Source organism: Mesocricetus auratus, unplaced genomic scaffold (assembly GCF_017639785.1).
Source record: "Mesocricetus auratus isolate SY011 unplaced genomic scaffold, BCM_Maur_2.0 Super-Scaffold_100007, whole genome shotgun sequence".
NCBI lineage: Eukaryota > Metazoa > Chordata > Mammalia > Rodentia > Cricetidae > Mesocricetus > Mesocricetus auratus.
The window spans coordinates 88,755,146-88,827,234 of record NW_024429191.1 but is presented as its reverse complement, the minus strand read 5'-3'; the positions used below and the strand labels follow the sequence as shown (position 1 = coordinate 88,827,234).

The 72,089-nt window shown below is 37.3% G+C and overlaps 1 long non-coding RNA gene across 1 annotated transcript; it reads left to right on the top strand.

Moving 5' to 3' along the window:
• Positions 1-21,567: 21,567 nt before the first annotated feature.
• LOC110340846 lies at positions 21,568-63,180 on the top strand. The gene is made up of 3 exons (XR_002382677.1): positions 21,568-21,632; positions 24,694-24,788; positions 62,895-63,180. It is a non-coding gene; the product is annotated as an uncharacterized LOC110340846 (long non-coding RNA).
• Positions 63,181-72,089: the final 8,909 nt, after the last annotated feature.

Sequence of the window (72,089 nt, the reverse complement as noted above, 5' to 3'; positions counted from 1 at the left end):
ATATTCATATGATTAAGAAGAATATAAGTGTCACTGTTAAATACATTTTTGAAAAACAAAATCATAGACTTCTTTAAAAATATTTATACAGGGTAAATTGCAGCCTGATCATTGCAGTCAAATATCTAACTACCAACCTAATTGCTGATGACTGAAATAATGGCAGCATGGCCTGATCACTTACTGCTGTAAGTCTTTGGCCATATTTCATGTTAGGAATGCTGTCCAAGACTGTAAAAGTACAACCATGTTAATCAACTCTTTGAGAAAGAAAGACTATATTTTATGCCAGGCATTTAAAAGCTTCTGTGGGTAAAGCAATAGGAAAGGACACATATCCATCCATAACTATTATTACATGGATCCTAGAAGGAAATATGCAATGTGCCAATCCTACCAATAAAGTTTTATTGACATCCTGTGAAATTCATGTTTTATGACAAAGTCAGCTAGGAGAAAGACTGAATCTTCAAGGCCAATTCAGTTTTCAAAAATTCTCCATTTATTCTTTTTAAAAATTTAAATCATCCTGTGACTGATGGAAGCAGAGGCAAACACACAATTAATCACTGAACTGAACCCAAGGAACCCAGTGACAGAGAGAGAGGAGTGATGAGCAAATTGGCAAAGAATGAGCTGGCAAAACCAGCAGAGACAGCTGATCTGAACAGGGGAGAGCTCTTGGACCCCAGACCGACAGTGGGGAGGCCAGCATGGGACTGATCTGGACCCCCCAAATGTGAGTGTCAGCGAGAAGGCCTGGGCAACCTATGGGGCCCTGAGCTGTGGATCAGTGTCTATCCCTGATATACAAACAGTCTTCGTGTGCCTATAGCACAAAGAGGGATGCTCTCTCAGCCTGGACTCTTAGGGGAGTGCCTGGACCCTACCCAGAGTAAAATGACAGACTCTAGATATCCCCTATGTGGAAGGATTTGGCAATAGGGTGGGAGGGTGGGGGGGAAGGGGAGTGCAGGAGGAGGGGAGGGAGAGGGAACTGGAATTGACATGTAAAACAAGCTATTTAAAATTAAAATAAAAAATGATTAAAAAATTTAAATCAAGTATTCAACATTACATGTAAGTGTGCACATAAATATTTGTATGTACCTGCATGTATGTTATAAATGAATATATAAGTATATTCACAATGTGTGTATTCCTCATCCATATGTAACATCAAATGTATTCCATTCATGAAATGTGTTAGTATCCATCTGTTTTGCCTGTTACTAATTTCTGATTGGAATGATGTCAGAGAGAGTCATAAGCACAACATCCACCACCACTATATATTTATATCATTCAGGAATTTATATAAGCTCCTAGAATAATTTGTATTGTTTCTGATTCTAGTTTACTTAGGATTTCAGCATATGTTTCCATCAATAACATCAACCATTAACATATCATTTTGAAAGATAATAACAGAGGTGTAGCTCAGAGGGAATGGGAGAGAGGGAACATGGGAGGAATGGAAGGAAGAGAGAGGGAAGGTAACATAATTATATTTTACTTAAAATTGAAGAAAAATAAAAGACAAGAACCATTTATCATGACTACAGTTTTATATATTTTGGCGTTTAAATAAGGCTACTACTGACAAATGAATTCCACTGAGTGCCATGCATTAACTTATAAATGTGCCATGCATTAACTTATAAATGTTGTCTTCGAGAGAGCTTTCTGGGGCATTTGTGTATGTAATGAGAGTAGGTAAGATGACTTTGAAGTTTCAAAGTGAAATCTCTATTCACTTCTTGCATTGATTTAAATATGCAACAACAAAAAAATTGCAGCAATGAACAGCATAGACTGCCAAAATTTTGTGTATTACGTTCACTGTAAGACAAGGTAAATGCAGATCAGAGACACAAAGCATTCACAAAACCTGAATATCATTATTGTCTCTGGGGACAATGCAGTGACTAATGTCTATTTTCACTATGCACATTCACACTGGTAAGTGGAGTTCTTAATTGGCCTAGAAAATAAAAAGTCAGAGTCAGATATAGAGGGAAATGCTGAGAGATCAGAGAGAAGGAGCAAGTCATCGCACACCTTACCTCCTAAGCAGCTCAGCAGAGAAGAGAGTGATCTCTTGTTTCTCCCTGCTTATATCCTGTTTCTGTCTAGCAGCTTCACTTTCTGCCTGTCTGTACAGACCTCCAGGCCTCTATGGTTAGCTCCATTTTCTGACCCCCAGAGATGCTTTATTAGTTCAAGCAAGATATCACCACACACACCCGTTTTTAAGATGGTGCAGTGGTTTGAATAGGAACTGACCCCAGAGGCTCAGGTATTTGAACATGACTTTTCTAGTTGTTGTTACTGTCTGGGGAGGTTATGCAATCTTTGGGATGTCTGGCCTTCCCAGAGAATGTTACTGGGGCCAGGTTTTGAGAGTTGAAGTACACCAACCACTTCCAGGTCACTCTCTCTGCTTTGTGCTTAGGATTGTGGATAGGAGTTCTCAGCTTCCTGCTCTCCTGCCATGCTGCTGTTTTCTGCTACACCTCCCTGCCAGGACAACTCTTATCCCTCTGGAACCACATGACAAAAAAGAGCTTCCTTTTATAAGCTGCTTAGACCATGGTGTTTAAAGACAGCAGCAGAGAAGTAACTAGTACAGAATACAAAGTGTGTATTTGGTTACTGAGAGAGATACATAGACTGGTGCCCAAGCGGCATGCCATGGGAAGGCCACTGATCAAGAAAATGGAGTTTTCTTCTCACCCTCTCACAGTGCTGATGCCTGAGCTCATTTATGAATCGTCTAAGTCATAGGAAATTTAGAGATGGTGACCATACATTGTTGATTCTATTAGGACTTCCAGGACACAAACTACAAGTCTCAACAAGATCAGGAACAATAACAGATACTTCAACTGCTGAAAATCAAGTCTGTCACCCCCCTGTGGAGTTATATAATTGATTTTACATGATGAAGAACAAAATTTTAAATCTCTTATGGTATCTTCAGTTTAGTTCAGAGGCCAGGTACACACCACATATTTGGCTCAGAGTGCTGAGATTCCAAGTAATGGCAATGACTAAATGAAGTTATTTAATAGTCTTGGCAATGGCTCTAGATTTTTTCCTATACCCATAGGAAACAAAGGTCTCTGAAAATGGAATTCCTAGAAAAAGCCTAGGATTTCCCCCCATGTAAGTATGCAAATTTAAGTTAATAATGTCACTAACTAGGCCATATGGATTTGCACAAAGAAAGAGTTTCCATAGCTAAATAATTTGCCCTTAAGCTTTCATCAGCCATCACACAAATATGTAAACAGGCAGAAGGGGAAACACGAGAAAGTGTGAAATACGGACTTAATGAAAGTCCATCTTTTTTTCTTTCCAAAATCCAAAGCAAAATTACTTTATTATTTATTTATTTATTCCCACTTTACTTTTTCCATCGCATATTTGAAGCTGCTAAAGGTGAGGATTAAGATAATGAAAGCCATCTTTTATCCTGATTATTTTTCTGCCTATAATAAATCATGTGTGTTCATAATAGGTGTGTTTTTAGTTTACCCCCAAAATAATAGCCATCAGTCTGGTGATATTTAATTCATTACAAGGAAGAATGTCAGAAAAATGAATACTATCAATAACTATGGAGCTATGCAATGTGTGGAGGTGGAGGAAAAATTGAAGGGCTATAATGAAAGTACACTAAAAAAAACCAGCCCCTAGGGCAACATTTTTAAAACTTGGCCTTTCATATATCTACACTAATGGCTTCAGTCTCAAAGAGTCTGGAAAATCTTCACCCACATCTCATGTGGCCACAAGCTAAAGCTGAGGCTACGTGGCAAAGGCAGGGAAAATGAACAATGGTAAAAATATAAGTATTAAAATATTTATTGAAATATATCCCCACAGTTTCAACCAGCTACCTTCAAGAATAAACTAGCCTTCATTAAGACTGACACATTTAACACCTAAACTAACTTTATTAGTTCACTGTGGTGTTAACATAAACAGTGTGGGTAAGGTAGGGAGGAGGTGTGTTTGAGCTTAGTTTGTTCCTGAACACTGAGGAAAAATATTACTTACCTAATTAGCATAGGCACACACTATTTCAAGCAACATGCTGGCAGTGGAAGGTGTCTTACACAAATAAGAAAAAAAATCATTCAACTTAGAATACATCCCTTAAACAGTTTAAAGGTATCACTGATAAGACATTTTATACAAATCTGAGGGTAATAGCTAAAGAGCTAACCCAAATATTTGCTGAATTGGGAGAGCCAGCAAATATGTGGGAATATAAAAATTATCAGAAAACTCACAGCAATCTAAGTCTTACAGGGTAATTTACAATGATTAAAAAACATTATTTGCTTATGTTATATTGAAGATAAAGCTAGTACTCTATGTTTCTAGCATATAATTGTTGAACCAGTAATTTTAGAAAAAAAAAGATTATCATATGAGTCCCCTATTATAGCCTGAATACGATATGCCCCGAAAGTCTTGCACTGAGTTCCTTTTCCTCTGATGGTGATAATAACAAGGAGACTGTTAAAACCTGAGAAGACAGGTTGTATATAGAACACTAAAACCATTATTTGGTATCTTCTTTTGCCAAAGATATAGAAAAAGTTGAAAGAGTTTCAAACCCATGCTGATGGCAACAGAAATTAATTTATTCAAGTATAAGAATGTAAATCATGCATATTCTTGAGGATAATGCAAACGTGAACACAGGTGAAATGGGAAGGTGTGAAATCCCAGGAAGCAGAAGTCCTTCTAAGGAAATAGGTGGCAATTGAACTAACACCCTGTGGCAGAGTACGAACAGTGTACCAGTCACTTCACAGCTCAGCAAGGACATTAAATGCGAGGTGAGTAGCTCTTACCCTGTAGGCTAAGGGAGAACTGGTACAGATTCCAAATTGTTTAAATTCTGAGATACAAATGTAGAAGTGTGTGAATATTGAGGTATCTTAGAGATAAAGTCCATGTTTGAATACATAATTCATGTATGTTTCAATATAATTTATACATATAATAAAATACATCAGTGTATTATATGAAATTCTCAAATACCTAATGAAAATACTATATTACTTGAAAACACCCAAACTAAAATATATCTTGAAGACTGGAGAGGTGGCTCAGCATTTCATATAATATTTCTTGTACTATCCCAATATATATTTCATATTCTTATCTGGAAGCTATCTTATAAACCTCTCTCTGTCTGCCCTACAACATCTCTGCTACCATGTGAGAATCTGTGGCAATTTTCAGCAGTTCTACAGATGAAAAAGAGCATGAATCACAAAAAGGGAGACACTATGGAACAATTGCTGTTGATACAAAATCTCAGATTCCAAACCCCATGAAACAGCATTGAAATAATGTCTATGCATCACCAAAATGGTCAGACACTAGCACAGGCTAGACTAGGTTCTTCCCTCTGTCTCTGACACATTACTCCCAGATGCCAAACCCACAAGTTATTACAAATCTCCAAAATAAACACATAACTGGGCCATGATGTCTCATTACATGAAGGTGCTTGGCATGCAACCCTCTGCAAGCTGAGTTTGAACTCCAGAACCCACATAAAGGTAAAAGCAGAAAACTGACTCCAAAAGGTTATCTCATGACCAAACATGTGTATTGTTGTACATGTATGCATGTCTATACACAAATATCATATGCTATGATAATAAATATAATTTAAAAATCATAACTAGGCCATTTCTTCAAACTATGCTTCTTGAAGAACTTGTGATTAAAAACATGATAGGTTCCTTTTGACGACCAGTTCATATTGATTGTTATTATTACAAATGATGTTTGTGAGAGGCAATAGTCCACATTTCATTGTAAGAGAAATCCCATTTCATAGTAATAACACTGGAGACTCAATGGAGAAAAGTCAGGCATCAGCCTGGAATTCTTAGTTGATTGAGTGCAGAGGGCAGTTTATAAAGCCTGAACACACAATGTTTCTTCCCCATTTTGAATAATCAAGAAGGTAAATCTTGCCTGTCATTGGATCTTATCTTTCCCTTTGTATTTTACATGAGTCTTTTTGCAACATCAAACTGTGGTGTATGGGTTCCTCCCTACATTTCACACCCAGCTCCTTTTAAAGCATATGAGACACAAGCAAGTTCCACTGTGAGTAATTTTGTTCTCTTAGCTTCCAGTGGATTGGTGGCTTGACTAGCTTAGCAGTTTGGATATGTGGAGATATTTAAATTAGCAGGCGTCTACTGTTTTCTTATTCGTAATTGAATATAAAAGGTGGCTCTAGGTACCTTTGTAAATGATCTCTCAAAAGTTAATTAAAATAAAATAAGCAATTATGCACATATACACATGTATGTATACATATGTATGTCTTTGTCATACAAGCATGTATGGCTATTAGGCAGATCTCACAGACTTTTACATTATAAAGGGTTTTTATTCATCTTAGATTTTGACAAATAACATCACCTTTCCTTTTAATCCTTTTAAATATCATAACATTTGTATTCTCACCTAACTTCAGGGAACAGCTTACTGTCTGTTGCTATGTCCTGCCTTTCATATGTCACAACAGAATATCGAACAGCAAAGGACAATATGTTGTGTCCTATCTTGACTGAGAATATGTTCACGAGTTGCAAGTTTGTTCAGAAATATATACCATTGGGAGGCTGAGGCAGGATGTCATAATTCAAGGACTGCCTGGGTGAATGAGTTACACACCACTCCAGACAATTGAATGAGAAACTGTCTCCAAAGAAAACATGAATATACTCTGCACACATAGCTGATTGGTCTAGTATGACCAAGGACGTGCATGGTTCTGGGTTCCATCCTTAGTTCAACAACATAGGAGTAGGCATTATTTCTATGGGCAAACAGAAGATGTGAGGTTGTGATATATACAGTTTGCGGGGGTTATTTAATTCAAACTGACTTTGAACAATAGACAGTCCTTCTGTCTAAGTCTCCTGAGTGCTGGGATTATAGGCACATGTCATTTTGCCTAGTAAGGTTCAAACATTCCAGCATTTAAGACTCTCTCTAAATGGACCTTGACAACCCACAGAGTTTCGCTCTGTAGGCAATTAACCAAACTTTTTCACAAATGATCTTTACCCTCCAATATTCACTTAATTGAAATACTCATGAGATAATTATGAACATAAAATAGTCTATGGAAACAAAATCATTTTTAATTTATTTACTTCATTAAGAAGCTGTCTCATAGTTAATCATATAGATTTTTCAGAAGAATTTTATTTATGAGTATATAGTAATACAGTAGTAGTATTTTCACAATAAATTTGATTGGTGGGTAATTCTCTAAGTAAAATAATGGCCATAAATATTAAAATTCATAAAGGCTCAATTGCTCCAAACTTTTCTGTTTCAGAAAAGTAGTTAAAAAATCTTAGTTGCTGACTTTCTCCCAGGGACAAAATTTTTACTGGAAAGGTGGTTGGGCTATGGAAACATTTACCAGCAGCAGGTATAATACCCTGTCTGTTGTAAGACGCACGATTTCATTGGTTTATTTCTGGAGGATTATTTAGATGGCTGTGGTCTTATATCCAGGCCCCAAGGAAGGAAAAAAAAGAAAGGGAAAGAAAGGAAGAAAACGGAGCATATGAGGTGTGCCTTCTCACCACGGAGTAGTGATTTGTTATGTGTTTTTCTGAGTTAAATATAGCAGTCATCTTGCACAGGCTTATATTATAGTCTTCTGACCAAAAAAAAAGAAAAAAGAAAAAGAAAAAGAAAGAAAGAAAGAAAAGAAAAAGCCAAAACATCTGTTTGGATAGTTGAAGTAGAATCAATAAAAACCACAGCTCCTTTCCTCATTGCTCTAATTTTTTCAACAATAGATTTGCAATGCTTATGATATAAATTTTACTAATTAATCAATAAGAATTGGAATTTGTTAAACCTGTTCTTGTCATCGTCATTTGCTCACATTTGATATGATTTTAACGATGGTAATTTTGAATGTGACGTTCCAACTAGGGTAGAAATTACTTGGGAGGGGAAAATGACTGAATGCTCATTCCCATGGGTTATTAATCAATCGGCTGGCTGAGGGCAAAAATTAATTAGAGATTACAAAACCTCTCCATGATATTAAATGGCTCATTGAAAACAAATAACCTCACCTGCATTCACTCTATGAATTCACAGATTACAAAAATTAAATTGAATTCATTTGGTGTGATTTTCTTTGCCAGAGCTGAGATCAACATACTGTTCAAAGGTAGTCTGGGGGTAAAGCTTGGGACACAATTTATGCTGTCATTTCTGGTTTCTTTAGACATTTGCTAGATCGCTGGTCTATTGCAATTTGATTAAGACAAAGAAGTTCTCAGTCACCTTCAATCAACATATGTTTGCAGCCAAGAGAACCAGGTCTTGATGTATGCTGATTGTTGTAAAATATTTGTTCATTTCAAACTTTGATAGCAGTTACAACAGCCTTGTTTGAGTTCTGTAATTGACATTATAATGCTTCAATCATCTACATGAATATTTACTGTATTATTCAAAAAAGAAATAAATTGCATTATGGACTGACTTCATAATTCTGCTTAGACACTGTAAATTTTATTGGGCTAACAAATTAAACACAGAACATATTTATGTCTACTGCCACGATTCTAATATTAATAAGAAAACAATCAGTTTCCTTTGCATAGTCTACTGAGAGTCAGTAAAGTTCTCAGTGAGCCACCTTCCATTCTTTTTAAAGGAGCACTTATGTGTTTTTGTTAACTATTATGAAACTAGTATATAATACCTACCGCTCCTCATAAGAAAATACACAAACAAGAAAAAAAAAGGTGCTACTGTATAAGATCATTGTTGTTTGACATGTTATATGTTGATTTTTAATTTTTATTTATTAAAATAATTAATGACATTTATTTTGTGCATGTGCAAAATAAATGTGTGTGTGTGTGTGTGTACGTATGTAGATGCCATGGCATGTGAGTGGAGATCAGAGGACAACTTGCGGGACTTGGTTCTTTTCCTTCCATCATGTGAATCCCTGAGAATCAAACTCAGGCTGTGAGAGGCATTTGCCATTACCCACTGAGCCATCTCACCCATGCCTTTGTGCTTTATTGTCAAAGAGGTTTGGTTTTCATTATCATAATATTGCACACATTATCACTCTCTGGGATAATATTATTAAACCCATTTCGTCTGTACTGTTTTCACTCACAAATACAGTTAGAATAACAGATGCAAATCATTTATTTTGATGTATGGTTAAAGAGTTATATATGGTTCACTGCTGAGAACTTTCTTCCTTTACATAACATACAGTTATTACGTATCCTACTCTTGAACTAAAAGGTCCGTGCCTTCACTCTAAGACGTGGAAAGAAACCACTCACATGACAGACAGGACTTTGCAGTTATGGCCAAGTTAGGACTTTTGAGATGATAATGTTATTGAGGGTTATCCAGTGGCCCAATAGAGCACAGTTACCAGAAGCACATTGGGGGTTCAGAGCAGGAGAAGCAGATACGCATGACACAGAAGGAGAGGAAGGAGAAGTGGAGAAGGAGAGAGCTTGTGGGGAGAGGCCCGCAAGCCAAGAACTTGTAGGCATGCACCACAAAATTGTGAAAGGACAAAAGTAACGTACCCTGGGTGCTCTGTATAGAGAACACTTTGGCCAATTCCTTGATTATATGACTTTTGTTTTCTACAGGTTCAAAACAATAAACATGTTCACTTTCCCCACTTGGGTAAGTGGGGTAGGTAGTACATTCTTTTTGCAGCATTATAAAACCAACATATTCTGGAAGAAAAAAAAGTTTCTGAATTCCTTGGCAGTTTCAAGAAAAAAACCACAGGACTTTTTAAAAAGACTTTGCTATATATCTTATTGCATAATCCTCTGGGCACCATCAGACATTTCCCCAAATAAGTGCTTATTTTCTTGGTCATTTCTAAATATATATTTTTTAATTTTTTAAATTAAAACATGATTATATCATTTTGTATTTTTTCTTTCCTTCCTCCATAGATAACATTCCTTGCTCTCTCTCAAATCCATGGATCCTGACCCAAATTTATTTGTTTTACACACACACACACACACACACACACACACACACACACAAACCAAAGATAGAGAGAGAGAGACAGACAGACAGACAGACAGAGACACAGAGAGATACAGAAAGACACACACAGAGAGAGGGATTCCTAAATATCTAGGATACAACCTACTAATCCCTTATTATATTATTTGCATGTATATGCGTCAGCCTGAGCACTTGGTATTATATAGCCAAATTGTGGTGTTATTGAAAAGCTTCCTATTTCAAACAGTAACAAAGAAGTCATGGATGCTACAGAGAAAAATAATTCTTCCACTCCAAAAAGGAAAGAGAATAAGAAAAATTTCAGCAGCAAATTACCCACATTGCTGCAAGCTGTTTGCCAAGACTTTTAATTAATGGGATGAGAGCAGGTGTAAACATGCCGATGAGGTTTGTGATGAATCTCCCACACTCTCTAATGTTGCAGTGGGGCCTTGAATACACATCTGTACACACTGTAGTCCCTGCCTTGTAATGCTGTGATGGAACTCGGCACCATATCTTTTTTTTTTTACCTTTTTTATTTAAATTAGGAACAAGCTTGTTTTGCATGTTAATCCCAGTTCTCTCTCCCTCCCCTCCTCCCCTGCTCCCCAAGGAAGCCCTATCCCATCCCCTTTCTGCTCCCCAGGGATGGTGAGGCTTTCCATGTATCTTCAAAGTCTGTCATATCATTTGGAGCGGGGCCCAGACCCTCCCCCATGTGTCTAGGTTGAGAGAGTATCCCTCTATGTGGAATGGGCTCCCAAAGTCCATTTGTATATTAGGGATAAATACTGATCCACTACCAGAGGCCCCATAGATTAACCAGATCTCCAAACTGATGTACTCTTTCAGGGGGTCTGTTTCAATCCTATTCTGGTTTCCCCAGCTATCAGTCTGTAGTCCATGAGCAACCCCTTGTTCAGGTCAGTTATTTCTGTGGGTTTCTCCAGCCTGGTCTTGACTCTTTTGCTCATCACTAACTGGGCACTATTCTAAATGGACCACAGCCCACAAAATGGTGGATTCTTGTTTTGCATATTGATCGTATAATTCTGATCACAAATTTAACACATTCAGCACAGACATCTTAGAAAACAATAGAAGCTATTGTAGGGTCATGAAATATTGTTCCTACATCTCTGGATCTCCAACTTTGGTATGAATATGTATCATCTGTTGAAATGTATATTAATGGGCTCCAAACTTTGGTGGCAGTAGGTGCAGAGCAGAGCCCATAGAGTTGAAATTCCAACTCCTTTCCAAGGGATACAAGTGTTGCTAGTCTAGACAAAATGCCTTGAGAATCTCTACTACAAATAGAAGACTATTAGTCAACACAAGACAGCATCTTATAATTTAGGTCTAGACAATATTTATTTGTATCTTCATTATTTGACCATTCAATATACTTAGAGGTTTAAAAAATGACAGAGTGTTCAAGTGTTTTAGAAATATCCATGTTTTGAGGAACAAAGTAATAGAATATTTCATATCAATGAATGGATATTTCAGGTCAACAACACTTTTGAACAATAGTGATAATTTGGATCAAAGTCCAGAGGACCCATACATAGTATAATATGGATTTTTCTTTTTAGTGTAACAATTGTTTTTCAAGGAGTTATATTTCAGTCAAACATGTAGAGTCCTAGGACATATTTTCCAGGTAGTTTTTGAAACTGTTCTTGTTTTGTTAATTGAATTTTTAAAATGTAGTGGATTAACCGAATATGCTGGCTGGAAGCCTTGGAATGTGGGAAACCCAAGCTGTTCTGGTTGCACAATCTGGATATAAACAGCCTTCCTTGTCATTTGCTGGCATAGCATTTGGGACACCAAGTTATTTCACTTTATTGAAGTTTCTCTCATGAAAAATACATGGATTAGCCGTTACTTCTGCCAAGCCCTCATGTATTTACCTTCAAGGTGCAGTGAAGACTTGTGGGTAAACATATAGAAATTCCTTGTAGGGTCTGAAGCAAGCATAGTAAGAGAATTATTCTAACTGCCAATTGGAAAAAATAACACAGATAAACTTTGCACTGGCTTCTACATATGCCTCCTAAAATTTTTCCAGAGCATTCCTCCTTACCTGAAGTTTTTCTTCTCATAGCCTGAGCCTTTTCAGTGTGACAAGATGGTCCTTTGTCAGACTCCACTTGGAAAGGGACAATGAAGAATTTAGGGTTCTAGATGCAGTAGTCTATAACTTCTGAAATATAGAACAAAGTATTTCCCCAAAGCATTACCTAATCAACTAGGAATGTACTGATTGGGCATGTCCTATAAAGCTAGAAACATTGAGTTATTTTGTAGAATTTAAGATATTAAAGAAAGCATGAGAAATTAAAACCCAAAGCATGGGATTTGTGAGACTAAATGTAAAGGTAGCATGTAATGTTCTTTGAAAAATTTTGTTAAAACAGTCCAGTGCAAGACCATAAAACATGCAGAGGTACTTTTTTATTTTTAAAGAAAAACACAAACTGGTTCTGCTTTAAAAGTCATAGAGGAGACCCTGGTTAGACTCAGGGGATCCCCAAAACAAGAGACATTAATGTGTGAGAACATTTTAAAGGAGAACAAGAGGTTTATAGGGGTGGGAGTAAGATAAAAGAAGATGGGAAGTGTGAGAACAATCAGAAAACATTCCATACAGAAGTGAAATTCTCAAAAAACAAATGTAACTGCCAATAAAAAAGATTTATACATATAAACACATGTAACCAAAGAAAAAGATTAATAAAGGCTAACTTAACTTACACCCTAAATAAATTAAAAACAAAACAAATGAGACAGTGCTATATACCAACAGTTCAGATATACTTAAATTATAATATCTTATGCTGAATGTAGGGATTTCTGTGCATGCATGTGTGTGTGTGTGTGTGTGTGTGTGATAAATTTCAGGAATCAGCATATGCGATTAAAAAAACTTACTAAGGTAGAAATCAATATGCTTAATCCCAATCTTGTTTCAGTAATTTATGCAATATTAGCAATAAAGTCTTAATTAAAATTATAGAACACACTTTTTTATATATATTAAGTATAAAATGATAATATAGAATAGTTATAGATAAATCTAACATAGGTATCCCATGTCATATGAATGTTTTGTATATAAAGCATTGAAGACAGTTATACTGATGTATTTCTTGCCCAGTCTTTCTGGAAACATCTGTGGTTATTCACAATATTGTTGGCAACATTAATGGAGCAGTTGGTGGTCTTAGAAATAAATGATGCTAACAGAATCAGGCTGGGATCATGTCCATGGTCTTATTCTCATAAACACAATGCGCTTACCAACTGTTGCTCATACAAAGCCAGCTGTTGAATGAAGTCTTCTACAGATTTTCTTCTCCCACAACAGACTTGCTTTCATGCTTGGTTAAGGTGGTGAAGTTTGTCCAAGTTTGTGTCTCCTCACTGAACCTACCACAATGGCTCACCATGCCCATGCTGGTCATTCTCAGTAGAAATACTCAGAGACTTTTTTGTCATTCGCTGGCTGAGGCATGCACTTTATGAGGTTGTGTCTCCACAGGCAAAAGCAGACACATGCTAATTGAAAGAGACATCAGGTGGAATTCACATTTTATAACCATCACTTGGATGAGTAAATTCCTTAGAAGCAAAGCAGGAATATATATTTTGTGTCTGTCACTGGTTTATTATATATATATATATATCAAAATACTTAAAAGAATATATGGATACATATAAAGTTAATTTTTACTATAACTTATATAACTTTTTATACAAATGCAACTATACCAACTACTAGTCTTTAGCAAAAACAAATAGATTATTATAAATGCAAATATTTGATATGTTAAAAGTTAGTTGGAATTAGGTCCACTTTTAAGGCTCTACACCCTGGAAGAATTTTTATTTGTAAAAAAATAACTTTCAAAAATGTTCATTTCTCTCCAGGGGAAATGGGATCATTTGACTCTAAATAAACACATCATTTCTATTTAAAAATAAATAACCTAAATATTGCCTGCCACAACTCAAATCCTATCATTAGCAAGAAATTCTTGCAAAGAGTCATTTCATTAAATTAATACATGTGAGAAGGCATTAGGCATGTACCATACTTCAGGGGAAAAATCACATAAATAAATCAGTGGGAAAGGATATTTTGCATCATATGTTGTATATTCCAGCATTTTCCCCAATATGAAAATAACCCTGACCACTTGGTTGATGAAAAACTGTACCTAAGTAAATATGGCCAGACCCTGGATAGCTATGCTTAGGACATGGGTGGTAAAGCCATAAAAGAAAACATCACAAAACAAAATGCTTGCCTCTTTGAGTCTTAAAGGAAAGTTGCATGTTGACTAAATCAGAAAAACATAATTAAAAACAAGGTGAGAATATAAATAACAACTATGTAAAACTGAGCCATGAAAAAGGTGATTTACTATGAATAGGGCATGTAATATTTTGGAAAAAATGAAGACAAATACTTTCAGATAGAGATTAATAACCTTTTATCTAAATTTCGCCTGAAATTATTTGTAAATAAACTTGACTTCATATTACAACCCTTCCCTTTACCCTTCATCCTTCTTTCTCTTTTCTATATTTTTATAATTTATTTATCTTTATGTGCATTTGTGTTTTGCCTGCATGTGAGGGTGTCTGATCTTGAACTTACAGACAGTTGTTAGCCACCATGTGGGTGCTGGGAATTGAAACCCGGCTCTCTGTAAGGGCAATCAGCTCTCTTAACTGCTGAGCCATTTCTCCAGCCCTCTCTTTGCTGTTTTTGGTAAGCCAAAATGAATGTTAAAACATCAACCTGATTGTAGGTTGATGGGGAAGTCCTGTGTATATGTCAATAAAGTACTATTGGCCAATAGGGAAGCAAGATAGGTGGGACTAGGAGTCCAGGAGCACTCTGGGTAGGAGAAACACAGGGAGTCAAGATGTAACCGCCTTAGGTGTAAGAAGCCCGGACCCTTTTCTCTGGTAAGAGAAATACTTAGATTAACAATTATAGGGTAAATACTTAAGTCAGAGCTAGCCAGTAAGAAACAAGCAAGGCCAACAGCTTCATAATTAATACAGCATCTTGTGTGTTATTTGGGGACTATAAAGCTGCAGAGCCGAGGTGACTAGTGGGGGAAAACCAAAGCAACTGGCAAGGAAAAGGCTTCACTCTACAGTAGGTGGAGGGTCATAGTTGGATAATGCTCCTTCAGGAGCATGCATAGTACCTTCCAACATCATGGATACTTATCACTAGAGGTGAAGTTTCTAGTTGGGCACCAACTTGTTGATGGGTTAAGTGAGTGGTATATTTGGCAACAAGGTCTTAGTGTCAGGTTGTAGAGGCAACTAACAGTACTGATGATAGCCTCTAAGTTTAAGGGTGTGTGTAGGACCCCTTTGGCCAATGACTCATCAAGGAATTACTTATGCCTGATACTAAGAACTTTACTTGTTAGCATATGATTTCTATTTAGGACATTGTATCCATTATTATTTGAAAACTCCATTTAATTTCAATTTATATATGTATAATTTTAGGAATATTCTATAGTAGTAGGTTTCCATTTGGTTTAGCAAAGGCATTTAAAAGTCTTAATTGTCCCTCCCCATAATCCATCATTTTTCTTGCTATCTCATCCCAGTTGTAATTTTAAAAAGTGGCAAGAGAGAGAAGACAGTCTACAGAGATTGTGTGGAGGGATTCTTTATTGGGGGAAAGTGAATGGCAAAGAGGGTAAGAGGAGAGGGGAGACCAGCCTCTGGGGACAGGAGCAACAGAAGAGAAGAGAGAGGCAGAGAGTGAGGGAAGCATGGAGGGAGGAGGTGAGAGAGACAGAGAAAAAGGCAGAGTCAAGAGAGAGAGAGAGAGAGAGAGAGAGAGAGAGAGAGAGAGAGAGAGAGAGAGAGAGAGAGAGAGAGAGGGTCAGCGCCCTTTTAAAAGGGAGTATAGTGAATGTGGTGCTCTTAGTGGCTGCAGCTGAAGGTGCATCCTTTCAGATCCCAGAGGGCAGGCCAGTACAGATGCCTGAATACTAACAGTCCCCCTCCACCTTCAATCTTCTTATTCTGCTTTGCACTTTACATCTTTATAACATTGAATTCTATTTTCCCTCAATAACAACCCAATTGCAAGTTATACTAGTGCCACAGTGGTATAAATGTTATACTTTGGCTTTTGATTGGATTTATGGCCTACATCATGAGATAAAAAACAAACCTCATAATGCTATGACCAAGAAACTGAGAGTAGCTAGAAGATGGACATTAAGGAAAAAAAATCTATTACTACTACTACTACTACTACTACTACTACTACTACGCTAAAGAAAAATAGTAATTAGGACAGGTGGTGGTGGTGTATGCCTTTAATCCCAGGACTCCAGAAGCAGAGGCAGGCGAATATCTGTCAGTTCCAGGCCAGAAGCAGAGGCAGGCAAATATCTGTGAGCTCAAGGCCAGCCTGGTCTACAGCGCTACACAGAGAAATATTGTCTCGAAAAATCGAAAAAGAAAAAAAAAGGAATTGAATTGAATGACTCCTAGTGACATAATGTTATACTTATAGATCAGCACACATCTTAACATATATCAGAGAAGTTTCTTTTTGCAGTAAATGTTAACTAATACAGAGACCCATGAAAAGACAATATACAGAAAGCAGGAGAATTAGGAGCACATTATTTATTTAACTGAAGTTCTGCTCCTGAACCTCTTTAAACACATCACTGATGTTTGAACCCAGGTCCTCTTTCCCACTAAGAAATTGCTTTGTATTTCAGGCACACATTCTTGCAAATTTTCCGGGGATCATTTGTTTGTTTGTTTTGCTTAAATTATTAGAGCACTAAACCCTCTTTGTATGCACTTACTGTTCTCTATATATACATGTGTGTGTGTGTATTGATCATATCCTTTCCTCTCCACCAACGCCTCCCAGATCTTACCTACTCACCCAATTTCAAGTTCTTTCTCTCAGAAGAAAATCAAACAAAACCAAAAGAAACAAAAAGGAAAAAGCAAAAAAAAATTACAAAACATGCTGATACATGTGGCTGATATTCATGGAAGGCCTATACATTTTTGGAGGAAAGGAAGAGGTAGCAAATGGGAGAGGGGGTTGGAGGAAGCACCGGGAAAAGAGGAGAAAGGGAAGGAAAACTGTGATTGGCCTGGGAAAATTAAAATTTAATTAATTGATTAATTAATGAAAAATAAAAAGAACACTAAACCAACCAACCAACCAAACAAACAAACAAACAAAAACTACACACAGAAAAAGTCCCCTTGAAGTCAGATAATTAAACCTAATGCAATGGAAACTTCCTGCTTATGGACACTCCCAGTAATATGGGACACTAAGCCTGAACCCACAACCTTTTGTAACCAGGCAAGGCTTCCAGAGGTGGGAGTGAGACAACAACTCAGCCACAGACCCTTCAACCTACAGTCTATCCTGCTTGCAAGACTTTCATAAAGACATCTCATTCAGGGACAAGTGCTCCATCATTGACAATTTTTTATTGTCAACTTGGAAAATCAAGAGTTACCTAAGGTGAGGTGGATGCCTACCCCAAAGATTTCCTTGATCCTATTGGCCTGTGTACATGTCTGTGAGGAACTATCTTGGTACAAGATGGAGGAATGAGAGCTCATAACACTGTGAATGACACTAGCTTAGTGGCAGGTGGCCCTGAACTATATAAGGAATGCTGACCGAGCAAGGTGTGGGGAGCAAGTGTCATTCCTCCTGATCTCTGCTTACATTTCCTCCTGAGTTCCTGCCCTGACTTGCGCAGTGATGCATTGTGGCCTGGAAGTGTAAGCAGGTGTAAACCTTTTCCTTACTAGGTTGCTGGTTTTCAGAGTGTTTTATCATAGTAACAGAAAGAAAACTATAACACTTAATATCAATATATTATAGAAAAAACAAGCAAGTGAGGTTGTCATGTGAAGTGTGTGATAACAAACACATAATAATTGTCTGTGTGCCATGATAGCTAAATTCAGTTAATCTAGAAGCATCAACCATGGGAGAAAAACAGTACCATTGGAAGAAAATAATTTCACATTTTTAAGAGTATGTTCATAGTACTGAAATAACTTTCACTAACTTTTAGTTTGTTAGGAATCAATATGCTACCTTATAGTATACATCATTTATTATTTAGCTATGATATTTTAATCTACTTTATACTTTAAAAATATTTTCATTAGTATTCATATATATGAATACTGAAGCACACAAACACATACACATGATTTTTTTTGGATCAAATTTGACCACACATTCCCTCCTTTGAATTCCTCTGGTATATCTGTACTTTTCTCTCCCAACTTCTAGTGCTATTTCTGTTTTTATTTCTATTTTAATTGAATCTGTGCTACCTACATGTCCATAGATATCTGTCCGTCTACAGAAGCATTGGTAGTCTCTCTGGTGCTGCATCACTGGAGAAAACCGGTTCTCTCACTCCCAAAGCCATCAATTGTCAGTGGTTCTTTAACAAAGAGCGGGACATTGTGAGTCCCTCTCCCATCCATGATGATATGTTGGCTGGCTTGATCTTTTGCAAGTCTTGTGCATGTAATTCTAGCACAGTTAGGTTCATGTGAGTAACTGTGCAGCCACATCTGGCAAATTCCACTGGCTCTTACGATCTTTCTGCCTACCTCCTCCATCATTATCGCTGAGACTTGACTGCAATAGGTGTTGTATTTAGAGTTGAGCACCCCACAGTCTCTTATTCTTTGAACAATGACTTGTTGTGGGTCTCTGTTAACTTCCATCTGCTGCAAAAACAAGTTGCTCTGATGAGGGTTGAGAGATGTACTAATCTATTGGCACAAACATAAGGACACGGGGAAATCTCTCCAAAATTCAGAGAGAGAGAGAGAGAGAGAGAGAGAGAGAGAGAGAGAGAGAGAGAGAGAGAGAGAGAGAGAGAGAGTTTCCTGAAAAACATTAAGGACAGATTATCTGCAATCATATCTACAAACTCCACAACGCCTTGTGCATTTGTTGAACGTCCAATTTTCACAGATTCAAGCCAAACAGGACGTCAGTGCTGAAAGGGGAAAGTAGACATAAGCTCCCACTCAAATCAAGATGCTATCTCCAATTGACATCCACTTTTTAAAAGGAAAACAGTTTACACCAATGGAGTCTCACTGGGGATAATAAACACACTCTAGCATCAGATGGCCAACACAAAACCTACTTTAGTGTCTTTTGGAATTTTTATCACTTTGGGCTTTTTTTTATTTGGTCTTACTGGTCTTTTACTTGTATATTATCTTTTCTGATTTTGTGTTTTTATACATCGGGGGGTCTGTGTGTGTGTGTCTGCGTGTGTGTGTGTTTCTTGTGCTTTCCCTATATTACTTTTCCCAGTTTGTTTGATTTTTCTTTTATTTGCCTGTTTTTTCCAAAGAGAGAGAAAGATGGAGTGGAGCTGAGTGAATAAGGAGGTGGGGAGAATCTCAGAGGAGTTGCAGGAGGGACAATCATGTTCAGAATATTTTGTATGTAAAAATTATTTTCAATATAAAAGAAGAAAACAGTCTAATATTTCATTTTAGTCTCTTTGTTGTATTTTAACATTCTGCAATATGCACTCTAGCTGTTCCCACAGTGATACTCTGGTTTTCTTTCTACACAGAACCTTCTTTCTTTGCCCGTCATGAGATAGAAGCTTCATCAGTTGGTCTGACTACTTCCTGCACAATCCTCACATAGCTGTTACTGTCTGTGGACTTCAGAATAAGTGTATATGGAGGGAGACAACTGGGAGGTCACTTACACTGTCCTATATGCTTCTCACTAACCAAAACATTATTACTCAATACATAACTGTGCTTATGCCCATTTCCCCTGATTTTAACATGTTTCTCTGTTGTTTTCCTTTACATATGAGGAGAGGTTCTCATATCTCTTATCATGTACTTTGAGTATTCATTGACAAATCCTGGGAACACTTCTAATTTGGACATAATTTCTGTTAATTTCTATATTTGCTTCTTATTGCAATGTCTTACTGTGGTCCCAGTTTGTGTTTCTCACCCATTGCTGCGTAACAAAATACCATAAGTCAGTGTTTCCAAACATGTCATGATCCCCTAAGGTGTCAAACAACCCTTTCACAGGGGTTACATGAAAACATTGGTATTTAAATTATGATTCCTAGCAGTAGCAAAATGACAGTGATTAAGTAGAAAAAATAATTTTATGATTGGTGGTCACCACAACACGAGGAAGTATATTAAAGGGTCACAGTATTAGGAAGGTTCAGAACCACTGCACTGAGTGTATTTGATTTAAATAACAATTATTGATTAGCTCTCACAACTTCTGAAGGTTAGGTATCAGGGTATGGCTTAGCTGGGTGACCCTGCCTTAAGACTCTAAGGGATTTAGTGCCAAGTTTCTACTTTTTTGTTGGGCTGTCCTTGTCTCAGGATTCAGTGAACAATGAAGGCACTGAAAACCCATTCATGTGGTTGGTGAGAGGCCCATGTCTCACTGAATACTTGTAGGGAAATTCAGTTTCTAACTATTGGGACTTCTCCAAGGAGGTGCTTACAACATAAACTTTTGCCTTCCCTTTCAATGAGAGACGAAAGAAGGAAAAGAGGAGAGAAGAGGGGAGGAGAGAGAATAGACGTTTTTCCAGATTCTATTACCAAACATGACACACCATTGCTTGTGACACACGATACTGATCAAATGGATCTTCAGTGACCATAACCAGGAACAATATTGTCAGAACTACACACAGCCTGCAGATATCAATAGGGGAAGATCATAGGAAACTACTGTAGTTCATGTCTTCCACTTTTACCTGTAGGATTCTGAGAGGGAGAAAATATAAATTGGGCTTGTGTCACTTTGTGTAACCAGAAATACACAGTAGACTTTTAAAGCAAGACATATTGAAATAGGAGGAGAGGTATAGTTCACAAGTGGGGGAAAATTTCCAGTACTAAATGATTTTAAAATTTGGGTCCATCTCTACAATGGCAAAAATATAGAACCTTAAAATACCAAGCAGTCAAAAACATAACCAGATTTATTCCATGTCAATTGAATTACTCACAGAAAAATTGTCAGTTAAAGTCACATGCTACCTGTTGTTCTAAAACCTTGACTAATACAGATGAAATTCTACCTGCCATTTCTATTAAAGGAATGCTGGGCATTTAAACTGAATTTTCTGGGGCTAGATGTTTTCGGCATTTTTTTAAAAAAAAACTTTTTATGTTGTTAAGAAGAAAGCGTTGACCAGAGGCAGTGCTCTGGAATGAGAACATGATATACACTAGTAGGAAGAGAATATGTTCTTAATCATGCAGAAATTGCATATTGATTGCTTAAGTCAGCCTTTTAAAATTTGGGACTGAGTCTAGCAGGAGATATAATGTATGATTAATTCCATTTGTAACCATTTCATTTTCTTTTTTGCAGATAGATTGGTGACTAACATGATAAGTGCAAGAAATACATTGGAATTTTGTGCAGTCTTACCACAGTAAGAAATATTACTGCATTCTACTTTCAACTATTATACCATTGATGTCTCTGCCATTAGTTTATATGAAAAGCAAATTCAATGTATATCCCTAGCTGGAAAAGTATGTAAAACTGTGTTTTATAATGAATAGTACTGTCCTCCTCTCTTACTGCAGAAAGGAATGTTAATATATGGAAAAACTTTAAAAATCCATATTTTTAAAAGAAACTCAAAGATAGGTTATCATTTGGAAATTATATAATTTATGATGTTTCTCCTGGGGTCTTCGGGAGGTAAAAATGGAGATTTGATGTCAATTTACCAGTAGTTTTATAGATTTCTTATCATACTGTTATCCATAATACAGAAAACAATTTGTTAACAGCTAATAATAAATATTGAATCCATTACTCATGCATGGGTCTTAAACAAAATTATTGCAAATACATATAAAGAAGTGAATGGAGCCATGCTCATAAAGAAGGTATAACAATGATATCTTAAAGGGATAATGAAGTTCTTCTAGATAATTATTCATGGTTGTAACTGCTCACATTTCACCAATATGATGTTATGATAGACATTGAGAAAAGCAAATACTGTCTGCATTAGGAAATACTTTGCTCAGTTTCAATTCTCAAAGGCTCCATTTTTAGCATCATTGGCTAACAAATATATACTGTCAGTTATCATGGGTGATGTTGACAGAGAAAAATTCACACCATTCTGTAAGTATAGGGAGCAGCAGGTGGTGTTGCCCTTTAGAGAAAGACATGTGACAATATGTCCTCCTGAAGGAGAGAAGTGATCTGATATGACGTGCTGAGTTTTCCAGACCAGGGCTTACTTAAAATTGTTTTGTAGTCCTTGACTTCTTTTGGATGAAGCTCATACTGAATTCCGTTGTTCAGAAATGTGGCGTTACATCCTGATGTTTTTGTTTTTGTTTTTTTTTTGAAGTCAACATATTATGAAGACAAGTATCTGAATTACTATGGATGTCTTGGTCAGCAGCATTTAGATAGGGCTGATAGAGCCTCAGAGCCAAATAGGAGATCCTAACTAACCATCTGAGCAGTGTTTGGAATGGGGGACTGAGAACGAACCAAATATTCCCAACAGAAGGTGGTAGACCTGTGGATGGACACTAGATGACATTATCGCCATCACAAAGCCCAGAAAGGTGAAATAAAAGCATGATATGCATCTTATGAAAGCAGTAGCCACAACCAAAAGGCTTAAGGTCAAGAGCCGTGGCCACTGATTGAGAAATGGAGATAAAGCAGTATTGAAGACCATTGGTGACAGCCTGGGAAAATCAGCCCCTTAGTGCATGTTTCTGTCCCTTCAAGCTTCATTTTGATTAAACCTACTGAAAGTTAAAAGCCATGGAACCCAGAAAAAGCAATACTTTTGGACAAGAATGCAGGTACAGGCATAGAAGAAGACCAAAGAATTGAGTCCAGTTACTAAAGAATAGCCCTGGCACAGTATAAGCATAGCGGTCCTAGCGTTTCCTAGCTGGGAAGTACGATCAAATGAGACAAAGACTAGCTCATTCACAACACCAGAAATAGAAGATCGCTTTCACAATTTCAAGGCTATATCTTAACCCACGCTCACTGGGTGTGTCACTAGGCAATTTATACTCAGTGGCCTTTTAATGGATGGGTGTATCTCACAAGATCTGTACGAATTCTTTGATCAGGGTGGTCAGTGAAACATCTAACCAGAGTAGCAGAGTCGATCACATTTGTTTCTAGGAAAAGAGATGGATTTGTAAAGTTTGCTCAGCAAAATCGGCATTCTAAACTTTTGGCTTTGTGTGCATGTGTTTCTCCAACCCCCAACCCCCTCCCTACACACTTATGGAATCACGTTCTCCCTCAGATTTCTTATTTTATTTCAATTTAAGATTGAGTGGAAATATTACATTTTATCATAAAATTGTTACATTATACATATTTAGTTATTCATCCTTACACTTAAATTACAAAGGGTAATTTCAGCAACACCAGAAAAAATTAAAAATCAATTTCAGGTAAGTACAAATTAGGTGTTAAGGATGTTTACTGGCCCTACTATAACAGCTTAGGATCACATGCCTTTACAGATACTTGAACCATTTTATTATCTAAATATGTGATAGAAGAAACAAGTAATTCATGAAGACACTCTAAAACCAAATTAATTTATTTTGCTGTTAATGTCTTAAAGTGATGTAATGAAACCCTTGATTTTTAGTATAGTCCCATGGTTAAATAAACTAATCTTGAAGTATACTCTGATTAAAAGTTAGTGATTATAGAGTAAAAGACTATATTAGTATATTAGTAGGGTATATTAACACTTGATGTCACAGATATGACTTGGATTATTTAAACTTCTATCTTGTTTTCTCTACAAGGAGTCATGCCAACTCAAATTCTGTCACTTGGGGGAATGTGATTTTGAGACACACAAAGTCAGAATGTGTATGCTTAAAAACTGGCTACAAATACAGATGTCAGAATAATTTTATTATTCCCTAAAATTTTTCTCACTTGTTTGGTAACTGAAGTCTGAGGACACTGTCTGGTGGCCTTGAGTATTCTGCTCCCCAGAATTCCAGGTTATTCTTTTTGTTATCTTCAGAGCTCCTTATCTTTAGTTTTAGATGTTAGAATGTAAGGCTGAACCCACGGCTATGGAGAAAGCTCTCTGGGGACTCACAATCTTGAATCTTTTATTACCAAATATAAATGGGGACAGATGATGTTTACATGGATCACCAATATATCCAGACTGGTGACTTTCCTTTTATGATTCTGATCAGTTTAACAGAGTCTTGTGAATCAGCTTACTCCATAGTGATTCCAGTCTAAAATACACTATTGATGACAGTCTAGGAAAACAAACATTTAAACCTGAGATTTGTTTCAAGTCCTACAAAAATAATTACTTCGTATTAGAAACAAGGAAGATGTTTGGGAAACTAAACTTGGGACTACAGTGAGGGTCTAATAAAATGTTATCTCAGATTAATGGGCTCTGGCGGCTTTTCTTTTCTTTTCTGTGGATTCTGTCTGTGGCACACCAGCCATTAAGCCAACTAGATGTCCCCTGCAATAATGGAACTGAAGATACAATGACAGATGGCAAGCCGCTGGGACGTAGCACACTGTCTGGAAAGAGGTATGAAATTTTAACCCTGTCTGGTTTTGTCTGCAAAGGATTCAGGAGACCTTCATTCCTTTCTCTGTATTTTAAAAAACAATCTACTGTAATTGTCTAGGTCAGGAGTTGGCAAACCTTCTTCAGTGAACCAGACAGTAAATATTTTTGTCTTTGGAGGCTAGTCGCTGATGTATCTATATGGCTGTTGGAGTATCATGGCCCTGTAATCAATACGCAGGTAGATAAACCAGTTTTCCTCCAGTAAAAATTTCTGTTGAAGACAGAGTGCCAATTTCATTTTTACTCTGTAATTTGCTAATTTCTGGTCCATATGACTTTTATCTAAAGTGCTATGAATGTAGAGAAATAGCTTATCCATGTGGCTATAGCCTGATTTTCTAAAGTTTAAATTTTTCAATTTAAATTAGAAACAAGTGTGCTTCACATGTCAATCCCAGCTCCCTCTCCCTCCCCTCCTCCTCAGCCCTCCTCCAGTCCCCCACCCGATCCCCACTCCATTCCCCAGAGAGGTCGAGACCCTACATGGGGGATCTCCAGCTTCTGTCATTTCATTCAGAGCAAGGCCTACCCCCCAAGTGTCCAGGCTGAGAGAGCACCCCTCATTGTGGGATGGGCACCCAAAGTCCATTTGTGTGCTAGGGATAAATACTGATCTACTACCTAAAGCCCCAGAGATTGCCTAGGTCTCCTCATTGACACCCACATTCATGGGGTCTGGATCAGTCCCATGCTGGCCTCTCAGCCATCAGTCTGGAATCCAAGATCACCCCCTTGTTCAGGTCAGCTGTTTCTCTGGGTTTCACCAGCCTAGTCTTGACACATTTGCTCATCATTCCTTCCTCTCTGTCAAAGATTCTTCTGTCATACAATCCACTCCAACTACAGCCTTCCATCTTTCCCCTTTTCCAAATCCTTCCCTCTCCACCAGATCCACTGCTCCTCTGTCTCCCTTCAGAAAAGAGCAGGCCTCCCAATGCTATCAATTAAGCATGGGATAGCAAGATGCATAAGACTAAGCACAAGCCCTCAAATCAATGCTGCACTAGGAAACCAGTAGAAGCCTGTAAATATATCCTTGAAAATGTTGGGGAAGTATGCATAGACTTGCTGTATGCATAGTCTCTCTTAATAAGTCAATGACCTAGCTTTCCATCTAGCATCTACCGGTTATAATTTTTTCTGGAAATGTTAATTTGTAATGCTTTTGATGTCATCTTTGTCTCATACATTTTAAATAATTTTTTTTCTAAACAGCTTTCATTTTAATTCTTCCCCTGACAATGCTAGCTACCAGATTTTTCTTTTTACTTATATATTTTCATACAGTATATTTTGATCCTACTTTTTCCCCACCCCAAATCCTCCCAGATCCCCCTAACTTCATTCCAACCAATCTTCAGGCTTTCTTTCAATAATAATAAAAATAGTAATAATAATAATAATAATAAAATCCAATCAAGACAAAAAATAACAATGTAGTACTAAACTCGGGTTTTTTTTGCTCTTACCAAATATTGTTTGACTTACTTCTAATTTGGTGTGTATTTAAGATTTTATAGTCATTTCCATGAAGATGAAAGTAATATACATATATACACACGTATAATTTTAGGATGTGTAAGTGAATTTGACATGTAAGATACTTAGAATAATTCTTTGCATACAACATTTTACATTGGTATTTGCTAATGTGTTTAGTTAACTAAAGGAACACTAATGAATCATTGGATGATATCATGATATGACATAATACTATTTTCTATTGAAAAATTAATATATTTCTACTCTAGATAATCTAGATGATAATTTCTATTGCTATCCATTACTTTCAAATTTGGAAATTTATGGCAGTCATTTTATTCACCATGATGAAAATGCTGAACTAATTAAACAGAATATTGAGAGAGATTTTGTAAGGCTTTCTTTGAATAACACATCCTTGAGCCCACAGAACACCTTCAGGCAATGTTTCATATACTCTACACAGAAAACTGGTTGTTTACAGTAACAACTCCTTAAATGTACATTGTCATTCGTTCAGGTCTGGAACTCCCTTCCCAGCCACAGACACAAACAGAGTCAGGTATATCAGAAGTGTATTTCAGTGTCTCCTGGGAATCACTATGTATTCTCTTCACTGGGGTGATGAGGTCACCTAGCAGTTTGGCAAAAGGCTTCAAAAGGGCTGTCTGTGCTATAACGTGTCTTGTTCACAGTTTTGAGAAGGAAATCCCCTAAGAGTTATTTGTTGTATTTCATTGCAGTTTCCTCTTTCTTTCTTTCTTTCTTTCTTTCTTTCTTTCTTTCTTTCTTTCTTTCTTTCTTTCTTTCTTTCTTTCTTTCTTTCTTTCTCTCTTCCTTCCTTCCTTCATTTCTTTCTTTCTCTCTTTCTTTCCTTTCTTCCTTTCTGCCTTGTTGTTGTTGTTGTTGTTGTTGTTGTTGTTGTTGTTCTTCTTCTTCTTCTTCGTCTTGTTCTTCTTGTTGTTCTTGTTCTTGTTCTTGTTCTTGTTCTTCGTCTTCGTTGTCTTCTTCTTCATCGTTGTCTTCTTCTTTTTCTTCTTCTTCTTCTTCTTGTTCTTCTTCTTCGCATTTATGTTGTGTAGGTAATTTGGGGCTGGTGAGTCTTGAAACCATTTGACTTGTGGAAGAAAATTGCTTGGAGCACTAGGAAAATATCATTGAGACCATGTGGTATTTAAACTCTGTTGCACTGTACTCTCTTTCCCAATCATTTCCAGCTGTGTCTAAGCATACCTTCACAGCCTAAGTCTCTCTCTCTCTCTCCTTTCTCTCTGCTCTCTCTCTCTCTCTCTCTCTCTCTCTCTCTCTCTCTCTCTCTCTGTGTGTGTGTGTGTGTGTGTGTGTGTGTATAACTGTTAACTGCCATGTTTGTTTATTTGTTGAAATACATGCTGACATAAGGTAGAGGTGGAAGATTCTGCCTGTTTTGAGGTCTCCTGGAATTTCAAGCTTTTCCTGATGTTTATATTTTTTGACAAAAATAGGAAGTAAAAATACTATAAAGTTCTTTTTTATTTTATACAGAATTCAGTGATATTTGCCAGTGTGGAAGGGATACCAGTTCACAGATACCATTAGAGAATGAAGGAGTGAAAATGAAATTAATAGTTAAATAAGAAGAGAGGTTTCTTGCTGGTGTCATAGCCTCCTCATCCTCTACAGCAATACTGTTAATAATACTTACTGAAGAATCACATGAATTCATGAGAAAGAGATGACGTTATGTAGCCTATTGTTCTGAAATTTCCATGGTTTCCCATGTTATTATCCTTAAAGGCGTTCTAACTCCATGAAAGTAGGAAAGGGAATACTGGGGGTGGAGAGGTGTAGTCTGAGACATGGACTGGCAGGGAGCTAGGAGAAAGAATAGCAACCCAAGCTAGGTATGTATGAAAATATGAAGAAAATCTCTCAAGTTGTATACTAACTGAAAAACTAAATTATGGTGGGCTATAATCTTACAATGACATTTTTTAATGAGGAGGAAGACAGTAGAACATGTGTGAGATGAAAGAAGGGAAATAACAAGCATTAAAATATTAAGCAGAGATGAGATTAGAAGAAGAGAAGAGTGCAAAGGGTAGTTAAGTTAACCAAAACCAAGGATCTTTGGGAAGCCCTTAAGGAATCTTTCTAGTGGGTGAACTTATGTTCAAACAAAATGTAACAATGAAAAGAGGTCAAGCAAATTACACTGTGTGTGTGCACAATGTCACGTCCAGAAAATACAACTTACTAAATGATAATCCCACAGGATATGTTCCTTTTATCTAGATAAGACCCTACTCCTGAAGACACTGCATACTTTTGCTGCAGGACATAAAGAGATCAGTCTCAAACAGATCAAGACGCCTCCTCCATTCTGGCTAGCTTTCAAAGTGTCAGAGGGAGATATGCAGGTTGCTGGGGAGAAAAGACATGACATGGTCTTACTGAGAACTAGGCTATGAAAGCTGCAGTTCTGACCCAATCAGTAGGATGTACCTCTTGGTACAACAGCGATACTTCTTTTAAGGGTAGCTAACCACTTTCTGATTGCATTTGAGACTTCCTCCACAGGAGGGAATTTCATGCATGGAACTGTAATCTTAGTGAAAATTCTATAGCTTGGAAGAGTATGGACCCTAGGATAGAACCCACTGTTCTTACTTTGTTAAGTGGTCATAATGTCAAGTATCCATGATTTGTGCCTGTATATACTGGTAGGTCAGGAATGTTCTCTTTTCAATCTGTGCCAGAGAAGCTTCTTTTGTACAATGGGCCATTGTCAACTGTGCATGATAGACTGAGCCCTCCAGACTAAATGGGCCACCTGTAGCAATCACACTTCTACCACCAAGGCTCAGAGAACATCACAGAAGAGGACGTGGAACTAATGTAACAGCCAGAGGATGTGGAGGAGTATTGTGAGATACTGCTTTCTGAATATTATATGATAATTACAGTCATGATCCAACAACTGCTGTGGATACTTCCACAAGAGGTACACAAGAGCAAAACAGCCCAGATGCCAGCACAGATGCATAGATGATTACCAGGCCACCCATTGCTAGGGAGTTTTGGAATTGGATGGTTTCTGGGGAAAGAGAATCATTCTATTCTGAGGATGTGACCACTGGTAGGAATCCCATGTTCCAGTGTTTGACCCCACATCCATGCACATATAGACAGTACTAACTGGATTTAAAAACCATAAAAAAGTGAAATAGATGAGAATGGGGCCATGTTTGGAAGGATATGATCAGTTTGAAGGAAGAACTAGGGAAGATATGATTATATTTCATTACATATGTCTATGGGGACTCTCAAAATCATGAAAAAGTTTGAAAAGGGTGCACCTAGAAAAAATGACATGCTTATATGCAATCTAGCTATTATCTAACACTTGTATGTCTAGAAAACAAGTTCATGATCATGTAGGTGAGTAGATCTATCTCCTGTGTAGGACAGATCATTTCCATATAGTGGTGACATTGAATTGAAAACATATAAGTGAAAATTTCAATCAAAACCATTGGAAAAATATGAAAGAAAACGAAAACCTGAGTACAAAGGTAAAGGTAAGGTATGTAGAGATGACTCAGCATTTGTGAGTATATACTGCTCTTTCGGAGGACTTGCGTTTGGGTCACAGCACTTGAGTAAGGTGACTGACAATCAACTTTAACTCCAGTCGTGGCTTCTCTGGGCATCTGCAGTCACTAGTGCACATCCACATGCAGATACTCACACATATACATAAATGGAAACAATTAAATGAAACCCTACAAAGGTAAACGGAGGCACAAGTAATGAAAATAAAACATAGGTATCTAGTCTATTTAAAAGGGCACCCAGTAACTTTTCTCTCTATGAGTCAAAGTTGGATGGAAGTAGGTTTTTTAGAATGTGAAGAATATAGCATGGGTACCTAGTCTCAGAGGCAGCATTGAGAACATCTAATGACTGGCACAGCATGAACAGGCACCAATCAGAAACAGATGTCCTGTCCAATCAACATGGACAACAACTATGCTCACCAGCACAGCTCAGCAGGTGTTTCCCAGCTGCCAGTCAGTCTTACTTGCTCCCAAGGAGGTCTGCAGCTGCATGGAGACCAAGCAGACTGCACAGAGATAGAAAATATGTAACCCTGTCTATGGTCTGTCATTTATTTCTGTCTGTGTCTCTCATCCCATCCTTAATCCTAGTTTAAAGAAAGATAATGGGAACTCATGCAACACCAAAACTCTCAATTAACTACTAACTATAAAAACTGCATGAATTGATGTTGTATAACATTGTGGGTAAAAAGAGGCTCCCCATTTCCAACACTGCACATGTTCTAATATTTAGAGACAAAAAGATGAGAAATACTATCATTAACTTTTCCATGTTAAATGAAATTTCCCATGTGCATCATTTAAAATTAAAATTATTTTCAAAGATCAGCACAAACGTTATATTGTAACTTTATACATTCCATAAGAAGAAGAGATCATTTAATTTTTTTATTTCCCCATGTTCTAGTGAAAAAAGTAGAGCTCTACTTTGTTTTAATTCCCCAAAATTAAGTACGTGAGTATGGACACATGCAGTATTTATTTTTATACACATATGAATGAAACCTACATAAAATCTTGTATGTTATTTCTCTAAATTTAGTTTAAATCCTAACAAAAAATTCTATATGTGCAGAAAATAACATTTACCCCAATGACAAATTTAGTAACAAGAAGCCAGCGTAATATTAATAGATGTTAGAGGTCATTTCTCTCTTGCAACCACTAAAAACATATTCTCTGTTATAAACATTTGAACAAGGTTTAAATTTTGTGGATTATTTATAAAATGAGAGCTATCCAGACATTCCTCTCCAGCGTCCTGGGATAACGACCGTCTGTTCCATATCTGGGTTCTTAGAGACATACAATGTGCTATAAGCATGCCTCTCAAATACCACATATGCTCAGAAAGCACATGCCACGTTCCTTGTACTCAGGCATCCCCCAAGACCTTGAAATCCAGAAACCCCAGTAACATGGACCATTCATTCAACCCTTTAGTTATTAATTCCACAAGATTTTATTGAGTCCACACTGTCTAAAGAGCAGAGACTGCTTTAGTACCCATTCCCTCCAGAAGGACATGCTGTAAATGCAGACACAATGAAAACATGACTGGAAATAAATACCAGACGATAACTATGGTGCCATTGCAATAAAGCAGGATGCTATTTGAGGGTAGGGGAAAGACAGTTGTCCGCAGAGAGTTCCCAAGGAGATCTTTCAGATGCAGGAAAACAAAGAACAAAGTTGTCAGGTAATGAGATCCTGTCGTAAAACTCAGATTGATATACTACAATATAAATGTTTCTTATGTCTTTAAATGTAAATAGGGCTCCTTGAGAGGGTCCCTATTCAAAATTAATAACAAGAATTATATGAAAAAACATCACTAATTTTGAGTCTAAGGGTATACTACCTTTGCATATCAAGAACAACAATTGTTTAAGGATTAATATAGAGCCTACAAGGTGATTCCAGTGAGTCAGGCAGAGCCAAAGTTCAAAGCCTGGTGTCTGTGCTGTCCATTATTCTGGTTCATTTGCTTTATCCTCAAGGCCTCCCCTTGATGGTAGCTTCCATCATGATCTTTGATACATAAAAATTCAAATTGAGTCTATCTAGGTTGATTTTCCTTTGTATTTGAGTGGCATAAAATATGTATGGTCCAGTGCAAGCTTCATGTTTGCCAGTTCGGGGTTTTCATGTGAAGACACATGGCTATTGGGGACAGTCTTCTGTGCTGCAGTTGCAGTCCCAGGAAGAGAGGAGCAGATGGTAGGTTGTAAGTGATGAGTACACCTGTAAGTGCACACGCACAGCATTTTGTCCTCTCCACATTAATGAAATCCATACATTAGCCAGCTGCTTACCAAAAATGCTGAAAAGTGGGAATAGCAAGTTCTAAACAAAATAACTATTTCAATATCATATTTTAAAATATGTGAAAATATCTGGAAAATGGATCTGTACAGAATGTTTACAAGCTTTCTTCCTGTGAATGTTAACTAAAGAATTTAACTTAGCAACAGTTTGCACAGTATTCCCATCCTATTAAGTTCTATGAATGTTAAGGGGATTTGAAGTATAAGGGGGTCACATGACTAGCTTATACGGAAATGGGAAGACATTTTATCTGGAGGATTCAAATATGCTTTAATTTGGTGTCCTGGACAATCTTGGAGGCTCTGTGGATACCAAAGTCTATGCATGCATGTTTGCATAGACACGCATATGCACACAGAGGGGAGGTTAGATATAATATATGCCACCTATGTGCACAAAGAGAGGATATAGCACCAATAGAAGACAGGTCATTACACAAGGTTGCTGTTTTATTATCTAATTATTAATCATCTATGAACATACATCAAATAAAATATTTGAAAGTAATTTGTCTCTCATAAAGAAAACTCCTTGCCCCTTTTGTCAGAGGTCCCAGTACTTTAAAAGAAAACTAAACATGACCAAAATTTGCTGGCAAATAGGAGATGCTATTTTTTTCTTTTTCTTTTTCAGCTGTGCTGCACAATTTCAACAAGCAATTTTTACAAAGCAGGGCAGAAACTTTGAACTCAGAGAAAGACAGACACAAAATGTCTCAGGCACTCTAATTGTTCTTCTGAGAAATTTTGTAATTATAGAGAGGCGCTGTTTATTTTAATGGCTTCTTATCACCATATGCAGCTCAGTTAATGACTATATTTTCTCAAGGGACCTCCATGACATCATGCCCGTGCCCCATGCTTCCTCATACTTTAAAATTCTATCACAAGTTGATTTGTAGTATTGTGCAAGACTGTGGGATTCCTGAGGCTTTCCCACAGTGAGCCCCACATGTATACATATGAACACATGCTATGTAAGATACTAAAAACGTCACACATACTATCTAAATTATAGAGGTAGATGATATGCAGGTAAATATCAATAGGTAGATATTAATACGTAAATGATAGAGGTTAAATATTAATAGACAATAATAGGTGACAGATATATTGATAGACCAATACAGATTGATCAATGGATAGATTGATTTTTTGATAAATAGATATGGATAGATAGATTCAAACACATATTTGTGTACGTATATCTATATCCATATCTAAGTACTGATATAGATGATATAGTTATGTATAGAGATTTCATTTGGATTAAGGCTGAGAGTCTGTTTTAGCCACAGCAGTTTCTAGATAGCCCAGGTGTTTTCTTCAGGATAGATGACTAAATGAGGGACTTTCCTAGGAAAATGACATATCTGTAGTATATCTGTCCTGCCCAGAAGACTCTATCTTGCTGTAGTTGTCCTTGTTCTCTCCCCCCCTTCTGCCTCCTCTGACATGTACCCTAAACTTTATGTGTAGGTACTGTGCTACAGATAGCCCATTTAGACCAGGACACTCCATGGCTACTTAGTCTCTGCATTGATCAACTGTGGGTATTAATAATAAGGACCATGTTAATTGGTCCAGTGTGTGTGTGTGTGTGTGTGTGTGTGTGTGTGTGTGTGTGTGTGTGTGAGTATGTGTGTATATGTATGTCTGTTAATTATTAAATAAGAATTATAGAAATGTTGGTTGTAGGGATATGGGAGGATATTAACTGGAGAGCGGGAGGAGTATAAATGATGCCAATGCATCTCAACTTCTCAGAAAATATTTAATGGTTTACACTTATACTACATCCTATGCCTGCTAACATTGCAGTCTTAAGCAAGCTTATCTACTGAGTGCATAAATGTGTCAGAGCAAAGGAAGAAGTAATGGATGGTGAGAAGTGACTAGACAACATGTATGTATTAAGACTATAGGGAGAAGAGTTTAACAATTCGGAGTCTTGGGAACTGCTTGAGAACCTGTGGAAGGGGAGGTGTAAAGAATGTAAGAGCCAGAGGAAATGGAGAACACCAATAAAGCAAGGTCCTCTAAAATTATTGAGCAAAGATATCATGAGCTCACAGACTGATTCAGTATGAACATGGCCAGCATGGGTCTTCACTGTGTCCTCCGCTTATATATCATAGCTTCAAGTTTAGTTTTTTGTGGGGTTCCTGAGTGTGAAAAGAGGTGGGCTCTTTTCCTTCTGTTGGTTTGTCTTGGCCAACTTCAAAATGGTGTTTTTGTTTAATCTTATTATATTTTACTTTGTTTTACTTTATTATTATCTCATAGAAGCCTGTTCTTTTCTAATGAAAGACAGAAAGGGAATAGATGTGGATGGGGGGGTTGGGGGAAAGCTGGGAGTAGAACAGGGAGGGGAAACCTTAATCAGAATACATTTGAGAAAAGAATATATTTTTAATAAAAGAAAAAAGAGAATTCTCCAAATAATAGATGGTTTATATTTCTCTTTAGGTGGCTCAATCCTTCCTATTTGTCTCAGGTGTTCAGAACTTTATCTCATTGGAATAATATCCCCAACGGTGGAACTTTTTAGCATAGAGACTTGGGTGAGCTGGGAATAGAAGGTTTTGGTGGTTTTAAGTCATGATTTTGATATACTTGCAACTTATGCTACAGCCTAAAAAGAATGAAGCCAAATCATCTTTAATGAGATGAAAATTTTCCTTTGAAAGACAGAAATCAATTCCATTTCCATCATAAATATGTATTTACCCAAGGCACTTCCCTTGGTTTTTACCTTTGTACTTGCCTGCAGATGAGTACTTTTCATAGAAAGGAGAGATAAAGGCAGCCCTAGTGGTGAAGGTTTCGAATCCCAGCTACTTAGGTGGCTGAGAAAGTTAGACCATCACAGCAAATTCTTTCTGGAAGGGTAGCCTCAGAAACCTAGTCAGACTCTGTCTCAATACGAAAAGAAAACAAGTTGGCTGGGGACATAGCTCAGTGGTAGATACTTGCCCTAGTATGTGTGAGACCCTAGGTTCTATCTTCAGTTCTACAAAACAAACAGACTGACTGATGTCTGGCTGATTGGATAGCTTAATGGAGAGATAAGGGACTCACCCAAAAGCTGGGAGGAAATTTGGTTAGGGTCTGAAAGTTCATCTTAGCTCGTGGTAGGAGCTCTGACCCCAGCCACAACACTCAGACCAGTACCAAGAATTGTTTCACTTCTACCAAAAGCCCTGGTCTGCTAGCGACGGGAATATCAAGTGTTGCCATGGTTTGCTGCAGCTGCGAACCATTATGTCCAGTGGCAGTGGAAATCCATTGCAAGCTCTCCTGGGAGATGGTGCAAAATGCTGTGGTGGGTTTCATATTAACCCTTGCCACCGCTGTAGCTAAGACTTCCGGCAAAGACCGAACTTCACCAGTCAGCTGTTGCCAAGTCTTAGAAAAAACAGACCTCATCACAGGCAAGCTCCATTCTGAGACTGAAAACAAGCGCCTGCTAAGGCAGAGCTGGGCCCCTTGGAAGCCTTTTGTCTGCATTTGACAGTTTCACACCCCACAATGTCTGTTTCTTAGAGGTTCTGAAAGCTTTCCAGGAGAGGAAAAGCCCTAATGAGGAATGCAGTGCAGCTCTGACAAACCAAATGCCTTTTTCTTGCATTGTTCAATACATACCCTTAAAGGGGGTAGGGCGAAAACATATTGCATTGCCAGACACATGAATATTTTATTTCTACAGCTACTGTTTGCCATTTCTTAATTTGAAATGTCTATTATTTTCTCTCTTGGCTCGTCTAAATTTTGCTTCAAGTCATTTGTTTGTATTTTCTCCTTAACACAACCATTTAAGGGGGGCATAGATATTACAGCCTCTAAGGCTCAGGGGACCTCATAGAAGAGGGAGAAGAAAGATTTTAAGAAACTGAGTACATGGAAGAATGGTAGGAAATGCTGACTTCAGGGAATGACAAGGCTGTTGCTCTCAAGAAACCACAACATCTGTGACCACCTCCGTAACACACACACACACACACACACACACACACACACACACACACTCACACAGACACAGACAGACAGACAGACAGACAGACACACATACTTACACAGACACACACACAATCATATAAGTAGAAGGGTGACTAGTTGAGCAGGTCTTAGAAGAAGTGGGAGGGAATTAAAACAATACAGGTTATGAATATGGTTATGACATTGTTAACATGTATGTAATTGCCAGAAATAAGTTTTTTAAAGATATCTTTCCTTAAAAATAATGAGAAAACTACTTAGATAAATTGGGGGTGGTGGTGACAGAGGCTATTACATGCTCCATGTGCATGCAGAGGCTGGAGAGACATAGCTTCTCCAGGAATTGGAGTAGGTTGGGACCTACCCATGTGACTGCTAGGAACTAAACTACCCTGCTCCTCTGCAAATGCAGCAAGGTCTCTTAATCTCCAGGCCATACCTTTAATGATAATTAGTTATATACATTAAAGTGCTTCATTGTTTATGGGTATGTTGTAAACGGTTTGTGATACGTGATTAAAACATTTGTTCTCTTTAATTGGATGCTTAATTTCAGTGTCTATATTTAAGACATGTGTTTTTAAAATGATACCATCCTTAATCTTAGAGAAAAGGCAAAGAATGGAAAAATAATCTGAAGTCTGTGATATTTTTATTTAAATTCTTGCAGTCCTATACCCAGCTAGCATGTTCGTTTAAGGCCACATATTCCCATTTCAGCACTAACTTGTGGTTAGCCTACAGCTCGCCCACGGTAGATATAGCAGGACACTGTACCATCTGGGGCTAGCTGGTGGTTTGTCAGAGGGAACTTTCTAAGTCCAGATATTCCTGACTTCTGAACACCTGAAAACCAGTAGCATTCCACCCCAAGGCCTGACGGTCACAAAGGATACCAGACATTGCACAGTGTTTTCTGAGAACTAACATAGCCCAGGGTTTGCTCTGTTGGGTGAGGAGGAAATAGAGCATAGCATCCTTGTCTTTGTTGAGGTTACTATTGCTGTGATGAACACCATGACAGGAAAGCAAAAAATGGAGGAAAGGGCTCATTTCACTGATACTTCCATATCACAGTTCACAAAGGAAGGAAGTCAGGGAAGGAAGTCAAACAGCAGAAACTAGAGGCAGCAGCTAATGCCAAGGGCACGGAGGGGCGCTAGCCTCTTCTCGTGGCTCGCTCAGTCTGCTTTCTTGTGGCACTCAGGAGCAGCCAGCTCAGGAGCAGCACCACCCACAGTAGACTGGGCTGTCAGATGATGCTCCTTAAAAAATAAAATCTCTAAGCAGCATCCTTATGGCCTCCAGAATTCCTCACAAAGAGGGTAAGCATCTGGTCTCAAATCCCTCGCTGATCTGGTTCTCCTGTAGTCTTTTGTGTTTTGTCCTCTGCTTGGAGATTATCAGGGAGGGTCTCCAGGAGACTCTTTCCTTACTGAGTTGTGGACATTCTCAGAGGGGATTCTATCCAGCTTTCACTTAGAATGAAAACCCTCAGGAAGCATGTAACTCAGATCCCTATGCTCCCTCACTCTGACATCTGTATTTGAGAGACTGTATACTTACACTCTTTCCAAGGAAGCCCCACATGGGCAAGCAGCCACATCCAGGTACGGTCTCCTTGTTTAGCAGAATTAGAAGGATGATATCATAGACCTTCTCAGATGGTAGGTGCCATCACTAACTAGCCAGCAGAGCCTGCCTTGCAGCTCCTGTTGAAGCATGCATGAAATATATCTTGGAAGGTTCCTTTTTTTGTTTCTCCAAGGAGCTCTTCTGTTAAGTCAGTGTTTCTCTGCAGAGTCTTCCTGCTTCAAATCCAATTTGGATTTAGACTTCTCTGGGAAGAGATGTTGTTCCCAAAAGTGGCTCTCTGAAAAGGCCTTGAATTTCCACAAATGCATGACATTGTAGAATTGAGAAGCAACTTCAGTGGAAAGGTAACACAGTTTAATGTGAAAAAGGATCACAAAAACAAACAAATAAGAAGTGTAAAGCCTGACACCAAGTATGAAATGAGAAGCCCATGAAATTCAAACGTGTAAGCAGGATTTCATTTATTCACCTACAAGAAAGGAGGCACCAAATGTTTTTGTTTACTAAGAGAAAAAGAGTGAGAGAAAGAAGAAAAGAAAAATCAAAAGCTAGAGTATAAAAGAAATATAGGATTCTTAAAATATTCATTTACAATTATGTTTATGAATGTGTTTCATATGGTTATTTGTATATATAACACTATGTATTAACATATTAATTATAGAACATGTCATTACTTGGATATATGTATAAATTGAAAGAACATATTAAATATGACAGAGTGAACACTAGCATTTGTTCTGAGGCACTAGGTTTGAATCGTGTTTCGCTATGCCATTGTGACTGAATTTCAACAATATCTAATCAGTACTTCAGCCAATCATGTTTCCTCATGTATGTTCCTAGGAGACTATTTTTCTGAATTTCTGTCTTGATTCCATACAATTTAAAAGGCCTTTAAAATCTGCCAGGTCCATGAAAGTTATGAATATACATTATCCCAAATAAAGGGGATACTTTAAATATATGCAAAAGAGCATCTGTTATTTTCACTCAATTGTATGCTCATTTTGTGTGTGTTATCAAATACACAGTTGTTTGTGCAAGGTATGGGCATTGTCTGAGTATTATACAAAGAATCCTCACAGAGACAATTAAAAACTGACTTCAAGAGGATAAGGTGGAAACCAGACCCCTTTCCATCTAAGAGATTTCTTTAATATTCGTATTCACCAACTTTGTCAAATTTTTCAATATTTAGTAGTTGAAATTTAAGTTTAGTTATTGAGAGCATGATTGTGATATTTATAGCAACAGAATTAATTTAGCATATCTTTTTAAAGAAACAGAAGGTTGAATCTGCAAACAGTTTGGGGCATGTGACCACTGGAGAAAAAAAATGGGATCATTCTGATCCTATGGGGCATGTGACCCTGGGGGGAGCGGCATTATTCCCACCTCTCTCACTTCAAGGGCAAAGCTTGGTAATCTGCAAAGCATCATACGTAATGGGGATTTACAGAGTCAGGAGTCACAAACTCTACCTTGTTCCTGTTCCTAAAATCCAGTCAATAAAATGTGTGTCACATCCTTAAAAACATGTAGTCAATATTTGCCTTCTTATTGAACACTTCTGTTTCGTAATCAGTAGCTGGTTTTGTTAGGCTTGTCATAAACCCCATTTTAAAAGACAGGCTATATGAGTCAAAAGCTGCTGAACTGCTATCAAGGAACATTTTTGATTTTGAGTTGAATTTCACTCTCAATCCTACAATGGTTTCAGTTGTATCGTTCATTTAAAGGGGAGAAAAGCAAATGAATGAAGTTCAGAGCAGGCACTGGAATGATGGGAAACTGCTTAAAACCATACAGTAAAGGGCCGAGGGCTTGGAGAAATCTACAATTTGTATCACTAAGCATGTTTTAAAGTGCCATGTTGGATATATATATATATATATATGTATGTACATATATCACAAATATATATTTGTTAACATGAAAATGCACACAGAGAGACATTTGAGATAGACACCTATTGTATATGCATGGTTTTGAAAATGGAAGGAAATGTTTAGACATATAATAGCATATCTTAGAGAAGGGAAGTTTGACTTATTGAAATGTATTACATATTGATATCCAGATTTCCCAAATGCTGTACAAACTGATGACAATTGTTTTATAATTGCAAAATGAATTCATAGTCAAAATAAAATGCTATAGCTATAACCTTTAAAAGCAGAAATTTAATTTAAAGATAAGAAAAAAGGCTGATTTCAAAGTATTAATTCTAGAAGAGATTCAAATGTAATGATGTGCTTATATTTCCAGTACTTAGTGTGTTTAGAAGTTTGTAGAGAAATAACACAGAACAAATGAAAAAAACTGAACAGAAAGGAGGCATGAATAAGGGCTCTGGTAAGTGAAGACAATAAGTAAGATAAAGTACTGAAATGTGTTTTAACCAGACCACTTTTTCTTCCAAATTAAGTCTGCTCTGTTTTGTTTCTTCTTCTTCCTCTTCCTCTTCTTCTTCTTCTTCTTCTTCTTCTTCTTCTTCTTCTTCTTCTTCTTCTTCTTCTTCTTCTTCTTCTTCTTCTTCTCTTCCTCCTCCTCCTCCTCCTCCTCCTCCTCCTCCTCCTCCTCCTCCTCCTCCTCCTCCTCCTCCTTCTCCTTCTCCTTCTCCTTCTCCGTCAGCTGTGTTTGTCTTGGGACACTTTCACTTTCAAACGTAATGGATGCATTTATTCAAAACTCAAAGACTTTATGAAAATGGACAACTGCTACTTGATACTTCATTTCTATTGACTGAATATACAAAATTCAAATAAATAATACCTTAGCATAATCAGCAAAAATAAAATAATAATTAGAGCTCTACTATCTTTTAAAAATATGTATTTAAAATTCACATAATTAAAAATGCAATCACTTGGAGAGTTTTCCATAAAACATTCCAGTGACATTCATTTTTTGTTATGGAGACAATGAATATAAATATGGCCACTTGAAAAGCCTCCTGATTGCTCATTAGATTTCTTTATTTAAGGATAATTTTTGTAGGATCAATGTGAAAGAGAGATAAGTAATTGACCCTTATAATATCACCTTGACTAGTCACTGATAATTTTTTTATTAGTAATGAATACAAAATGTGGAGGTGGAGAGGTGTCAATACACTCTAATTAAGCACCATAATTCTCCTCTTCCTTAGGTAGCTGCGTTAAGACAAGTTTCCCTTCAGAGAGATTTTCTTTCTGGAAATTTTTTTCTTTTTTTCCTTTCTTGCCAGCAGACTTATGGAGCCATCTGTGGGCTTCCACTGCCCCCTCTTGGAATCCAGTGGAAATCCTGCTATTTGTCCATCTTTGAGGACCATAGATGGGGCATTCCTTATTTTTAGTTTTGGTGTATTCTGCTTCCAATATATATCTTGAGAAAACGATAACCAAAAAAACTTAAAGTTAATGAAGAGTTACTAGTTGTCCAGAGGCACAATATTTATTTAAAATCATCTTGTGTGTAAAAAATAAGTTTTGATGTTATTAACAAGGTCATTAGAAGTCAATAGTATTATTTTTAAAATTAACTGAAACAGAAAGAAAAGACTTTAAAAAGCCTCTTTGTAGGGTGACAATGTAGCCTTTTTTCTTTGTTAAGAACCAAATATAATGATCCAGGGAAACTAACTATAATACCATGGAGCTGCATACCCAAATATTATACAGACAAAATGATTTTAAAATTTGAAATGTATTGAAACCAGGAGTTCATCTTTCGTGGCTTTTGTAGAACTAAATCCCACATTGACCTTGTTTCCAGTGAGCAACTTTGGAAGCGATGCCTTTGATCTAGGAAGAGGTGGTCATCTGCCTGCTCCAAACACAAATTCTCCACAAATACACAATAAGAAGTGACCCGGAAAAGTCACCTCAGAGGGCTGTAAATGAGTGACCAGAGGTGGATTCAGAAGTGCTCAGAGCTATCTTGCTGGAGGCTTTGTTACTGATTGGATGCCACTTTTTAATTCGTTGGAAAATGCTTTTAACTAAAATCTAAAATTCTCTCCCTCCCTTTTCAACATCTGGTTTAGCAATTCCATGAGAGACAAAACAGTCCTTTCTCTCTCATCCCATCTATTAAAATGTACCTTGGTCCTCAGACAGAAATGAATGACCATGTCAGAACGGAGTATGTCTGCTCTAAAATTCTACTAGAAATAAACACAAATGTCCTCAAATGAAAATATTGCAAAATATTACAGTAGGGCAATCTTCAACAGAGCAACTGATGGAAAATTAGCTTGGTTTCCTGTTATGTCCCATGAAGTCATTTGTTACATCAAAATACATGAAATATTATAATAAGGTCAATTTGTTTACTTGAAAAAATCATTTAAGACCCTGTACCTGATCCTTCTATGACTGCTAAATATTTCATATATAAACTACTTAGACATGAGTCATGTAAAGTATGTCCAAACAATACCTACCAAACTTAGTTGTAAGGGGTTTTGAGCCTATATTTATTTATAATGATTGGAGTTGCTACACAAGAGTCAGCATCTCTGATACGTTTGATGTATTGGCACATTTAACTTTAAAGGACTCATTAATAACGTAGTCCTTTGGTGACCTCTTTGTCACTGCCGAATAGCCTAAAAATTCAAAGTCCTCTTTTTAATATGAATAAAGGCTTTCATATCTATTTTCACACACACACACACACACACACACACACACACACACACACACACTCCTTTCTCTGTGTGTCTATATCTGTTTCTGTTTCTCTGTTCTCTATCTCCTTCTCTCTCTTTTCTGTCTCCATCTCTCTGTGTCTGTCTATGTCTCTCAGTCTCTCTTCTCTTCCCTCCTCCAAGTAATACAGGGTCTCCCTCTAGAGTCTAGTCTGACCTTGAAGTAAAGATGTTTTTACTCCAGTATCACAAATGTTGAGAATACAAATGTGTGCCATCATGCTTATCACACCGGGCTCTTGATAGGCATCCTTTTCAATAACTACAAAACATTTTCTCAGTTCTCTGAGAGTTTCAGCCATTGTATTTTGATCACATTAGCCCACCCCATCTAAGTCCTCCTTTCCAAACTACAAACCTTTGTTTCCTCGTGCCATGTTTTAAGTGCACTGAGTCCAGTTTGTGCTGCTCTAATCATTACTACAGTGTGGTTCACCTGTCAAACCCTTAAAGAAAACTAACTCACTCTTTTTTAGCACTTATCAGTTACCAATACTGCTTGGCTAGGGGTGGAACATCAGGTGAATTTCCATGTTAGGATTTAGCTATTAACCAATCTCATTTCCCTGTTACTATTTCCTTTTGTACAGGTTGTACAGGAGCAAACAGAGATTTTCAAAGAGGAAGTGGTGCCCCTAGTTTAGGGCATTAATTTAAAGCAGATGCAGTTTGCAGACGTTGCCTTCTTGGACCCATTGATTTGGCAACAATACTTTAGTTCCTGTTTCTGACTGAGTTTTGTGTTTCTCAAAAAAAATTGTAATATCTATTAGGATAAAGTAATGAATTTTCAATTCAATTTAACAGTATAAACAATTTGAATTACTGAGTTGGAACTGAAGGTATGGCCCAGTGGGTTAGGCATACTTGCTGCTCTTGCAGAAAACCTGGGCTCAAATCTCAGCTCCAGTGTTGCAAGTGTCACAACTGCCTGCAACTCCAGCTGCAGGGTCTCCAACATCTTTTTCTGGCCTCCTCTGGCAACTGTACACATAAAGTGCATAAGTATGTACATGTGTGTGTGTGGGCATGTACATACATACAATTTAAAAAAATAAATTATTGAGAGTCCAAGAACTCTTCTCAGTCCCTGTTAGACTTTATTAGCATCTTCCTGAGGCAGGGATGAAGGAATATGCTTTTCCACAGTGTTTTTACTACAATACAATTTCATGTAACCTACCATGTAGACCATTAAGCATATATAACATGTCATTGCAATTACCCATAGCAGCAGACCCTTATTTTAAAAACATTAAAGTAATTTTTAAATTGGTTGAAATTAGGAGAGGCAGGCAACAATGTTCATGGGGCTTATTTTGCACATGAATCTATTTAAATTTCAGAATTGGATATTTTTATATTTGCCTTGTTATTCAGGATACAATTAAATCAAATAAATATACTTTTATCATTAAACATGCTTTATTATAAAATATCTTTTACTTGATTGTATCTTTAAACTGTTAATAATTTAACAAAATATTGCAAAAATTATAAAACCTTCATTGTGATATGTTTAATTCTTTAAAAGTTTCAGTTTTCACAGCACAAGAGAATTACAGCTAGCTTTTACGATATGAAACAGCACTCTTAATAATGCTATTGCTAGAAAAATTTATAAATACTAGAAACCACATAAATTAGGGATAATATTAAATTTTAAAAACAGTTTTCAGCCTGATAATAGAGGGATGTTTACTGTGGTCTTACTTGAAGAAACATTATTAAAGTAAATAAATCATGTAACTAATAAACTTTACTTTCTAAGAAACTGGAGTGTGTGTGTGTGTGTGTGTGTGTGTGTGATGAGTGTGTGTGCAAGCACATACACGCTATTGGTGTATGTTAGTAGGTGCTTACATGTTGAGTGTTTTCATGCTGAGTAAGACCAGAAGAGACTGCCCAGTGTTCCTTCTCTGTGTTACCTCTACTCCCTTGAGTCAGGAAATGGCATTGAACTGGAGCTAAACTGGTGGGTCATGAATCCCCAGAGATCTTCCAGACTGCTCCTCAACCCATCCCTGAATTACCATGTATGTGTTCAGGGCCATGCCTGGTGTTTTATGTGGAGAGTCTGGATTTGAACTTAGGTCTTCATGCTCACACATCAAGTGTATTATAACACTCAGCGTAATTTCCCTAATGTCTTTCTTCAATATGTTATACCTGGTATTACTGACTCTATGTTGAAGAGTTCAGGTTTTAAACTGACAGACTCCTTTGTACAAGACTCACGACATGGTTCAGTCAAGAAGAAGGAAAGAAAGAGAGAAGGAGGGAGGGAGAGATTGAGGGACACAGAAGGGGGTTTAGAAGGCAGGCTATGTGTCTCTGGGTAAAAGTGCTCATTGTATAATCTTGAGCACATGAATTCAATCTTCAGGACCCATCTGGTGGGAGGAGAAAACAGATTTCCTCAAGATATCCTGTGGCCTCCACAAATATTGTGGCAACCCCTACCCCCATAAAACATAAAGAAATCAATGTAACAGGGGTTGATTGTTTTAAAAATAATGAATTACCTATAAATGTACATTATTTGTCTTAAGAAGAAATGTTCTTGGTTAGAGGAGGAGAAAATTCTATCAGTCTTTATAAACAGCACAGATTATTGATTCAAACTTACTCAACTGTTGCATTGACCATGCACATGGCATGTTATACCATTGTTAGCACAGTAGCTGGGATTTATACATATGCTACAGACATATGTAAAAAGGTTTGAGATGGTTACATGAATTCCTCAGAAATTAGCAGGAGTACCTGTGAGCAGGACAGGGGAGCCGCATAACAAAATAGCTATTTCTTAAGTTCACGGAACAGACTTTGAGCCTTTATGAGAGAATTTTTAAACAAGGAGATTTTCTTCTCTAAGTGGTCGCCATGGATTTACATTGTTTGTTTTGTATGTGCATAGCACATGGGTTGAATTATCTGTGAGTAGAGGAAATGAAGATGGTAGCAATCCAGTAATTCCTCTTCAGAGAAGAGCATTTAAAACCCACCAATCGTGGCCTTCAATTTCTTCCTCTTTAGGACGAGGAAAGAAGGGCGATGGGAAGAGGGGGCTGGGGTAGGAACATTGCATCTCATTCTTAAGCATCGTGATATTTTTCTTGAAACAGAAGGTAGTAATCAATGAAAGTTGTTCAGTGTGCTTCAACTCCCATAATACTTTCCTGGTGTTAGTCTAACCACTGTTGCTATGCAATACTTTTGGCTTCCTTTTTTTTTTCTTTCTTTCTTTCTTTAAACCGTAGTAGATTCTTGAAGGTCACATCTGTTAGGGCACATAATGGTTTTTAATCACACCTTCCTAAATGACTAGAACACTCGTAGGTGTTGGGAGCAGCACTTAAACCGAAGCCTGATCCCTGTCGTAGGATGTCTGAGTGGTGATTTTCTGGAGGGTTATAGCAGAGACCTTTGCTGAACCCACACTAGCTGATATACAGCTGAACAATCAAATGTAGGCAAACCCCCAGTCAGAGTAAGCCTTCCTTCCCAGAGGAGGGTGGCTGGGAACACAGTTTCAATTTTAGGGAAGCAATGAAGACTAGAATAATATATTATCTTTACATACCCTTGTCTTCAATTCCAAACCCCTTTAATGTATCTTAAATCCACATAAGATCAATTTCAACCAAATTATGTGGAACCATTCACAGTGTGGTGCTTTCTTCCCTTCAAATTCAAATTAGGTGCTAAAAACAAATTTTTCTACTTTTTCAACTTATATTTAAGCAAAATCACTGATGATGTGCTGCTGACTTTTTAAATACTAGTTGGAATGACATCACATGTTATATAGACCCTGTCTAAGAATCTCATACTAAATTTTAGCAGGTATTTTCTTCTAGAGGCATAGAGAGAAAAAAGAACTGATACTTACTTTGAAATCTGTTTTATCCAATAAATGCCATTGTTACAGGCAGTAATAACTACAAACAACAAGGATTTTGATATTATGAGGTCCCTAATACCTGACTATGCATCCCACCAATTAGTAGAAATAAAATAGATAAGGTGGGAAGTTGGCAAATGAGATTATCTAGAGCAATGGGGTGATGTAAACTGGCATGATGGACAGATGGTACTCATATGCATCCCTAGGCAAGATAAGATAAAATAGTGATGTTTGCATTGAAGTGTGGACAACACCTTAGGAGAAAAAGTAAGAACAAAGCATGAGAGCCCCAACCACTATGCCAGAGAAACAAACTTAAAAGCTTAGTGTGGCTGGATCATAATGAACACAGGAACAGGCAGGTGAACTCTAGTTTGCTCAGGATATTGGATGCTATAGTGACTGAATTCTTTTTGTTTTTTTGTTGGGTAACTTTCTTGTTTCACTTTTCTGCCTTTTTAGCTGTTGCTCCACCAGTGGGATATGGGAATTGAACTGAGGGTCCCATGGTTGCTAGGCTGGCTTTACCCAGTTATCATAGTGACTTCATAGTCTTCTTGTAGACCTCCCAAGAAAATTGAACAGGGCTTCCTTGTTTAAAACACCCTATTTAATATTTGGTGTTATCTAGAGGTTGTATGAGGTGCTCACAGACAAATCTATTCTTTTCCTCAGTAAATTTAGCTCTTCTTCACTTTCGAACATGTACACTGTATATTTTCTACATTTTTCCTCCCACTGTCTCCCACTGCCTTCTTGGCCCGACCAGAATCCTTGACCTACAAATATATTCCTTTTTAGCTTTGGTTTTGTTTAAGAGTCTTCCAGAGTTTACTCAAACTGTTTTGTATGACTCCAAGTCTGAAACTAACTGTAAGAGCCTGGTGTGTTCACCACCCATTTTCTACAACTTGATGCCATGCCTTCCTCTCTTCCAGAAGTTGTTGTTTAGCTAGCAGATCTAGGGAATATAGCATGACTCCGTGGGTCCCTGACTTAACTTGCCTGTAGGTGAGAAGGTCTCAACTAGACCTGACCAGTGCCATAATAAACACCACTGTGAATTCATGGTTCCTGAGGCCATATCTCATTTAGAAGACGGTACTCCGCCACTTTCCTCCAACCTTGCTGCTCTTACTCAGATTATTTTGTTGTTTACCTAGATAAATCCACTGACAAGATTTCACAAACCATATAACCTAGCACCAACAACAATTTTAAAAGTCACACTACTTACTCATTAATTTAATTTTATCTGAATAGCACGAGTGGTTCTGAAAATTACAGGCAAATAAATGAAACATAAGGTACTACTTAAAGGGTTTCTGATAAACATGTGCTAATAGATTGCCACACAGAGCCACTGAAGTTCCAAAGAAGATAAAACTTGTTTTGATCTTGTTTGCCTTCATCTTTAGGTGAGTCCATTGACTGGACAAGTGAACAGTACAGCCTCAGATATTTAAAGCTCTGATAAGAAAACCTGAGGGTCATATTTGCATAAAGTCCACAGTTATTACACCATGAATATCAATATGCTTATCTTGCAGTGGCATGTACTCTAGTTTGCCTTCTGTTGCTATGATAAAATATTCTAATCAAAAGCCTTAATGCCTCAGAGAGGGGCTTGGCCCTGACCAACCTATTGTGTCAGACTTTGTTGACTCTTCCTGGGAGCCCTTGAGGAGGAATGAACTGGGGGTGGGCTGAGGGGGGAGGTGTGGGGGACTGGAGGAGGAGTGGGAAGGAGAACTGTGGCTGGAATGTAAAATGAAATTTAAAATAATAAAAAAAAACACACTTTGGGGAGCAAAGTGGTTGTTTCAGCTTGCAGGTTGCTCCAGCAGACTCCTGAAGCCAGGAACTAAAGCAGAGACCATGGAAGATCAGTGTTGACTGGCTTGCTCAATTCTGTTTTTTATACAGCCCAGGCCCATCAGCCTATGATGGCCCCACCAACAGTGGGCTCTGTCCTCACACAAAATATAATAATAGTAATAATAATAATGATGATGATGATGATGATGATTTCCACAGAAGTGTTCACAGAGCACTCTAGTGTAGGCAATTCTTCAATTGTGGTTCTTCCTTCCCCAGTATGTGAAGTTGACTAATCAGTATTACCCATCACATCATGGAAGAAATTCTGAGAGGATCCTTAAATTTTTTTCTTATTGATTATATCAATTTCAACATCCGGATTATTTTTTATCTTTTTAAATTTTAATTAGAAACAAGCTTACTTCCCATGTCAGTCCCAGCTCCCTTTTGCTGCTCTCTATACCTGCTACCCCCATTATACCCCCAGCGCCCCACCCAACCCCCACTCCATTCCCCAGGGAGAGTAAGGCCCTCCATGGGGGATCTCTACAGTCTGTCATTTCATTCCGGGGAGGGCCCGGGTCCTCCTCCAAGTGTCCAGATTGAGAGAGCATTCCTCATTGTGGGATGGGCATCCAAAGTTCATTTGTGTGCTAGGGATAAATACTGTTCTACTATCCAAAGCCCCATAGATTGCCTAGGTCTCCGCACTGACACCCACATTCAGGGGGTCTGGATCAGTGCTATGCTGGCTTCTCAGCCATCAGTCTGGTGTCCAAGATCTCCCCCTTGTTCAGGTCAGCTGTTTCTCCATGTTTCACCAGACCAGTCTTGACCCATTTGCTCATCACTCCTCCCTCTCTGTCACTGGATTCCAGGAGTTCTGTTCAATGATTAGCTATGGGTATCTGCCTCTACTTCTGTCTGTCACTGGATGGAGGATCTAGGATGGTATATAAGATAGTTGTCAAAATCATTATCAGGGAGGGAAATTTAAAGTAGTCAGTCCACTACTGCTTAGTGTGCCAGGTGGTGTCATCCTTGTAGATCTCTGGAAATCTCACCAGTGCCAGATCTCCCATCAAGCCTAGAGTGACTCCCTCTATTATCATATCTCTCATCCACCTCTCCTCTTCTTCGCCCAACTCAAACTTCCTGCTCCCCCATGTCTTCCTCTCCCCTGCTCTTCTCCCCCTCTCTTTTACCTGGCTCCCTCTCCCCTCCCCCCATGCTCCCAATCTGCTCAGGAGATCTTGCCTCATTCCACCTTCTCTGGGGTACCATGATTAACTCTCTTAGTGTCCTTCCTGTTTCCCAGACTCTCTGGCAGTGGGATTGTAGGCTGGCACTCCCCTGATTCATGTCTAAAATCCATATAAGTGAGTACATACCGTGTTTGTCTTTTTGTGACTGGGTTACCTCACTCAGGATGATTTCTTCTAGTGCCATCCATTTGCCTGCAAATTTCAAGATTCCATTGTTTTTTTCAGCTGAGGAGTACTCCATTGTGTAAATGTACCACATTTTCTCTATCCACTCTTCAGTGGAGGGACATCTAGGTTACTTCCAGGTTCTGGCTATTACAAATAGTGATGCTATAAAAATAATGGAACAGATGTCCTAGTTGTATGAATGGGCATCTTTTGGGTATATGCCTAAGAGTGGAAATGCTGGGTTTTGTGGTAGACTGACTGCAATTTTCCTGAGGAATCTCTTTATTGATTTCCATAGTGGCTGTACGAGCTGGCACTCCCACCAGCAGTGGAGGAGTGTTCCCCTTTTTCCACATCCTCTCCAGCATAAACTGTCATTGGTGTTTTTGATTTTAGCCATTCTGATATGAGTGAGATGGTATCTCAGTGCTGTTTGATTTGCATTTTCCCAATTGTTAGGGATGTTGATCACTTTCTTAAGTGTCTCTCAGCCATTTTAGACTCCTCTATTGAGAATTCTCTATTTAGTTCATTCCCACACTTTTTATTGGATCCTTTGGTGCTTTGGAGACTTGCTTCTTGAGTTCTTTGTAGATTTTGGAGATCAGTCCTTTGTCAAATGTGGGGTTAATGAATATGTTCTCCCATTCTGTGGGCTGCCTTTTTGTCTTGTTGACTGTGTCCTTTGCCTTGCATAAGCTTCTCAGTTTCAGCAGGTCCCATTTATTAATTGTCGATCTCAGTGTCTGTGCTACTGGTTTTACTTCAGGAGCCAGTCTTCTGTACCTATTTGTTCTAGGGTGTCCCCCACTTTCTCTTCTAAGAGGTTCAGTGTGACTGGATTTATGTTGAGGTCTTTAATCCATTGGGACTTAAGTTTTGTGCATGGTGATAGACATGGATCTATCTGTAGTCTTTTACATGCCAGCATCCAGTTATGTCAGCACCATTTGTTGAAGATGCCATCTTTTTTCTATTGTATAATTTTAGCTTCTTTGTGAAAAACCAAGTGTTCATAAGTGTGTGGGTTAATATCCAGTTGTCAGTTCAATTCCATTGGTCTACCTGTATATTTTTTGTACTAATACCAAGCTGTTTTCAGAACTACAGCTCTGTAATAGAGCTTGAAGTCAGTGATGGTGATGCCTTCAGATGTTGCCTTTTTCAACAGGGTTGTTTTGGCTATCCTATGTCTTTTGTCTTTCCATATATAGTTGAGAATTATTCTTTCAAGGTCTGTGAAGAACTGTGATGGGATTTCAATGGGGATTACATTGAATCTGTATATTGCTTTTGGCAAGATTGCCATTTTTACTATGGTGATCCTACCCATCCAAGTGCATGGGAGATCTCTCCATTTTCTTGTGTCTTTAATTTCTTTCTTTAAAGACTTAAAGTTTTTGCATACAGGTCTTTCACTTTTTTGATTAGGGTTTCCCCAAAGTATTTTATGTTGTTTGTGGCAATTGTAAAGGGTGATGTTTCTGTGATTTCTTTCTCAGCCCTTTTATGGTCTGTATAGTAGGGCTACTGATTTTCTTGAGTTGATCTTGTATCCTGCCACTTTGCTGAAGGTATTTATCAATCAGGTAGGAGTTCCCTGGTAGAGTTTTTTAGTCATTGAAATTCTCCCAACCAAAAAAAAGCCCAGGTCCAGTTGGGCTCAGTGCAGAATTCTACCAGAAATTCAAAGATCAGCTTATTTCCAATTCTCCTCAAAGTATTCCATGCAATAGAAGCAGAAGGGTCTTTGCCAAACTCTTTTCACAAGGCTCCAATAACCTTGATACCCAAGCCACACAAAGACACAACTAAGAAAGAGAACTTCTGACCAATTTCACTCATGAACATTGATGCAAAATGTTAAATATAATACTGGCAAATCGGATCCAAGAACACATCAGAAAAATCATCCACCATGATCAAGTAGGTTTCATCCCAGGGATGCAGGGATGGTTCAACATATGAAAATCCATCAATGTAATCCACCATATAAACAAGTTGAGAAACAAAAGTCACATGACATCTCACTAGATGTTGAAAAAGCCTTTGACAAAATCCAACATCCCTTCATGATAAAGGTCTTGGAGAGATCAGGCATAACAGGAACATACCTAGATATAATAAAAGCTATATACAGCAAGCCACCAGTGAACATCAAACTGAATGGAGAGAAACTCAATGCAATTCTTCTAAAATCTGGAACAAGACAAGGCTGTCCACTTGCTCCATACCTCTTCAATATTTTACTTGAAGTTGTAGCCAGAGAAGTAAGACAACAAAAGGAGATCAAGGGGATACAAATTGGAAACTAAGAGGTCAAATTTTCACTCGATTTGCCAGTATTTTGTTGAATATTTTTGCATCATGAGGAATATTGGTCTGTAGTTCTCCTTCTTAGTTGTGTCTGTATGGCTTGGGTACCAGAGTAACTGTAGCCTCATAAGAGTTTGGCAGTGATCCTTCTGCTTCTACTGTGTGGAACAATTTGAGGAGTACTGGTATTAGCTCTTCTTTCAATTGCTGGTAGAATTCTGCATTGAATCCAAATGGCATTAGGCTTTTTTTGGTTGGGAGATATTTGATGTCTGCTTCTATTTCATTAGGGGTTATAGGCATATTTAAATTGCTTATCTGTTCTTGATTTAATTTTGGTTAAGTGTGTGAGGTTTTATGTGTGCTTTGAACTTTAATAATGATTCATTTATGAATGTGGGGTCCTTCATATTTGAGGCATAGATGTTCAGAATTGAGACTTCATCTTGAAGGACTTTTCATGTGATTAATATGAAATGCCCTTCTTCATTTCTTTTGATTGATTTTAACTTGAAATATTATTTGTTAGACATTAGGAGTCCTACAGCAGCTTGTGTCTTGTGTCCATTTGAGTGAAAAATATTTTCCCAAATCTTTACTCTGAGATAACATGTTTTTAACATTGAGATATGTTTCTTGTAAAAAGCAGAAAGATTGATTCTGTATTTTTATTCATCCTGTTAGCCTGTGTCTTTTTATAGGCAAGTTAAGACTATTGAAATTGAGTGATATTAATCACCATTGATTGTTGATTTTTGTATGTTTTGCATCTGTTGTTGTTGTTGTTGGTTTTTTCTTTTGGTGTGATCAAGTAGGCTTCATCCCAGGGATGCAGGGATGGTTCAACATATGAAAATACATCAACATCATCCACCATATAAACAAACTGAAAAAGAAAAACCACATGATCATCTCACTAGACACTGAAAAAGCCTTTGACATAATCCAACACCCCTTCATGATAATGTTCTTGGAGAGACTGGAAACAGCAGGAACATAACTAAAAAAGCAATATACAGCAAACCAACAGTCAACATCAACATAAATGGACAGAAACTCAAAGCGATTCCTCTAAAATCAGGAACAAAACAAGGCTGTACACTCTCTCCATATCCCCTCAATATTGTAATTGAAGTTCTAGCTACTGCAATAAAATAATAAAAGGAGATCAAGGGGATACAAAATTGAAAGGAAGAATTCAAACTTTCACTATTTGTAGATGATAGTTTACATAAGTGCCCTGAAAAACACTACCAGGGAACTCCCACAGCTGATAAACACCTTCAGCAAAGTGGAAGGATGCAAAATTCACTCAAAAAATCAGTATCCTTACTATATACAGAAGATAAATGGGCTGAGAAAAAAATCAGAAGAACATCACCTTTTACAATAGCCACAAATAATATAAAATATCTTGGAGTAGCACTAACCAAACAAGGGAAAGACCTGTATAGTAAAAACATTGAATGTTTAAAGAAAGAAATTAAAGAAGATACCAGAAACTAGAAAGATCTCCCATGCTCTTGGATAGGTAGGATCAACACAGTAAAAATGGCAGTCTTACCAAAAGAAATCTACAAATTCAATGCAATCCCCATCAAAATCCCAACACAATTCTTCACAAACCTTGAAAGAACAATTCTCAACCTCATATGGAAAAACAAAACACCTAGGATAGTCGAAACAACCCTGTACAATAAAGAAACTTCTGGAGGCATCACCTTCCCTGACTTTAAGCACTATTATAGAGCCATAGTCTTGAAAATGGCTTTGTACTGGTACAAAAGTAAACAGATACACCAATGGAATTGGATTGAAAACCCTGATATTAACCCATACATCTGATTTTTGACAAAGAAGCTAAAATTTTACAATGGAAAAAAATAGAATATTCAACAAATGGTACTGGTATAACTGGAAGCTGACATGTAGAAGATTGCAGATAGATCCATACATATTGCCTTGCACAAAACTTAAGTACAAATGGATCATAGACATCAACATTAATCCAGCCACACTGATCCTCTTAGAAGAGAAAGTGGGAGGTACCATTGAACAAATTGTTACAGGAGATCACTTCCTGAACACAACATCAGTAGCACAGACCCTGAGATCAACAATTAGTAAATGGGACCTCCTGAATCTGAGAAGCTTCTGTAAGGCAAAGGACACAGTCAACAAGACAAAATGGCAGGCCACAGAATGGGAATAGTTATTCACCAACCCCACATCTGACAGAGGGCTGATTTCCAAAATATACAATTAATTCAAGAAGCTAGCCACCATAACACCAAACAATCCAATTAAAAAGGGTACAGAACTAAATAGAGAATTCTCAATAGAGGAGTCTAAAATGGCTGAGAGACACTTAAGAAAGTGTGCAATATCCATAGCCATCAGGGAAATGCAACTCAAAACAACTTTGAGATACCATCTTACTCCTGTCACAATGGCTAAAATCAAAAACACCAATGACAGTTTTATGCTGGAGAAGATGTGGAGAAAGAGGAACATTCTTCCATTGCTGGTGGGAGTGCAAACTTTTGCAACCACTTTGGAAATCAGTATAGTGGTTTCTCAGGAAAATGGGAATCAGTCGAACTCAAGATCAAGCAATTCCTCTCTTGGGCATATACCTAATGAAGGCACATTCATACTACAAGGACACATGTTCCACTATGTTCATAGAAGCATTGTTTGTCATAGTCACAACTTGCAAGCCACCTAGATACCCCTCAACTGAAGAATGGATGGAGAAAATCTGCAGAATGTTAGGGGATTCACAGGGATGACTCCAAATAAGAATCTAGGCAGTGGTGAAGAAATTGCCTTTGATGCCCTTCCCATATAATGAGATTGATGACTGCTTTGTTTGCCATTTCTAGAAACCTTGTCCAGTAGCTGAATGAAGCAGAAACAGGTACCCACAGCTAAACACGGTGCTGTATTCCTGGAATCCAGTTGTGGAGAGGGAGGAGGTATAAGCAAATAAGCCAAGACTGTGCTGGAGAAACCCACAGAAACAGTTGACGGCTTAGTAAGAGCATGGCGACCTGAGTCGTAAAGCTGGGGACCCAGCATTAGACCGAACTAAGCCCTCTGAATGTGGGTGTCAGATAGGAGCCTAGGGCAGTCTAAGGGACCTCTAACAGTAGAGTCAGTGTTTATCCCTAGAGCAAAAACGGACTTTGTGATCCCATTCCCTGTGGAGGGATACTATTGCAGCCTAGATACAAGAAAGAGGGCCTAAGTCCTGCCCCAAATGATGTGAAGGACTTTGATAGCCCCTGTGGAGGCCCTCACCATCCTTGGGGAGTAGATTGGAGATAGTTTGGGTGGGTTGGTCTGGAGCAAGGGAGGTTTGGGAGGGCAAGGGAATGGAGGGATTGATATGTAAATAGGAGTGCTTCTGAAATAAAACAAAAAAGAAAATTTTAAAAAGAAAAATTTCTACAGGAGTTTTACCCCCAAGATGGAACAATTTACTTATTGCTAGAATATGTAATAAGGAATTCATTATAAAGAATTAGGTTTGAAGACTTAATTCTTTTTAGGGATTTTTCAAACCTTAGCATAAAGCCCTATTCACAGTTTAAAATTTTTGTAGTCTGCAGTCACAGAAAATCAAAGAATGAGGGACATGTGTATTAGTTATGACCCCTTTCTCTAAACCACAAGATTTGCTTTGTAGTGTTTTTGTTTGGTTGGTTTTAGTAAAAAAAAATAGCTAGCATATGGTTTACTCACAGAATTGTGAATCTACCAGTATGTTGACACTTCTCATTTTGGAGATGAAAAGCATGAAACCAAGGAAGTGATGGACAACCAACTTAAGCCAGTCAGAAGCCCCGATGCTTACAGATAGACTATTTGTTCACTTGAAACTGCTTGCCTCGAGCTACAATTAAGTTTCATCAATTATGTGAAAATATCTGTGTGCGTCTGACATAAGTGGAGGAAATAGAACACATCTACTTTAAATGTGACTTGAGAGGAAAGATGAGGCCACATGAGCAGTATGAAGGGAACAGAAAGAAAGGGCACAGTGCCACACAAATAGGAAACCAAAGCCAGGTCATATTGAAGGAGGCTACTTTGAGGAAGACAAGTGACAGGCTAGCTACATTAGAAGCTGCCCTAGTGGTTAGCTTGGCATCTAGAATCTTCTGGGTGCATTTCTTTCAAATGATAGCCTTTAAATAACCTTTAAATTTTTTTAGTTAAAACCTCCATTGTAATAGGGAAAATTGAGGAAGACACTTATTAAAAGGAGGCAGCTGCACATGTGGTGGTATTTTTATAGCCATTCAGTGTGTTGATATAAAGTAATGCATTTGAGTCAAACATCATCTGTGTGAGTAGTTAAAGTGAAAGGTGATCCCACGGCACTGTGGCCTGACTGGCTGTCCAATTAGCAAAATGATTAGCCAGGCTAATATCAACAGACTCATTCCTGTGTCAATTTGACAGTTATATTGCTATACAGATTTTAGTCTTCCCCTGGGGCCCAACTGTGATCTGTATGAATATGTCTTTAACGAGGCACGACACATCAGATTTCTACCAGAGGCATCCATAGACTTTTTGTATTACACCAAACAGCTGAACACGTTTCCAAGGTTTGCAAGATTTCATTTTGGAAAACAATTTGAAAAGAAGCAACGTACCTTCAAGTCACCTTCTGTTAACCATGTAACATAGAAGACTTGTTTTTATAGAAAGGAAATAAAAATATATAGCAAATTATATTGAACATAAAGTATATTTATGTCCCTGTGTTTATACTAAATAAGAATAATGTTATAGAATCTATTTAACTGATATTTAAATAGTAAACTAATGTATAGTGCTTGCATTTAAGCTAGGGAAAGAGAACAATGGTATATTTGTAGGTCTGTGGTTATTGCAAAGAATTGCTTCACTGACATATTCACTACATGAAAATATCTTAGTAAGGGCAGTCTTTAAATAACCTGCATTTTCAAACCATAAACTTGGATAAAGTGTATTTTTTGGTCTGTCCTTAACTTCCTTAAAAAGTATAGAATGGAATTTTAAATGAATAAAAATGTAAGATTCTGCAATTGCATTAATACTTTTGCAAGTATGAGGACAAGCCCAAGATGTCAGAAGTTTGACAAGAATCGCATCACATTTATATGGTGGGAGACAGTTGTGGATGTTTTTGGAAGACTCTGTTATAGTTTTTATTAAGGTTCTCCAAACAATTTGAGGCTCAGCAAAGTCCCATCACCATGTTTTAGGCAGCCTACCACACAATAGTAAGGTTCCAGAAGCAAGCATTGTACGCGTCTTCCCTTTGCCTCTGAGGACAGACATAGCGTACATCACTTCTCTCCATTGGGATCCACTTTTTTATGATGCCACAGAAAAATCAGTAACTGACTACTGGGGAAGAAAATATTGTATATTCAGGCCTTCCTTATACATTAGATGAGTACATGCTACCTGTGATCGCTCACGCTTTCAATCTCTTAGTCAACTCTTTTGATATCTATTCATCCATCTATTATCTATCTATCCATCTATCTATTTATCTGTCTATCTATCTTCTATCAATCTATTATCTAACTCTACCTCTCTACTTACCTCAATCTATCTATCTATCTATCCATCCACCCATTCAGCCATCTATCTATGTATCATTTATCTATTTCTTTATCTCCACCTTTCATTCCTTAATATCTAAGAGTGGCAACAACACTTCTAGTGTAAATGAGGACATTTAGAAACATAGATAATTTTGTCATAGCAAAAAGAATATAAAATAAATGATATTAATAAAGAATGATTGTTAATCCTACAAAATACATGATGGGATTGTTTCACATAATTTTGAAATGATAGATTTATGTTGCTAAATAATAATTATACATGAAAATAAATTTCTTACCATAGGATATTTCTGGTTACAATACAACTTTTCACACCTTTGCTTGTTATTATAGAAAAGACAACCATCTCTATAGCCTTTATGTCTTACATGGATTAGTCTAAGAATATTTAGGAACATAGGAATTGAAAAAAGAAAAAGAATGTCTATAAACACACCATACATACAGTGTATGGTAGAAAGAAGAAAAGAAATTTCTATAAACACACCATGAAAAGCAATGAGTGCTACTTTGTAACCTTTATTTTTATAATTGCACAAATCCATTTCATTCAACAAACATATATGAATAATAAACAAATGTGTGGGCAATTTATTATAGAAAATGGATATGTGTTTCAACCTGTAGAAATTAACTTCCATATCTTCTAGAAAATAATCCATACTTTCTTCTACTAAGGGGACACAGCTCATATTTTGTGAAATTTTTAAAAAGGGAGGAATTCACTGGAGTGCATGAAAAAATCATATTTAATGTAAATGTGTAATATACTAATATAAATATATGATATGAATACAATTATTTATTATTTGAAAGTAATCCATTATTAGAATTATTACTCAGTTATGTTTAAAAATAATTATTATGAATTTTAATGAATGGTTACGTTCCAACCTATTTACACCTTCAGCAGGAGTCACAGAGCTCAGAACATTCAGTACATGTATTAAGTGAGTATCTGTGAAAGTTACATACAGAATGTTTTCTAGGTAATACTTACATGTCAAGTGCTTAGTGTATGCTAAACTATTAGAAAACTGATTCTGTTCAATCAATACTTGAAATTACAGATGACTCATGTCTGTCTTCTGTATAAATGTGAATGATTATCCATTTTCTTCTTAAATCTCTGAGATGGTGGACATACATTAATCAGATTTAATGTGTTCATTGTCGTTACCTTTTATATCTGGAGCTTCTTTGTTTCCTGATTTCATAGTCATTTACATTATTTGACTGGTATCACACATGGTCACTCTGAAGTATTTTGGGCTTTTTAACTGAAAACCATTATTTTTCAACATTTCATTAAGAAATATTGAGAAGGTTGTTTATAAGCTTTTCCTTCTGACTTCAAACTTGTACTTTTTTAACAGCAGTTATTCCCATGTGATTTAAACTTGAGCCCAATAAATAACATGGATGTGTTTTAAGCAACAAAGAAGACAAGAGATCTTGTGCATGTCAATAAGCACTGCCAAGTGTAAGATTCATTTACATAATACTAGATTTCACCTATTCTGTGGCTGATTTTATTTTCTGAATGATTAATATTAAAATTCACAGAATCATATCAAATTAGATATCCTATTAGATGCATTCAAGTCCCTTTGAACAGTTTTTTTTTTCTCTAAAGTAGTTTTCCTTTTGCTGAGTTGGCAGAGATGGATGGATATATCTTAGTTTTTTCAGACAGTGATCAAAATGTACTTTTAGAAATATCCCATAATTCACAGCCTGGGTCTTATTTAGAAACCAGAATAATATATTTCATTGTTAGGTAACAAAAATCTACATTGTTTAAAATGTTTGTAACTTGAGTTCTTTTTCCCCCTTCTTAAAGTGACATTGACTGAAACCTCTCCATAAAGAGAATTAGCTTCTAGTTCAAATGCATACCCCTTCATTTCCTCTAATTTTATACAATGTAAATAAATACTCTGCAATGTTCAGAGGCTACTGGAAAATGCTGAATGCCTATCATGTGTTCTAAATAAGGGCCCCTCGAATAAAGAATTACATTTGAGCTAAGAAAAGTAATAGTTGTTAAGCACAAAGGTCACAGAGAGCAAGTGGGCTTTTTCCTGTATTTGTCTGTGAGAATAAACATATGGAGGAAAATGTTCTACTATAAAAGAATTCAAACAAAGCAAAGGTCTTTGGAAAATAGATTGCCATGGAAAGTTTGTTTAAACTTAAGACTCCCGCATGGAATTAGACAAGTTAGACTGCATTGAATTCAATGAATAATTCCATTCCAATAGGGTCTACTTTCCTTTAATTTCTGTGAGTAATGTTTGAAATATTTGTGCCCAGTAGAATATGAGACATTGCAACATCAGCAAATTGAGCACAAGTTATAATATCCTGAAGAAATCGATCCCAAACTTTGGCTGTAGTCAGAGCACAGATACAGAACAACATTGAAGGCGGAGAGGGATGATCTGAGGCTGTGTTAAGAAAAAATACAAAAACCAAACTGGATTTCAAATTGTATTGTACAAATTAAAATCAGATGAACTCTATGTATCAAAATTAGCTTCTGTAGGAAATGTTTTATACAATTCTTACAGTGTCTCATAGACACAAGTAAAACAAAACACCGTAGCTAGACTGTCAGCTCAGAAATACTGAAATTTTTACTTTCAAGGGACAGTAATAAAAGTCTTCCTCAAGGAATATCTTCGGCACTTCATTTTTTGTGGTTAATCCATTTTCAACCAAGAATTGCTCATTCATTTGTTTCTGATGCAGTATAATCTCTTAGGAAGTTTGGCCAATGTTTACTTTGAGGGCATGTAGCTAAGTAGAATCCTGTAGACAGCCAGAAAACAGGCACAGATTACAAATCTCTCTTTACTCATAACTAATTAATTAAAACTTAATTTTTTTGAAAATTCCAGCAGTAGTAACAGTCAAAACTGAATATAGCTTAGTGACTACACCACACACACACACACACACACACACACCATACTACACACAAAATATTAGAATAGAAACTAATTTGAATTTGCCCTTCAAGAGTTAAATTACTTAGCTATTTCTAAATTCCAATTTTCACCTAGTAATCTACTTAGTTTTTCCTTTCCAGAACTTATTTCATCAGAGAATGATTTTCCCTTATTTACCTACTATCAAGTGTGATGGAAATCTCTATGGAAAGAAAGGGTTAAACTAGTAAATGTATAGGAATTGATCTATTTTGGAAAAATGCTTCAGAGTAATCAGGCATTACAAATAGAAATGAAAAACATATTGAAATATTCCATATTGATTAAATAATGGAATACAAATAAAAATAGAAAAGTTCCCCAAGATGTAACTTAATCTGGACTTGATTTCAGATGAGAAAGGTCCTTCTTAAGACTAAAACCTTAAATTTACAGGGACTAGAGAGATGCCTCAGTGGTTAGAAGTATTTATTGCACTTGCAGATGACCTGAGTCCAACTCCCAGAACTTACATGTCACTTCACAATATTCTGCAATACTAGTTTCAGGGGATCCAGCACCCTCTCTGGGCTCAATAAGCATTCCACATACTTACTACATAGGCATGCTTGCAGACAAATCAGTCATGCATGTCAAGTAAGAAAAATCTTGAAAACAAAACAAAAAGTTAAGTTTAGAAAATGACAAAATATCCTAAGCAATAAGGCACTTCAAAAGCCATACTTCTGCGGGCCAGTATTTAACAAATTAGAAATAAAATTTTCTTCCTGGAAAACTATTTTTGAAAATAACCAGTGGGATTGGGGAGGTGACTCAGTTGGTTAAATGCTTGCTGTGCAAGTAGGGGGCAGCTAGGTTTGAACATGTAACCAATAGGACGTGATGGTGTTTGTCTATATTCCTAGCTCTGGGAGGATAGAGACAAGAGAATCCTTAAGACTTGTTGTCCAGATAATATGTAGAATCAACAAGCTCCATCTTCAGTGAGAGATCCTATCCTAAAAATTATGATGGAGAGTTTGATCTCTGACCTCAACAATCATGTGTTAATAAGTATACATGCACCAACACATGGAAAGAGAATATATATCCTCAGGGATGCCACCTCAGCCAGGGACACCACTTTGAAGAGAGTAGTCTGTGGGGACACTGAAAAAATATCAACCCAAAATACAGTCAAGAAAATAAGACAAACATCTCTAGAGGGTAGTAGATTTAATGAGAATTTTACCAGTCTTTCAATCACATTATCAAATATTTGAAGATTCCAATGTCCCCCAGTGTAACTTGATACAGCAAAACATCCAAGAATGTGACCAACTTCTTAATTCATTTAAAATTAATCCATACCTTTAATCCTAGCACTTGGAGGCAGAGGCAGGCAAATCTCTGTGAGTTCAAGGTCAACCTGGTCTACAAAAGGAGTTCCAGGACAGCCTCCAAAGACACAGAGAAACCCTGTCTCTTCCATAGCTACCCTGATGTAATGGAAAAGTCAATATCATTTAGTCACATCTTAGAAGATAAACACATAAAGCATTTTAGCTTTCAGCAGTGATAATGTATTATTTATTAGGAAGGGAACTAGAATTAGTGTTTTTCACAGGATACTTCCTTGAAAGCATTTTAGATTGTCAGCTTCAAATGTAAAATCACTATAACCATCATTTATCATAGCCACATCTTTCAAGAAAGTTTTCCCCAATTCTTTAGGGTCCATGTAAATCTAATTGTGAATGATTTCTCCCTCAACATTCTGTGGTTTGGCTGTTTGTTCAAACCTAGACTCTGTGTTGGTTATCTTACTAATTTTGAGGTTGAAATTTTAGATCTTACAAGACATTTCAATACATTCCCAAATCTGATTATTATTTAACAGTACCAATAACTTGAGAGTGCATAAAACTTTAAAGAATATTGGTATCAAAAATAATGACCCATGAATTAGATAGTGTATGAATGTAGTTGGTATGGGCTGCATTAGTGAGCTTTTTCTGAACATTTTTTCTGTCTTACAGCACAAACCATGAATAATTCCAAAGAACTGAAATATAAAAGACAATTACATGAAGCATTTGCTTCTGATCATTACAGAGGTGCTCCAGTGCTCTTCAATACTGCATACACTTTTCTTTCAGGGATCTATGTGGTAATTGGATGTGCATTGAAAGGTATTTAGAGTCGGTTTTGATAAAACACACAGCTGTATAAAATTCCCCCCAGACCTAGAAACCAAATAGGATGTAGGCTTTTATTTGAAGAGCTCATTTATGTATTTCTGAATTTCAGCATACCCCTGTACCAATGGAACAGCAAGAACTGTGGTTAACTTGGGAGAGTGGAAATGTGAAATGGATAATGCTCAAATGAAATGAATTTCTTATGTTTCCATAAAGTCGCTTAATGAGCTGTATCCCATGAGATCATACTGGAGACCCACGACAGTTAAGTCCATGTAGCCAACTGAAGCCTGCTTTTGTGTCTAGAATGCTCTTTCTCAAAGCTCTGCTGGCTACCCTCACTCTTGCCTGCCCCTCACTCATTAAAATAGGACGCTTGGCTGTATGTTGAAAGCCAGAAATGGAAAGTTGTTTTGGTTTGCCTTATATAAAATCTTCACAAATTTGATTTTTAATGTATAGAAGTGAGTTTTCCATTAAGCTCTTTTATTTCCATTTATGGAAGGCAGCTAAGTTGACTGTACAGAAGTCTATAATTAAGAAAAAATCTCTAGGTTCTCGGCTTGCTCTCATATATATACATATATATATCATATTTTTATTATTACATTCAATTTGTATGTTATATTTTTGATTACTACATTTAATTTTTTCTTGATGATTTATACTTAGTGTAATACGATACAAATACAGTTCTAGGAATGAGGCTGAAGTGTGGATTATCACATAAAAATAGAAAGGACAAGGACATAGGACAAGGAGGTACCTTGTAGTTTTAATCATGCATGTTTTGAACATGGATATGAATTGTTTTATATATATACATATATATTTTATTTTTTATTTAAATTTAAATTAGAAACAAGTTTGCTTCACATATCAATTCCAGGTCCCTCTCCCTTTCCTTCCCCTCCTCCCATGCCCTCTCACCAACCTCTCCAATATCCCCTTATTTCCCCAGGGAGGGTGAGGCCCTCCATTGGGGTGTCCATCGTTTGTCATTTCATCCATGGCAGGGCCTACACACTTCCCCCAGGAGTCCAGGGTGAGAGTGCATCTCTCATTGTTGGATGGGTGCCCAAAGTCCATTTGTATACACGGGGTAAATACTGATCTACTACCCAAGGCTCAATATATTACCTAGGCCTCCTCACTGACACCCACATTCAGGGTGTCTTGATCAGTCCCATGCTGGATTCCCAGGCATCAGTCTGGGACTCAAGAGCTTGTCAGGTCAGCTGTTTCGGGGGGTTAAACCAGCCCAGTCTTAACCCCTTTGCTCATCAGTCCTCCCTCTCTGTCACTGGATTTCTTGAGTTTGGCTTAGTGTTTAGCTGTGGGAGTCTACCTCTGCTTCCATCAGCCATTGAATGAAGATTCTGTTTCCCAGACTCTCTGGCCATGGGATTGTAGGCTGGCACTCCCCAGATCTATGTCTAAAATCCATATATGAGAGAGTACATGCCATGTTTCTCTTTTTGTGACTGGGTTACCTTGCTCAGGATGGTTTCTTGTAGTGCCATCATTTGCCTGAAAATTTCAGGATTCCATTTTTTTGCTGCATAGTACTCCATTGTGTAAATTTGCCACATTTTCTCTATCCACTCTTTGTTTGAAGGGCATCTAGGTTGCTTCCACGTTCTGGTTATTACAAATAATGCTGCTGTGAACATAGTGGAACAGACATCTATCCTGTCAAAAGCAATCTACAGATTCAAGGCAATCCCCATTAAAATACCAGCAGAATTCTTCACAGAACTTGAAAGAACAATAATCAATTCTGTATGGAAAAACAAAATACCCAGGATAGGCAAAACAACCTTACTCAACAAAACACCATCTGGAGGCATCACCATCCCCAACCTCAAGCTCTATTATAGAGCTGTAGTCCTGAAAACAGTTTGGTATTGGCAGAAAAATAGACAGGTAGACCAATGGAATTGAATTGAATACCCTGATATTAACCCATACATGTATGAACATCTAATCTTAGATAAAGAAGCTAAAAATATACAATGGAAAAAAGAAAATATCTTTAACAAATGGTGCTCGCATAACTGGATGTTGGCATGTAGAAAAATGTGGATAGATCCATGTCTATCACCATGCACAAAACTTAAGTCCAAATGCATCAAAGATCTCAACATAAATCCAGCCACACTGAACATCTTAGAAGAGAAAGTGGGTGGTACCCTGGAACTAATTTGTTCAGGAGACAGCTTCCTGAACATAACACCAGTAGCACAGGTCAACAATTAATAAATGGAAGCTCGTAAAACGGAGAAGCTTCTGTAAGGCAAAGGACACAGTCCACAAGACAAAAAGGCAGCCCACAGAATGGGAAAAGATATTCGCTAACCCCACATCTGACAGAGGTCTGATTACCAAAATTTACAAAGAACTCAAGAAGCAAGTCTCCAAAACACCAAAGGATCCAATTAAAAAGTGGGCTACAGAACTAAATAGATAATTTGTCAATAGAGGTGTCTAAAATGGCTGAGAGGCACTTGAGAAAGTGCTCAGCATCCTTAGCCATCAGGGAAATGTATACCAAAACAACTCTGAGATACCATCTCACTCCTGTCAGAATGGCTAAAGTAAAAAAAACCAATGACAATTTATGCTGGAGAGGCTGTGGTGAAAGAGGAACACTTCTACACTGCTGGCAGGAGTGCCAACTTGTTCAGCCACTTTGGAAATCAGTATGGAGATTCCTCAGAAAAATGGGAATACACCTACCACAAGACCCAGCAACTTGACTCTTAGGCATATATCCAAAAGAATTGTTATATATTTTAGGATTTTTTTGTTGTTGCATTTTTCTCTCATCCACATGGGGAGGTTTTAAGATGGTGTTATTTAGAAGAATTCTGCTAGCGGCTGCTCCTCATTCATTTGCATGAGTTTGTATTCTTTTTGTGTACTATTTCATTTAATCACCAAGTATCCTCCATAGGATTTTAGAGTTCCAATTAATTGGTAGTAAAGTTCAGGGCTAGTAATGTGATATTATTTATGCCAATTGCCAGAAACTGCAGGGAATGGTTGGTCAGTCTAGGTATGATTTTCCTTCCATGCTCCATGCTACTACAAATCTTGCATCAGAGCTGGAGTTCATCTGACATGGTAAATGAGTACTTGCTTATGAACTTGTTTAATGTTCCTGAACTATCTACTTATCATGTGTCAAGTGGATTCCTGCTGCATTTACAGGGTAGTGTATTAAATACACATGCATCTACCACTACACATTCAATGACATGGATAATGAAAGTGTAGCAACATGGGTCTCATAGGCAGAAAGTCATTACATATTTGTTTAATTAAGAAAAATACATGAGTTGGCTTGAAAGATTAAAAATATATTGAAATGAGGCTGTAGAAATGGTTCATTAGTTAATAGCACTAAGTACTCTTCTAGGGGACCCAAGTTCAATTCCAGCACCCACATGATGCTTGGAAACCTTATACAAATACAGATCCAGGGTATATGATCCACTTTTCTTGTCTGTGGGCACCAGTTATATATGTGGTGGACATAAACATATAAAACACCCATATAAAGATATGGATATGTATGGAAGATGATGATTTTTGCTGTTTCAATAACGTATCAGTCCAATAGGTGTAAAATTTCAGCAAAGAATGTGGAAATGAACAACATATGTTGTTACACAATTTAATTAAAGACCCAGAGACAGATATCGAGGTTCAAGCTTCAAACTGAAGATCAGAAAAACAAAGCAGCCAGCCACTAGCTCTTACCTCTGTCTCAGCTAAGACCAAAGGTGCAATCCTCAGACTGCTTCCTACTTCACTCAGACTGCTATGCTTACCTCAACGTGGCTAGAGACTCAGTGCTCATACTACTACAGAAGAACCTTCTCCTATCATATATCTCTCTATTGCTGGGATTAAAGGCATGAGCTCTGATACTCTATTAGGTGGCATTGAACTCAGAGAGATTCATCTGCTTTTGTCTCCTGAGTCCTGGGATTAAAGATGTGTGCCATCACAGTTTGATTTCTATATCTTGAGACTGACTTCGCTTTCTGAATCCTCAGGCAAGCTTTAATAAATTATAAATAATATATCACTGCAATGTGTATTTTCTTTCATTCTGGCTCAAGAAATTATTGGTGTACCCCAAAGAGACAGCAAAAGAAATGGGCAACTGCTTTGCACAGTATTAGTTGACTTATTGAATTAGATGATATCCTTCAAAATACTAAATGAATGGTGTCAGGCTTGAAAACGTATTAGTAGCTCAGGAACTCAACAACCAGATGCTAGTTCATTCTGAAGAACAAAGGTAGAAGTCTCCATTAATATACCCCTTTACAGACTGGGGAATATATATAAAAGAGTGCAGAGTAGAATTTCATGTGGATTTATGATATTTTCCTTTGCTGTACACTTTGGCTGTCTCTGAAAGCCACAAATGTAAATATGTGTTACAATGGAACATGGAGGACTGAAGAACAGTATAAGATGGAATAAATGACAAATGCCATTGTGAAAGTTAGCAACTTTAGCAGAGTCCCATAACTATAATACAAAAATGTAAAACATCTAAAAATAACCTTGGATATTGATAATTTTATAAAATTAGAGTTTTTATTATAATTATTTCACTTACGGTATTACCAGAGAAAGCAAGACATCGTTCTGTGTGTATGTAAGTACATATGATTGATTTGTATTAAGTTAATTTTTAATAAGTTAAAACAAAACATTTCAGAATAAGATTACTCTCCTAATTTATTCCCTTGCTTATTGCTTCACCTTGATAATTTGTTTAATTTCTTCCAACTGCGCATCTGAATTAATATTGTAAGAATTGCCCTGATTAGCTGAAGTTGCTACAGCATTTTCTATATCCCTAGCAATAACTAGATTTTAGAGTTATTATGCTACTTTATTAATGTTTAAAATAAATATATTTTGAAAGTATTAAAATAATATAATATAAACCAAAGTATTATTTAAATATTTAACATAATTAAAATATTGGACATTTCTTATCATCTTTTTTTTTTGGTTTTTCGAGACAGAGTTTCTCTGTATTGTTTTGGAGGCTGTCCTGGAATCGGCTCTGTAGACCAAGCTGGCCTCGAACTCACAGAGATCCACCTGCCTCTGCCTCCCGAGTCTTATCATCTTTATGAATATAAAGGAAGTCCTTTTCAAACATGCCTAGAATTATGTTGTAGTCTGCATTGTATGAAGCAATCTTCTTCATGGAAATTGAGTACCTACTATGGTAGCTAACATACTTTTGTAGACTAACCTCCCATGAGGACTAGGAAGGTAACCACAGATTGCTGCTAGCCAGGGAGCTCAGTAGTAAGTATAGGCAATGACTCCGTGCGCAGTACTGCTGCTTTGATCTGCCCTTTGTCCCACTGAACTTCCCCTTGGGGGAAGGGGCAAGCAGGCACAGAGTCAATGGCTCAGACTGTGGGAGACTGCAGCAAGCTCAGTTTATTTTAGGAAGGACATTATATACCTCCACTCAACCATAGGAAAGGAAAGTTGTAGCACTGGTATCTGGGTCTTTTCATTGAGGCTGGAGACTGTTTCAGGGTGCCGTGTCTCATGGTACAGCAGCAGTTGCTGGAAGGTTCCTTAGCAGGCCTAGGTTGGCTCAATTTGGGGAAGTTACTACTGCATGCTTAGATACCCAGTTTAGTCCGGTTTAGGCCAGCAAGGGTCTTGGACTCCCTAGGTCCTTTGTGCCTGGGCAAATATCTCCCTACATAGTATGCATATATGAAATTCAGCCTAGTATGTGGAGATAGAGAGGAAAAGGTATACCTTGGTCAGTCATACAGCTAGTTCTATCTGTAGCCTGGCATATCTGCCCTGATCTGTTCTGCGTCTGTAAATAAATAAATAAAATCCTGAATACATATAATCAAGGAAGTCAAAGATTTTTACAATGACAATTTTAAAAAAACTGAAAAAGGAAACTGGAGAAAACACTAGAAATTGGAAAGAGCCCCATGCTTATAGATTGGCAGGGTTATTGCTGTGAAGATGGTCATTGTACTAGAAACAATCTACAGATTTAATGCAAGTCCAATGCAGTACTTCACAGAAATGAACAACTGATCTTAAATTTCAGATGTAAACTCAAGCAGCCCGGGATATAGCAAAAAAATATACCAAACACTGAAAGAATGGCCGGAAGTATCAAATTTTACTACAGAGCAAAAGCAGATTAATCACTAGAATAGAATGTTGGACCTAATTATAAAGGGGCAGCTGATGTTTTCCAAGGAGGTCAAAAATACATCTCAGAGAAAGGGCAGCGTCTTTAATACAAGGCTGGTCAAACTGAATAGGTACCTGTAGATGAATGAAGCTAGATCCTATGATCCATGCTACACTAACCTAAACTCCAAGGTTCTCAGTGTAAGTACTCCAATATAGTGTTAATTTTTAGTAGGTGAGAAATACATATGGGGCTGTTTTCAAACTATTGCATGAAATATAAGAATGGAGTTTCCATCTGAATGAATAAGATTTAGTGAAATAGTACACTACCAGATACTTCTCATCAGGCCCTTACAACAAAGAAAGAGCAGGATGCAGGTGAGTTTTATTTATTTATGTTCATAAAATATAATAGTGTTGTCTGGTGAGGGCTCACCAAGAGAAAATATAGATTCCCAAGGTAGTGGGTGTGAGGCGACCCAGTTTGCCTTTAAGGAAGAAATGCGAGGCAAGAACTAAATCGTATAATGCACATGAAAGATGATGATGAAAGATGAGAGTCCAACAGCAAGCTCTTGTGACTCACAAAAGGGAATGATAATTGATGATATAAGAAGTTACAAAAGAGTAGGAAAGACATGCGGCACATTTGCCGCCTTCTCCTCAGAAAAGTGCAGAAGGAGAACTAAATCAAGTTCCAGGACGGAAGTCCCCTGCTTGGCTACAGCGAGAAATGAAAGGGCCTGTATGTCATCAGCCTTCTCCTATATCTAAGTGTCTAAAGAAACTCTGACATTTACACTCCCCCCTGTTTTTGTTGTCATATATTTCATAGCCAGGCATACAAAATGAATCTAGTGAGTTTTTAAAAACAAAATAAAAGGAAGCCAATCCTTCATGTTTTCATAGAAAATTCACTTATTCATATCAATTCATTACATAAACGAAGCTATGCAAATAACACAAAGTTATTCAATTTGCCTGAAATTTGTCAATCCACGTATCACAAATTTTAGCAAAAAAAATTCTGTGGCTAGTCAGAACTTTGAGGGGTGATTTGTTTTATATTCAATATATGTAATTAATATATACATTATATTAATATATTGAATTTATTTGAGGAGTGTATGCCAGAAAGAAATTGGTATTCATAATTTTTTAAAAGTATATATTCTAACATACTCATACATGGGTACCTTATCCAGTCATCATTAAAGATGCTTCCTCCAGCAGCAGAGGTTAGCAGGTTCAGAGTCCCATATGCCAGACATTATGGAGAGCGAGTCTAAATTGAGCATCTCCATCTGTTCCCTCCTCTTAGAGCTCAGGGAGTCCAGGGGAAGAGGAGGAGAAAAGTTTTCAGGATCAGAGGGGATGGAGGACACCCAGAGGACATGACTTACTGAAACAACTGAGCCAGGCACATACAAACCCAAGCAAACGAAATGGCAACCACATGGTCTGCTTGGATCTGGTGTTGGTCCTTTGTGTATGTTTTATAGCTATTAGCTTTATGTTTATGTGGGACTCCTAGTATTGGGAGTGGGTGTATCTCTCACTCTTTCTCTCTCATTGAGTCTCCTTGTCCAACCTCAATATGAGGGGTTTTTGCCTTGTCTGTTTTGTTCTGTTTGGTTGTTGTCTCATGGATACCTGTTGTTTTCTGAAGGGAAACAGGAGGAGGAGAAGTGGATCTGGAGAAGGGAGGTGTGTGTTGGGTCAGGGATAGCTGGGAAGAGTGGAGGGAGAGGAAACTGTGGTCAGGATATATTGTATGAATTGGAAAATGTGGAACTCAAAAATTCCTTATTCCTTTAATATTTAGGTCACGTGTGTTCCCAGCACATATAGGATGCATAGAGAAGATATAGAATATATCAGACCCTCTTTGGTAAATCAATTGTTCTCTCTACCTTTCCACTACATCTGTTAATATTTTAATAACCTCATGCTCCTTCTGCCCCTTAGTGTATCCTTCTTATAATGATTATATAGTTGGAACTATTAGGTGACAAAGAATCAGCTTACTATTTTCAAACTCAAATTATAAGTACACCCTATCCAAACACAATGGAGAAAATTAATCCAAATTTGTTAAAATGAGAATAGTATTTCAAAACAAGTTTTAAATGTCATTTTGAGAAGATGTCACAATTTTGAAATCAGGGGATTTTTAATAACATATTTTATTTGCTCCAAATTTATAAAGTTTAGAGTATCATCCAAGTTGACTACCATTGACAAAGTGTATTTTAAAGTTGGCCTAGTTTGGGTGCAATTGTGATTCAGAATTGACATGAAACATTTTATGAGCTGGTATCTAAGTCACAGGAACAAACATTGTATCCCAAAAATCAACTGTCCTCTTCATATGTGGATGACTGATTTATAAAATACTTACTGTGAGACCTGATTAGTGCATAGGAACTATATTCTACAAATGGAACTAAGATCTGGGCCAAAGCCATAATACTTGTCAACTTAAATGGCAAAGATTCGATTTCATTTTAAATGTGTAATTTGGAAATTTTAAGTTCTACTTATTTCTTGGCCTTTCGTATTTATAATATGTGGGACACAGTCATATACTCTTAACTACAATTAGATGAAGTTTTGCTATATCACAGACTTTACATAAAAAGGAACCATATGGACTTAGGCACTATATTTTCTTCAAATATAATTATAGGTGAAATTGTTTAATAAAATATGATATACACTCAATATGTGAAATAACTGAGGTAAAATTTTTTCTCTGGGTATGCTGATGCAAGTATCAGATACTCACAGTTTCAGTGTATGAGTTCAAAACCTGAGTATGTGTTGCAATGTATCAAGACCACATCTCAACAACAGCAAAAACCCCCAATTCGCCATTATTTGAAGTTTTATTTATATTTTTAGTTGTGGGTATGTGTATGTGGGTAAATACACATTCATAGAGACCTGAAGAGGACATCAGATCTCCTGGAGCAAGATTTATAGGTAGATGTGAGTCCTCCAATATGAGGGCTGGAACCCACACTCAAGTCCTCTGCAAAACCGACATGCACTGTCCCATCCCTGAAACTGGTATTTTGAAAGT